This window comes from Prionailurus bengalensis, chromosome B1 (assembly GCF_016509475.1).
Source record: "Prionailurus bengalensis isolate Pbe53 chromosome B1, Fcat_Pben_1.1_paternal_pri, whole genome shotgun sequence".
In the NCBI taxonomy this organism is placed as follows: domain Eukaryota; kingdom Metazoa; phylum Chordata; class Mammalia; order Carnivora; family Felidae; genus Prionailurus; species Prionailurus bengalensis.
Genome location: NC_057344.1, coordinates 41518812 through 41590740, shown reverse-complemented (window position 1 = coordinate 41590740; position 71929 = coordinate 41518812). Strand labels below are relative to the sequence as shown.

At 46.6% G+C, this 71929-nt stretch overlaps 1 protein-coding gene across 1 annotated transcript; it reads right to left on the bottom strand.

The window, feature by feature from the left end:
- Positions 1-22576: 22576 nt before the first annotated feature.
- On the bottom strand, positions 22577-66488 carry SFRP1 (secreted frizzled related protein 1). The gene is made up of 3 exons (XM_043563463.1): positions 65545-66488; positions 60395-60472; positions 22577-26131 (listed from the first exon to the last, which is right to left on the bottom strand). Exons 1-3 carry the CDS (start codon positions 66086-66088, stop codon positions 25809-25811), a joined length of 945 nt encoding a protein of 314 aa, XP_043419398.1. The 5' UTR covers positions 66089-66488; the 3' UTR covers positions 22577-25808.
- Between the last annotated feature and the right edge of the window lie 5441 nt (positions 66489-71929).

Here is a 71929-nt window from a genome sequence, read left to right as displayed (position 1 = left end):
TGAAATATCATGAAAATACAACTGCACACAGGTCAACAGAGAAGAAGGTCTTCAAAGTCCTGTCAACCCCAATTTATCACATTATGTCAGCAAAGCTTGGATGATATTACAGAAAACCCAGCGAAGACAGTCACCCCAGCTTTGCTGTTGACAGTCCTCTACAATGGGAAGTGAACAAAAAAGAGTTTATCCCATGAGTTACCTCCTAATAATAGTAACAAAGATGACAATAACAATGGAAGTGCTTCGTGTGAGTCAGAAGCATAGTCCTGAGTGAATGTCATCACCATTCTTGGCTTATTTTGCGTCCTTGACAGAGATGCTCAATGTCCACCAAAGCCCAGTGTAGACCTGACTCTGGAAAGCAGCCACCTGGCCAGGGACTGCATTTTCCAGACCCCTTTGTGATTAGTTCTCACCAATGCAATGATGAATGGATCTAACTGGATCACTTTGAATCTAAAATGAACAAGGAAAAATGAGCCTTTTCCAAGCTGTCTTCTCCTATATCCTGGCAGAGAGTTGGCCCCCAAGGCAACCTTGGAAATCACAAGTCCAGAGGCTCCATCAGCCCATATCCCTGAATGCCCATTTAGGGCAGAGCCCAGTCCCCACCAATAGGACTCTACATGAATGAAAAGTAACATTTTATTATGTTTGAGCAGTGAGATAATGAGGTTTCTCTGTCAATGCAGCTAGAACAAACTGATACAGCCTCTAAGCTATGGGTTTATGATCAGTTACCAGTTTACAAATACTTCCTTAAAAGAGATTTTTGTACTTAGTTTGTCCTGAAGAATAACTACCCTGTGAAATAGATCAGTTAGATATTTCTTACACTTTGCATATGAAAACCTGGAACTCAGAATACTGAAGTGATTCCCCAAAGTCACTGATGAGCAGGAGGGCCAGGATGTAGAAGCAGGAGACCTGGATTGGATTTGAGCTCCAGAAGCAGTGTACAGGGGAGAGGAGGGCACAGTCATGCACATCAGCGAGCTCTGAGTGAGATCGTGACTCTACCTGGGACCGCCCTTGTGACTTTGAGCAATTCTTTAAGAATCTACTTCCTTAATAATAAAGAAGGAATAAAAGGTAATATGAATCTTGCAAAACTGTTATAAAGTGAGATATTCACATGGGTAACATAGTAACCAACTAACAGGCAATAGTAATAGTTCATACTCACAGACCACTTATCATGTGCCAAGCACTGCTCTATCACTTTACATCCACTGACTCATTTATTCATTCAACACCCCTCCAAGTGATATACCATTACATCATCCTTACTTTAAAGATGATGACATTCACAAAAGTTAAGTAAAAAATCTCCACAGGATTACATATTTTTGCCTAGATTCCCCCAGAAAGGAAAACCAGAGGGAAAGGAAGTCAGGAGAGAAGAACGGAGGGTGTAATTACCACCAAGCTGGTTATGACTAAATGCAGCTGACTGCTTGACCCCATCAGACAGTCCCACAAGAAGCTTTATAAGATGCGACTCATGACCATGCATCTGGCGGCAGGAGGATACATATGCATAACTGTTGGGTAGAGTCCAGGGAAGCCCCAGGGCTAAAGACAAGGAGAATCCAAAGTGAATATAAGGTGAGGCATTGTCAGTGTTGACTGGATGAGGTCAATGGCATCTGTGCACAGTGGACGTTGGAATAAGAGGTAGATGAATTTAGAAAAGCCTGAAGTGGTGCATGGTTGGCTATACTACAGATCTAGGAAGTGGTGGGGCTAGTTGAAATCCACTCTGTGTGGAAGACATGGTTACCACTTCTAATTCGCCATGGGGTAGGAGTGGGAGGGGCATGAATTATAACTTAGTTGTTTTTTCAGTGGAATAGGTTGACACAGATTGATACACATGTTCTCTTCCAGCCCATGATTAATTCCTGTGTTTAAGGATTGGCTCACCCAAGTCAGAGATACAAGTGTTAACCATACACAGTGAAACCAAAACCTTTTGCTCAGGACAGCCATCATGTGGAACCTCCAGGTCCAGTGTCAGTGTGAGGCTTCCTTGAGGAACCATAGCTGGCTCAATGACTGGAGATGTCAATGCGCCCAATTGTACCACCATGGAAGAATAATTCTGCTGCCCCCAACTGGCCCATGGCCTTAGAGGAGCTTCAGGCCACACTTGTGTCTCCAAATCTGGCAAGGAAAAAAAAAAAAACCCTACATACTTTTGTTCTTTAATTATAAAGGCAAAAGTAATACTTGTCCATTAAAAACAAATAAGTGAAAGAGTAACTTATGCTTATTGTGGAAAATTTGGAGGGATGAATACACTGAGAAGTTTAAGAGGAAAACAATTGTCACCTAAGGTCTTTTTTTAAATTATTTTTTAAATGCTTATTTCTTTTTGAGAGAGAGAGAGGGACAGAGCATGAGCAGGGAAGGGGCAGAGAGAGAGGGAGATACAGAATCCGAAGCAGGCTCCAGGCTCTGAGCTGTCAGCACAAAGCCTGACGCGGGGCTTGAATTCATGAACCATGAGATCATGACCTGAGCCAAAGTCGGACACTCAACCGACTGAGCCATCCAGGTACCCCACCTAAGGTCTTTTTTTTTCCTCCTCAAGACAACCATCGTTTACATTTTGGTGTATTCCTTTTGGTGTATTCCTTTTGGTGGTCATATAAATATAAACTGTATTTTTAAATAAAATTGAATCAGATGTTATAAGTGTTTTATTACTCTGCTTTGTTCTCTTAACATTTTATGGTAAATATTTTATTGCCATTAAATACTCTTTAAAAACACCATGTTTATAGCTGAATAATATTTTAGACATTCAGGGTGTTTATAATTTTTAACTATTATATATAGAACTATGATGAACGTCCTTGCACACAAGCCTTTGATCACATTTCTGGTTATTTTCCTTAGGAGATACTTAAAAGTGGGATTGTTGTGATGAAGGACATAAATATATTCACAAAAAGTCTCACTGCCAAATTGTTTCCAAAAATTTTGTACCAATTTATAGTCCTATCAGCAACATGTTAACACAAAAGCACAGCATAAACAAGTCAGTATTTTTTCATGTTTTTTTTTCCAGATTAATAGGAGGAAATGGTATCTCATTATTTTGATTCATATTTCTTTGATTAATGGTTCTATTGACCAATTCTTAGGTTTGTTGACCATTTGGATTTCTTCTACAAATTGCTTGTTCATTTTCTTTGGTCATTTTTCTGTTGGGTATTTGCATCTTTTTATTGACTTGATAAAGCTGTTTATTCTTTGTCATATTCATTGCAAATACTTCTGCCATTTTCTTCATTTCACTTTTAATTTTTATTATAGAGGGATTTTTTTGAATATGGACAGTTTTGGGTTTTTATTTGTCTTATGTAGTTAAATCTAACAACCATTTTCTTTGTGATTTATTCCATGCTTATAAAGCTCTGCCATTCCAACACCAGTTGTGATGTTTTCCTTTATTTTCTTTTAGGTAATTAAGAAGATTCATAAAATACATAAAATCACAACATATAAGAATTGGAAACACTGTCAGTGTCCTTCATTTTATAAATGAGAAAATTTGAGCCTAGGAGGTAAAGTAACTGAAATACCAGAGCACACAATAGGTGGCAAAGACTTCATTTTTGATTAAAGTGTAATTAACATGCAACTAAATCCATAAATTTAAAGTATTCAATTTGATAAGTTTTGACAGTTGTATGTACTCTTGTAACCACCACCCAAATCAAGATACAGAATCTTTCTACCTCCATCAGCAACCACGATCTGATTATCTTTTACTACAGATCATACTTGCCTATATTTGGATTTTATTAAAATGGAATCATAGAGTAAGTACTTTTTAGTAGCTCTCTTTGTTCACTCAGCAGAAATTATTTGAGATTCAACCATAATGTTGAGTCTATAAGTAGTTCATTCTTTTTTATTGCTGAGTATGAATGTAATACAGTATGTTAATCCATTCTCCTGTTTGTGGGCATTTGGTCTGTTTCCAGTTTGGGGCTATTATGAAAAAGGCTGATATGAATATTCTTGTAGAAGGACTTGTTTAGACACATGATTTCATTGCACTTGGGAATAGAATTCCTGGGTCATTAGATGGATGCATGTTTAAAGCTAGGGTTTGCAATCTGACTCTGAAATGCCCTGAGCCATTGGACCACATGGTCCATTGCAGATCCAAGCGTTAGGAGGTCAAGTTCAACTTCTAGCTCTTTCATTTCCTCGCTGTGAAAACTTGGGCAAGTTACTTCACCTCTCAGGGTTTGTTTCCTCATCTGCACAAAACCCTCAGGGTGCTGTGAAAATTAAATGAGTTAAAACAAATTAAGTACTTAGGATAGGGGCGCGGCACATGGTTAGTTTTTATTACTGTTATCTTAAAGAATGTGTCTACATTTAGTCTGTCAGATACTAGCTTAGAAAATGGTTCTCTTGAAACCAGCTTGGAAAGTCCTCCCTGTGAAGGTGGGGCCACACTGTAAAGATTATTTATAGAAGAAGACAGTCCCTTCCTACAAATTCAGCTGGACCTGCCACCAAAATGCCTATGTCCAGACCAGCTAGCTTTGAGCATCCCTGCTGGGTGTGAGGCTCCCACCCTCCATTTCTTGCACCTGCCCTTGCTGGGTTCAGTAAACACAGTTCTCCTGCTCAATGTCCAGCCCCAACCAGGCCCTGAGGACTCACAGCTCTTAAATCCTCTTTAACATCTGAGCAGGATCCCACACCCAGCTCTACCTCTCCTTCTTGGGCTCCAACCATATTGCCCAAGACTCCATTAGCTTTGGCTCATTACTGATGTCCCAGCCTATTGCCAGTATGGTGGTAAGTCTTCAGGAGCAACACATTAGTGGTCTGAGGTAGTAGTGTTGGAAATGAACTGAGGAACACCTTTCCTATCTTGAGTACTTCCTAATTCCTTCTAGAACATCTTCTAATTCTGCCTTTCCTCCATGCCAGTACCTCCCACCGAATGGTAAGCTCCTAAGGGCAGAATCTAGACTATTTCATGCACAATGGCATACTGAGTGCCCAGCAGAGATCCTGGCACATAGTTAGAAAGGCACCCAATAAATATGTTGATGTATTGGGGAAAAACATATTTTTCACACAAGTATTCAATGCCTCTCTTCTCCTCTTACCTGCTGAGAAGATTTCTACCTTCCCTCATAGTTCAACTTCTGGGCTTTTATTGTAAAGATCAGAAAAGAGTCAAACAGGAAAGCAGAGCCCAGAGAGGTTTCTTAGAGTTTTTCAAAAAATAGAAGCAAATTATTCATCCATCAATAAGAGCATTTATCAATAAATTATGGCCACACATATAATACATAGTTTAAATGCACAGTCTAATGTATACTAATCCATAGACTTCATTCATGTACTTATCAACATGGATAATAGTAAAAAGTTCAGTTTCTAAAATTTGGAGAATGATATATACATACATGATATGTTTGAGGCCATTTAAATAAAACTTTAAAATACAAAATTATGCTATTATTGTTATGACGGATGGCTATGGATATGTACTATGTAGAAATAGTCCAAAAACATATATAGATAAGAGTATTAGAGTGGTATACACCCAACTAGCTTAGGGTCACCTAATTTGGAACCAAACTATATGGTATAGAAAAATGCAATTTATCTGTAAAGAATAACTGAAAGTTTTGGAGCTGCAACTGCCATGATCAGAGCTGCAGTTTAAGATGTGACTCTTAACAAGGGAAGGAGGGAAAGATTTAATCACTCAGCATCCATCAAGACACTGTTACAGGCACTTGGAATATATATTAGTGAAATTCCCGCTGTCACTTGCATCCTTGTTGTTTTCTAGGCCTGAGGTATAAAAGCCTATCTCATGGCCATCCACATGACAGCTAATGAGGGACTGGAAGTGGAGGGAGACAATGAAAGGGCAAGATGGGAAGTGAGAAGTCACCGGGAAGAATGCATAGCCAGGTTCAGTGTGCAAGGTCCTGGGAGAAGATGGGTGTGTCAAGCATGGAAGGGTGACACGAAGGATGGGGTGTCCCTGAGAGAAGCAGGGAACACAGGACAAGAAAGAATGGGCTCCTGCTCTAGGCCTATCCCTGAGGCAGAGTCAGGTTCTGCAGAGATGGATGGCATGTTGCCTGCTCCCAGGGAACTCAGATATTAGTTGTGACAACCATTCATTCAGCAAATACTCTCTGATCAAGTGTGCTGAAATCTACCCTACGTAACTTGTCATCCTAGTAACCTGGCAAGAATTTGATCTACAGCCCCTGAAGGCTACAGTTCTGGGGGCTTTGTGCAGAGATAAGAGAAACCTGGCTCTGGCCAGGAGTGAACATGAGAGAGTTACAACGTCCACTTGCCTCTCAACCAACTCAAGTACCTGCACCTCACCTCCCTAAACACTGTTAATTCCCAACGTCCCAGTCTCTGGCTGGCTCAGCCCCCAGAAGCAGTGGGCCATGACCATAAACTTTCCAAACTCAAAACATCCACTCAGGGAAGATAATTTCTGGTTCCAGGAAGACTGTCCAGAAAGGGCTGTTAGAAAGGCGCACCCAGGACACTGATTGCTCCAGTGGGCCAAGCATCAGTCACTTGCATGGTGACTTTATGCCATGGCTTAATCTGTCTGGGCTTCAGTTTCTTCATTGTCATGAAGACTTGCTTAGATGTCCTGGGGCACTCCAGCTAACACAAATGTTGTCAGTTTCCCAGGGCTGCCACAGCAAAGTACCACAAACTGGGCAGCTTAAAACAAGAGAAACTGTCTGGAAGTTCTGGAGCCTGGAAGTCCAAGATCAAGGTGTCACAGAGTTGGTTTCCTCTGAAAATATAGGGAAAATCTGTTCCAGGCCTCTCCCTGGCTTCTGGAGTTTGGCTGGCAATCTTTGAGTTTCCTTGACTTGTATACACATCGCCCCAATCTCTGTCTCCATGTTCCATGATGTTCTCCCCATGTGCATGTCGGTCTTTTCACGTGGTTTTTATAGGACACCAGTCATATTGAGTTAGGGGCCCGCCCTACTTCAGTATGACCTCATCACACTGGCATTGTACTGACCCCATTTCCAAATAAGGTCACTTTCTGGGGTACTGGAAGTGAGGAGTTCAACATAAATTTTTCAGAGACACAATTCAACCCTTAACAACAATTCTGAATGTCTGATTCTTCCTCCCATGGGCCTCTAGGGTGACCATGAAACTGTCATTCAGATCAGAAATTCTGAGAATGAAAAGGATACTAAAACAATTATGACAGACAATGGTGTAACGGGACTGACCAGGCAACCTGGGTCATATGGTCCCCAAAGGGCTTGTAAGATCCAACAGAGGTACCTGACAAAAGGCTGAGAAGCAGGGCTCTGGATGCTGTTTCTGCCTCCTACTGGGTCACTCTGTGCCCAGGATGAAAATCCAATCCTATCTCAAAATGAGAAATGGACAGAGAGGGAGAGTGGGAAAAGAAATGAAGAGGTACCTGGGGAGTACAGAGAGGCTGGGAGAGGCTGGTGCTGAGAATGTTGGTACATGTGGATGACTGCAAAATGTTATCCCAGTTTCAGAGAGGAGCTTTTTACTGAGATCCAAAAATGGACGCTAGCCCAGGTCAGAACTGTAGCGTACATGTGGAGCCACGTGATGTATGTAACACACACCCTCAAAGAGTTTCCAATCCATCCATCCTGGGTGACACTGTTTCACATGAATAGTTAAAGGGAATCTCCATGCTGTGTGAGATGCTATCTATGCTCGGTACTTGTTAGTGCAGCCACGGTTCCAAAAAGGAGTCAGTACAGTCCTCTAAAAAAATTGGAGATTTAGAGGAATGGGAAGGTCACTTGAGAGCAGCAGAGGAAAAGCCAAAAGGTATAGACAGTGGCTAGAACCGCCTAAGTAAAAATGGCTTCAAAAAATGAATTGAGAAGTGTCCCTCCTCCTCTATTTTCCAGATGTGTGTAAGATTCGTATAATTTCTTCCCTAAAGATTTGATAGAATTCTCCAGCAAAGCCACCTGGGCCTGGAGCAGTCATTGTGGGAAGGTTTTAAATGATGAATTCAATTTCTTTCATTACTTTGGGTCTACTTAGGTTTTATTCTCTTCTGAGTCAATTTCGGGTATTGGTGATTTTTATTGCACTGTCCCTTCCATCTAGGATGTCAAAGTTGTTGGCATAAAGTTTTAAAAATAATATCCTTTTATGAGGAGTTCAATGCATGTGGCATCTTAGTCTTCTCTTGCATTCTAGATATTGGTAATTTCTGTCTTCTTTCTTTTTTCCTTGCCAATCCGGCTGGAGGTCTATCCATTTTATTCCGTGCAGAGATCCAGGTTGGAGTTCATTCATATTTCACTTTTTTTGTTCTTTCTTTTTCATCAGCTTAGGTTCTTTGCTTTGTTATTTCCTTTTGCTACTTATTTGGGGGCTAATTTGCTCCTCTTTTTCTACATTCTTTTATTTATTTATTTATTTTCCTCTCTGCTGTCAGGAGCAATCACTTTTGTTTAGTTTAAAGGGTAAGGAAAAGAGATGGAGGCAAAGGGTTGGTGAGATGTATTTCTTCGAAGAGGATTGGTAGCTTGTTAAAGTAGATATGGATGTTCTCTGTCCTTCTCCCCATCTCAAGCAAAGGAACACTGGTTGGGACCAGAGCAGAGGTGGGTAGGAAAGTTCTTAGGGGAGAATAAAAAGTGTCCCCTGGAGCTGCAGGTCCAGGATCATGTGGCTGACTCTCAACAGAAGACCTCTGAAGGTAGAAGGTGGGTAGTTATAAGGAAAGGCAGCATTATGAGAAGCTGCACTGGGAGTGGCTTTCTAGGGCCTAACAGGGCCAGACTGTTGGGTTTTTCCACTGGGCCAGAAATGGTGGCTGGGCTGAATCCATCTAAAGAGTATACTCATGAAAACTCCCTCCAGGGCTCTGACAGACAGCTGTGGGTTGTATTTCTAGAAGTAGGAACTAAAAAGGTTATCATTTAAAGGATAAGGTGCTCCATGGGTAGGAAGAAAGGATTTCCAATAATTCATGAAAAGTCCCCATGAGAGAAAGATCCTAGCACTGAACACGAGTCAAAATAGAGGGCATCTATTCCAGACAACTACACATTTGCCAAAGATAATAACTTCACCCATACTTGTCCTCCTTAATCCCACCTGCCACTCCCCAATAACCAAGAAAACCAGTGGGGGAGGAGGCAGGACAAGATGAAGAAGAGACCACCTATCCTTTCTTCGTGGCAAATGTGGGGAGATGGAGGAGGAGGAGTTTCACTTGAATAGGAACTTTAAGCTTTGTAGATGAGTCTGGATTATTTGGTACACGAGAATAAGACTTATCCTTAGTACCAGCAAGGGGACCAGAAAGCTATGGTGTCTACATGAGTTCTCAGGATATGGATCCAATTGAACAGGTAGGAAAGGCAATAGTTGGGAAATATAGCATTATTGCATTATTTCAGGCCAAGTCCAGCTCATTCAGTAAACCAGTTACAAATCCTACATATGTGAAAATAGGTTATAGGAAAAGATATGGGACTCCAGAGGGCAGAGACAAAGATCAGGCTGTGGCCAGGTCTCTCCTAAGTCCATATCAGTGGTCTTGCAGTGTCAGAACTTGGGGCCAGATCCTCCTCGTTACCTGTGAGTGTGAACCCGCTGGGATGGGGCCCAAAATAGCCCCTGCTCTCACAGACACCTAAAACTCGTGCCCCTGCCCCACTATGTGGGACTCCAACAGCACAATGCAGACAGGACATATGCTCTCTGTGCTCCACTGAGAGCGAGGAAAGATTCATTTCAGACAACAGGCCTCAGAAAAGAGCGTGAGGTGGGAACATGTGTTATCAAGGAAAAATGGAACGTTTTTTAGGAAGAATGGCAGGGAGATGCTAAGGTGGGTGCTACTCAAACTATGTCATGAAAGACTAGCTGTTTCTTCTTTCTAGGCTGTCATGGAACTACATTGATCCTGACAAATGATCAGGAAAAATTGAATAAAAACTAAGCATGCAAGATACAAGCTCAAAATTTGCATTGGATTCCACAGACACAAAGCTACTCCAATCGATTGCAGTTTCTGCACTCATTTCATTGCGTGTAAGTGGCAGCCAGGCCACGGATGGTGCTGCATGGCACCAGCTGGGCTCAGTTAAATGGGAGCCATTGTGCTTCTATGTGGGTCAGTCCTTAAAACTTGCAGGATTTTGATAGACCCAGGCCAAGAGACCTTTAGTCTCTCCCTGCTGGTCTCTCAGGCTCCCTGGGCCAACTTCTGATGGGGTGAATCTCCAAGCATCAACCTTCTGGGTCCTCCAGCATCAGCTCCATGCCTTAATTCTCTCTCTCAAACATCATGCTACTCCCTCGGCCTGACATACCCTCTTCCTGACTTGGCATGTCCAGCCCTCACTACTCTGTGGGGCCCAGCTTCAGGGCCACCTGCCCCACTTTTCAGATCCTCCTGGATAGCATTGCCCTGAGGTTTCTCAAGGGGGCTGAGCCATACTTGTCTCAAGCATAGTTTATGTCCTGCCAGCACTGTGGTGATTTATGTTCCTATGTTACCTTCCCTAAGAGACTGTAAGATACCTGGGGACAGGACTCATTTCTGCTTTACCTTTGCAAACTTCCTAATAGCCAGGACGGTGGCTACCTAATAAAGTTGGGCTTTTGTCAATGGTTGAAAACAAGACAACCTTCTCCCTCACTCCGGATGGAGCTGGCTGGGCACAGATAAATAGCCGTTTGTCTGCTCTTCCTACCTCGAGTGCCAGGAAGTTCCAGGCCCTGATGGACCCCAGCCAGAGAACTCCCAACAGCACTGAGGAAAATGGCTGGTTGCTAAGTGGACCCTTTTGAAGGGCTCCGTGCCTCTCTAAGCTCTTCAGAAAATGAGGACACCAGCTGTCCCCTGTCTCAGTCAAGCAGGCGCTTCTTTTCATCTCTCCTAGGCCTCTTATTGCCCAGTGGGGTGTCAGAGCCCAATGGCAGTTGTCCCAAGATGGGGAAGCAGACTTGACAGATGGAAGATAGGTTAGCGTTGTGTGAAGGGAAACCACTTTTGTTTAGACTCCCATGTGCACGACAGGCACAAGGCTTGATTACAGGGTGATGGGCTGTGGAAGGAATGTGCCACCCAGCTGGAAAACAATCGTGGGCTGTTTTTGTTCCTGCATCCAAGGGTGCACCGGGATGGATGGCAGCATGCAAGCTCAACGTGCCACATTTCATACCTGCAGGAACCAAACCCATGTCCCTCCAGCCCCTTGGGGAGGCTGTGGTGCCTGCAATTCCCCCACATTGGCCCTGCCATAAATCAGGCGTGGCTACCCCCAAGTCACAGGCAGTCTGGACAAGGCAACTGAGAGATGTGAGGAGCAGGGACAGCCTCCAGACTGGCTTAGTCTGAGCGAAGGAGGCTGCCCAAACTTCTATGGCAGGGACAGGTTCCCTGCCAGGGTCCCTGAGCTAGGCCCTGCTGTGCCACCCCTCCAACAAGAGTGTCTGTGTGGAGAATCGTTATCTGGCTGTGAAAGAGAGCTGAGGAAGAGAGAAAGAAGGGGGTAGCTAGGAAAGCAGGTAGGGAGGTTGCAGGGGGCTAGGGCTGGGAGGAACCAGAGGGGAAGATATGAAGAAAGATTTTCTTTAAAAAAAAAATGGAAAAGAGAAAAGACAGAAAAGGAGAGCAGGGGAAAAAAGGAAAATAAGGAAATCTTAAAAGCTAGGGAGAAGAGATGGTAAATAAACATTAGTGGTACAGTTTGGGGGAGCCTAGTAGACTGGTATAAATGTTTCTTGAATGCATTTCCCCTCCGAGGTGGAGTCCTTGATCCCGCCAGCAAGGAGCAGGGCTCCCCAGGGAAAGCTGTGAGTCTCTCCATGAAGCCCGGAGAAGTCCCTTCCTCTTGCTCCTTGGCAGCCCAAGTCCTGGGAGGCCCTGCAAGGTGAGTTTAGGGCTCCACCCCAGCGCAGCACAGAGACCAGAAAACCATTTCATTTCACGGAAGATGTCTGCTGAGGTGGCTGGAAAAGCCCGTGCGTGTATGTGTGTGTGCGCATGTGGGTGTACGTGCATGTGCATGTGCATATGTGTGTATATGTGTATGTATGTGTGTGTGCATATATGGGTGTATGGGTATTGCGTGTATGTGTTCATGTGCCTGTATGTGCGTGTGCGTGTCTGCATGTGTGTGCGCGTGTGAACGTGTGTGTGTGTTGAGGGACTAATGAGGAACTCTCCTGCCAGGGTTGGAAAATCTTGCCGCTGCAAGAGTTCTGATCACTTTTGATTTGGGTGTAGCTGTTTTCCTCTTGTAATCCCCAGTGTGGTGAGCAGAGGAGGTGGAAAAAACACTCCGCAAAGTTTTTTTTCCATTAGGAGGCCACTAAACAGCGTAAGTAATTCCAAAATAAGGGTCTGCTGCATATATAGCTGCCAATTTATATATCCCTGGACTTTGGAGAGTTTCTTTTGTCCCAGAATGCCCAAGAGAAAAGGGACAATATTGTTTTAAATTATTTTTGTGATAAATACACATCACAGAGTTTGCCATACTTACCATTTTCTTAAGTGTACAGTTCAACTGTGTTAAGTATATTCACATTGTTGTGCAACCAGTCTACAGAACTTCTTTCATTTTACAAACTTGAAACTCTGTACCTATTAATCGAGACCCCAGTCCTGCCCCCCCACCCCAGCCCTTGGCAACCACCAGTCTACTTTCCGTCCCTATAAAGCTGACTGCTCTTGGCACCTCATAGAAGTGGAATCTTCCGGTATTTGTCTTCGTGTGACTGGCTTATTTGACTTCGCATAACATCTTCCAGGTTCATTCATGATGCAGCATGTGTTAGAATTTCTTTCCTTTTTAAGACAGAATAATATTCCACTGTGTGTATATTACAACATTTTATTTATCCACTTATCCACATTTCAGCCATTACGAATAATGTTGCTATGAACACATGTGTACAAACATCTCTTCAAGACCCTGACTTCAGTGCTTTTCAGTATATACCCAGAGGTGGAATTTCTTGATCATATTGGTAACACTGTATTTTTTTAAGTTTATTTATTTATTTTGAAAGAGAGAGAGAGAATGAGTGTGCAAGGGGCAGAGACAGAGAGGGGGACAGATCTGAAGTGTGTTCTGTGCTGTCAGCACAGAGCCCAATGCAGGGCTCGAACTCACAAACTGTGAGATCATGACCTGAGCTGAAGTTGGACACTTAACCGATTGAGCCACCCAGGTACCCCAGTAACTCTCTTTCTAATTTTTGAGGAATTACCATATTATTCCCCATAGTGGCCATACTATTTTACATCCCCATGAACAGTGCACAAGGGTTCCAATTTCTCCACATCCTTGCCAACACTTGTTGTTTTCTGGGATTAAAAAAAAAATTATTTTAGAGAAGGAAAGAGTGTGAATGGGGGAGATAGGCGAGGGGGGCAGAGAGAGAGAGAGAGAGAGAGAAAGACAGAATCCCAAACAGGCTCCACACTCAGCATAGAGCTCGATGCAGGGCTCTATCCCACAACCCAGGGATCATGACCTGAGCTGAAATCAAGAGTCGGATGCTCAACTGACGAGCCACCCAGGTGCCCCTCTTGAGTTTTTTTTTTTTATAGAAGTCATCCTAATGTGTGTGAGATGGTATCTCTTTGTGATTTTGATTTGCATTTTCCTGATGATTAGTGATATTGAGCATCTTATCATGAGCTTATTGGCCATTTGTATGTCTTCTTTGGAGAAATGTCTATTCAGGTCCTTTGTCCAGTTTTTATTCAGGTTGGGTTTTTTTTTTTTTTGTCTGCCTGTCTGTTTTTGACTTGTAGGGATTCTTTATATATTCTGGATATTATATTATCACATATATGATTTACAAATTCTTCCATTCCATGGGTTGCCTTTGCCTTTTCACAGTTGACTGTGTCCTTTGATGCACAGAATTTTTAAATTTGGAAGTCATCCAATTTAATCTCTTTTTTTTCTTTTCTTGCCTGGAAGGAATCGTATTTTAAGCCAACTTCAATATTACGGCTCTTCTCAAGATGCTGTTAAGTAAAAGAACAAGATAGAACCCTGTCCCAGTGAATGCAAGTGTATGCGCCCCAGTAGCTCAGGCCAGCCCCAAGGGAGCAGGCATGGACCAGGTTAGGAGCTAACTTTTCCTTTCTGTTTCTTTTCGTGTCAGAGTTTGTAAATGAGCCTATCAGAAATTCTTTCTTTGGGGCGCCTGAGTGGCTCAGTCAGTCAAGCATTGACTTCAGCTCAGGTCATGAACTCACAGCTCATGAATTCGAGCTTCATATCGGGTGAGCTCAAGCCTTGCTCTGGGCTCTGCACTCTTCCTCCCTCTCTCTCTGCACCTCGTGGGATTTTCTGTCTCTGCCCGTCACTCACCTGCGTTCTCTCTCTCAAACATAAATAAATAAATAAATAAATAAATAAATAATTTTTTTTTTTAAAAAAGAAAGTCTTACTTTGCACACCTATGCTAATTTTAGGGTTTTGTTTTTGGCTTGTGTTGTTTTTTTGCTGCTGGTTGGGTCCGACAGCAAGGAATCTTGAACTGTCCACAAAAGATCCAAAATGAACCCCTTATTTAGGAGAAAAGGTCCCAGGTTTTCTGGCCAGCTCAGATCTTCACTATTTGCAGCAGAAGGGAGTAATCCTAAAAAGTCAATAAATGGTCCCAAAGGAAGTGAGCCAACTGCAGACATTTAACTGTTCAGAAAGATAAGGAGTGGAAAGCATCTTATAAGAGGGTGCTCAGCACTCAGGGTCCTGCCTCTATGCTTTATGAGCCCTAATTCAGATCCAGTGTCAGTTCATGGGTCCTCTGCCAAAGAAATACTGGAAAACCAGCTTTTCCCTAATTTCATTGATTATGTCAGCAACTGATGGACACCATCTGTGAACCCAGACCAACCTTCACACATTCAAATCTGCTGGCATGACTTCACCATTCTTCTCTCATAATGGGGGCGGGTGGAGCCAGTTTATTGAAGACACTTTCAATCCAATAGTGCCAACAGGGGACAAGAAAAGGCTTCATGCGCAGAGACAGCAAAGGTGTTGGAATGCTGCCAAGCTCTTCACCCCTTTAGCATAAAGTTCCTGTCTCCTGGAATGCCCAGCATAGGCCACAATCTGCAACGCTGCGATAATCCAGTTGTCTGCATCCATCCCTCTTCCTTCTTAACCATCCAGTCCAAATGACTTGAGTGCAAGCCTCAACACAGTGCTGAGGGCAAGGGCAGTGATGAAGGGCAGCACAGAACTGAATTACACATGTATAATACTAGTATAATGCATTGTAATATATAACATGGATTCTAGTAGACTTCAGTATTAATATTAGACTTCATGGTGCCTACAGACAGGTCGAAGTGATTAAAAGATATCCCTGAGGGGTGCCTGGGTGGCTCAGTCGGTTAAGCACCCAAATCTGGATTTCGGCCCAAGTCATGATCTCACGGTTTGTGAGTTTGAGCCATGCATCCAGCTCTGCACTGATGGTGCGAAGCCTGCTTATGATTCTCTCTCTCTCTCTCTCTCTCTCTCTCAACCCCTCTCTCTCTCCGCTTTCAGTGCTATCTCTCTCTCTCTCTCAAAATAAATAAATTTAAAAAAAACATACTTCATAAAAAAAAAGAAAAAAGATGTCCCCAAAACCAGAGTGATCAGCATGAAATGGACTTGGTATCACACAGTTGAACATTCCACAGGACAGCAAGTACAGTGAGTATCGCAGAGGAGGGGTTTGTGAGGAAAGGAAATCCCAGTGGCCTCATATTGAAGCCACACACCCCACAGACACCTACAGAAAAGCAAGCACACATATCCCAAAACCATCACCCATGAGCTCTGACCCTAACAGACACCCACACCCACACACAGACACCCATCCGTACATATCCACACCTCAAAAAGAGATGTGCTCTTCACACACAAGTTCAAGGGTAAATTATTTTTCAGTTCCTCATGAAAGAACTGGGAAATGGACAAATGCCCAGAGCTCCTTAGCGAGGTTTGGTGACCCAAGACAGCACTCACGATTGAACTTATATGTCATCACCCCTTGGCTCCATTCCAAACAGGTTTTGTGTGCACCCCAAAAGAAAATGCACCGTAAGTTCCTGGAAGCATTGGGTCTTTTGAAAGAGTGAATTAGTGTTCGTGGGAGGGGGTTGCTGAAACTTCAGATGAAGAGAAATGGCAAGCATGGACTGTTTATTCCAGAATTCCAAATGTTCTCCATGGACATGCATTTATTTGTGTAAACAGATAATGGTCTTTTAATGTAGTCTGGCTCATTTTCAGCACAGGTCAAGTTCAAATGCTTTGTGCTGCCTGGACAGTAACTGGGCCTTGAGGAGATCCAGGTGGTTCTGACCAGATGAGAAGCACGTGACTTGTCCAGTAGAGGACCCACTCAGTTCCAGAGGTCTGTGTTGCTGGACTCCCAGCCACATTTCATCCCGAGTGGAAGGTTGCATCCTGGTTCAAAGACGAAACCTTTGATTTCTTCCTCCCACCTACCATATTCACAAAAAGTCCTAAGGGGCGAGGGGGAAGCTGGCTTGGACTAGAAGCCCTAGAAGTTTGTTTGAACATCACAGCCCCTTTGTAAATCAACATTTGAATGAGTTAAGTGCACGTGAGTGAGTCTGAAACACAAGGGTCACATTCCCTCTAAAATACTTGGGGTGCAAAATGCACTCCAAATTTAGCCTAATCCCAAATTAGGAGGCAGACCTTGTCAAGTCTCCCTTGCCCTGAAGTTTGGCCCAGCAACCAGGAACCCCAGCTGGAAAGGACAGAGCTGGAGTTCCCGGGCCTGAATTCCTGTGGTTGGCTTGTGACAGCCGCCTGATGGCCTTCCCCGGGAGCGGGGGGGGGATCCTGCACCCGGACTCCATAATCTGTACCAACAATACCAAAGGCACTGTGATGGGTCTTCCCCAGCAGGCAGAATGTGAGGCAAGCGATAATAAGAACAATGAAAGGGTCTGACATGGAAATTTCAGTAGGAAACAAGCAATTACATGAGAACAAACATTCCCAACGCCACTCACAATCATCGGAACACATAACAGTGATTATAAAAATGATAGCAACAAATTCAGACCCGGAGCAGTTTGTGCTTTAGAAAAGAGAGTCCTCCTGGGGCGGAGCTGTGACCTTCCCTGGCACATGTGGACAGTGTGTATGTGTGTGTGTGTGTGTGTGTGTGTGTGTATGCCTTTTAGAACACATGAATTTCATTTGACTTGATTTAAAGCTGGATCTCTTTCCCCTGCAGTTGAAACCACTTCTCTTGAGCAAACACATTTCCATCCACCAGGCAGGGAGGAAATTGTGAGTCAGAAAAGAGGCCAGGATTTTCTCTGGACCTGCTCTATGTTCAGTCTGAGGATTGCTGGAAAATGTTCAGACTTGGAGAAAAGAACGTTCCCCCACTGTAGAGCTGTGCTCTCCAATCCAGGGCTAGAGGTAGGATCACAGTGAGGAGGGTCTAGGATAGAAATATCTTGCTAGGATCCAAACGGACTAGGCCACATCAGCTGTCCTTTTTCAATCACGATTCATGGTGCCAAGGATCCAGTGTCTAAGGTTTTAAGGTATGTTCTTTCCTTCCATTTAATGGAAAACAATGCAAGTCTATAGGTTCTGGCACATATCTAAACTGTCCTGGCTTAGCCTCCATTGTGGGATGCCTCTATCACCCATATCTGGCCTCCATATCATAAACAGTCATTGGTCCTGGCATTGCAAAGACGAGGCATCCAAACATAAGGAGGCAGTTTGAGAGAATTACCAGAATATGCTAATGGTTTACTCGTGTGGCAGTTGGCAAGTTGGGGGCAGACCTAGGAAGGCTTCATGCTGACATTAATTGCAGTTTATGGCTGGTGCTTATTTTTCTTTCTAGCCAACTACAAGCTGCCTCCTCATCCCCTCCCACCCCTGGGCGGGGGGGTGGGGGGGGTCTTGGGGCCTCCTCCAGGCCTGGCCCAGGTCAGGCCCTGATTTACCGTGCTGGAAGGCTATACCACAGAAGTCACCAAGTCACCTGCCAAGCATAGCAGCCAAATTTCGATTCCCGGTAGCCTCGGCTGCCAGCCTTGGGAGGGAGCGCTGACCCCAGAGGAATCCAGTTAATTCTGTGCAACCCACCCTGGCTGTTGTGGGCCACATTGTGAAATAGGCACTTGGGTTTTGGCATGTGTCGCCTTTATTCCTTCAGATTATAGGCTTAATCTTCTAGGCAAAGAGGCACAACTACTCAGATCTGCATAAACTCTCCAGAGAACTAGATAGCAAAACTGGAAACTAAGGTCCTTACCCCAGCCCCCACCCCCTGCTCACTCATTCCTGGTACAAATAGTGACAGTGGATGCTGGTGTGAGTTATCAAAATGTGCAAGAAATGAGTTTATGTACAAAGCACTTCAACAGGGGCTCTTCTTTGTACTTCCCTTTTTTGAAAGGAAATCTAAGTTCTGGGTTTTGATTGCTTTATTTATCTTTAAGCCCTGACATCTAAGGAATCTCAAAGACGCTCTGGCCAGGGATCCCACCTGGCTAGCCAATGAACAGGCTTCCTGGGCGTACATGGTTCTAGGGCCCAGGACTCAGGTACTCTGGGGAAGGGGTTGATGTAAAACTGGGTCTCTTTCCCTGTAGTTGAAATTTTGCTAGAATCCAAACTGACTGGGACCCACCCATAATCCTTTTTTTTTTTTTTCATCAAGATTCACAACACCATCAATCCAGTTTTCTAAGTAAGAATTTTTCCTTGGAGTTCACACTGCCCATGGCAGAGCTTAGCTGAAATCCTGAGGACGGGACCATGAGAATTCCAAAGCCTTCACCCCAGCCCCCATCCACCACTTCTGGCACTCAGGTGATGGGAAGGTCATCCTAATTAAAACCACGTGGTTGGGTTTCAGCTGTGGAAAATTGCTGGATCCTTTCTCCTTCCTCCCACCTCCTCTTTCTCTCCTTAAACACACACATGCAACTTTCCCTCCCTTTATTTAAGCAAACAATTCTCTCCATGATTAAATACAGCTCCTTCTTATCTAAATAGTCCACAGATGTATAAAGACACAGGAGCTTTCTGCTCCTATTTGAAGCTCGTTCTGGTACCCATCTTCTCCAAACCTACAAAAAAGGCCCTCGCTGACAGAAATTCCTAACGCCTGTTCCTCAGTAAATCAGCCCTGCTCGGCAGGCTGTCCTCAATTTATCAAAGAGGTGGGATTTCCCTTCCAAATACTTCAGTTTTCCCCTCTTCTTGGCCTCTCCCATAACCTGAGCTTGAAACTGCCCAGATGTGAACAAATGGAACATGAAAAGTCCCAATTCTGTTGTCAGATTCTGGTATGACTTCAGCTGTCGAGGTAAATACCGCCAGTTGGTCAACTTCAACGACCTCTGGTGGTCCAGGCCTGGGAACTAAGGGGATTCCCCGGAGGGCAGAGGCTTGGAGTGTTAATAGATTGCTAAGGAAAAAAAAGAAGGGATCTGTGAGTTTCCAGAGTAAGTGGAGTCTGTGCAAGAAGAATCAACTGTCAAGATCTGGGACAAAAGTGAAATCCAGAGAGTGGGTTGGGAGGGTTAGCCCACAGCTTTGGGTTTCTACCTGGAGCTCTCCCACAATGTGATTTTCTTTCCAACCCGAAGCATGGTTAATATTGAGTCCCATGGAGACGGGCTGTACACAGGGATCCCAGACATGGCATTATTGCGGCAGGAAGCAAAGACCCTGCTGAGCCCTGCAGCCCTTCTCACCTACCCCTTCCAGCCTCAACCTCAAAGTGTGCTTGGCAGACCAGAAGTCAGCCTCTCATCAGGAGAAGCCCATGGGAAATGCAGGACTCAGGCCCCACCCCCTTGCCCAATCAGAATCTGCATTTTCATACAGTCTCCTGGTGGCTCCTGTGCATATTAAAGTCTGAGAAGCACTACTTGGGAAGCCACATGTAGCCAGCTAAAGGAAATAGGCTCATTCCTGCCCTCGTGTCTCTAACCGACCTCTTTTATTAACTAATACCTAATAAGAATAACTCAGAACTTTAGAAAGGGCTGCAGCAATATAGAGTATGTGGGTGGGGATAAGGGGGAATACCAAAATAATATCCCGCCTGTCATCCCCAGGCCAAAAAAAAATGTCCAAACAAAATATTTTACAAAGTAAGATCCAGCAGATTGCTGGTATGTGGGAAACCTAGAGCACTAGTTCAAAGTTCCAATTCTAGGGCCCTATGGCAAACTTTTGGAATCTGAAATTTCCAGGTGTGGATGTCAGAAACTGCTTGTTAGCAGGCTCTCCTGGGTGATCTATGCTAAAAAAATTTTTTTCTCAATGAAATTTTGAGGTTTATCTGTCATCGAAGGTGTGTTACCTTAACTTTCTCTTACACAGGGAAAGAAATTGGAAACTTCCTTCTGGTTCTTTTCTCTCTGAAGGGCATGGATAAATATGTGGGGCTTGGAATGGGCTAGATTCATGGGGAAATAATAAAACGAACCTATATTTGCATTTCTTTTTTTTTTTAACGTTTATTTATTTTTGGGACAGAGAGAGACAGAGCATGAACGGGGGAGGGGCAGAGAGAGAGGGAGACACAGAATCGGAAGCAGGCTCCAGGCTCTGGGCCATCAGCCCAGAGCCCGACGCGGGGCTCGAACTCACGGACCGTGAGATCGTGACCTGAGCTGAAGTCGGACGCTTAACCGACTGAGCCACCCAGGCGCCCCGGACTTTTATTTGCATTTCTTATATAGTTCTAGGGATCCGTGCTAAAATTTAAGACTGGTTCTATTTCCTTTGATTACTATTAGAGGATTGGTACAGATTTCTCTTCCTCAGGAGCAAAAATGAATTGCTGATACTTCTGGACCCACCGTGGGGAGATGGCCTTAGGAGTAAGAGCAACCTGGGGTGCCTGGGTGACTCAGTCAGTTAAGCGTCTGACTCTTGGTTTTGGCTCAGGTCATGATCTCATGGTTTGTAAGTTTGAGCCCCGCTGTCAGCATGGAGCCTGCTTGGGATTCTCTCTCTCTCTCTCTCTCTCTCTCTCTCTCTCTCCTTCTCTGTCTGCCACTCCCCTATTTGTGCTCTCTCTCAATAAATAAATAAATAAATAAACAAATAAATAAATAACTTAAGAAGTAAGAGCAACCTAACTTGGATAACATTGTGACCCTTCATCTCTTTCTGCCCCTGAGTAGGAGAGCACCTGTACAATTCCCTGAAGAGATGTGGATGTTACAGAGTTGAGGTCAAGGCTGCCAATCTTGGTGCTAGCAGCATGTCTTAGGCACAAGGCTCAAGTAGTCCTGACCCTTGGGTACCCCACACTCCAGGGTGACTCCAGCAGCACAAGCCAAGATGCCTTTGTACATACTTCAGCATCTTTTTGCTGATATGTTTAAAAAAATTCAAAACAGCAGTGGGAAATCATGGGTCACAGTGATGGGGCTTCAGCGGGGTCACAAAGACATGCTACCCAACCTAAAAGAGATTTTCCTTTTCATTAACCACAGGGAATACAAAGGAAAAATGCCAATATTGGCCTTGACCTGGCTAGCATATCACTAGTTCACCAGTCATGTACATTCGTATGGGAAGATCTTTAGATACTAGAGCACAACTTTAATGGAATTTTCCTAAGTCCTCCTACCATGCCTGAGAAATAGTGTCTTTGTGCTTAGGTGTGGTTTTGGGTGACCCAGCAGTATTTGCTCACTTCTGGGTAAAATTGCCAGTTGTCTGAGGTTTGGAAGTGCCCTGTTAATCAGGCAATGACATCAAATGAAGTTGTCACCGTAATTGCTTACAGAATTAAAAGTCACCCTGAGGAATCCCTTTGGCAACAGGCATATAACCTAATATGAAACAGCTTGGGCTCAGTAAGTGCCACACTTGGGGTCCAAAGAGAAGCTGGACAGTAACTCAGATGTCGTTCCCACATGTCTAGCCCATAGGAGCCCTGGGTTCTGGTTCTAGCAACACCATTGACCTGGGACCCCCAAACTCCTTATGAAACCCCAGCCATCTTCCCCTATCACCTTCTCCATCTGTATATTAAACAGTTGGACATGGTTCCCTCTAAGATCTCGTGTGGGTCTAAGACCCCAGATCCCAGAGAGTTTTCAAATTTTAGTTGGTAATTTTAACCAGAATTAGCTGAAGGGAAAAGGCATCTGAAACCAAAAACATGGAAAAGAACAGCAGCATTGAAAACACAGTCTTTGTAGAACAAGTATTTAACCTTTTCTCTGGTCTGAAACACACACAGCTGGGAGAAACGCTTCTGGAAGTTATTCACAGGAGCAGATGATCACTGTGGGATGGGGGTGAAGGTATCAGGCAGTGCCTCCCAGGTGCTCCTCCAGCCCACCCAGGCCCAGTTATCATTTGCAAGTTGTAAAACCAGGACAAGAAAACATCACTGAAGAAACTCAAGCAGGGGGATGTATGTGCAGTGGAAGAGAGTAAGTGGTCTATCACTGGGGACGGTGGGGGGAAAGACACAACTCACATTATCATTGATTAATTGAGTGATTTTAGTCAAGTGAATATTGATACATGGCAGGAAAAGCATGAAAGTAAAATGAACACATACGGGAATTACTATTAACATAAGTGATAACATCAAAACATCTGGTAAAATGCAGTTAAAACAACAACACAAATGAAATGGAATGTAAAACATTTCACAGTATTCAAAGCTTTTGTAAAAGATTTAGACTCTATGTGAGGGGACTAGGGGAAACGGGAATTTCACCTGTGCCCTATGTATCCGCTGGTGACAGATCGGAATGGCCACTACGTTATTCTGTGGGAGTTACCCAAAGGTGCACTTCAGAGACAGCTGTGGAGTTGCAACAGAGCAACGATTTAATTGGAGTCTGATGAGAAATATACATTCTAGCTCTGAGCATGTGGGTCTGTAATCAACACATCCAAGTGAAAACTGGAGCTCTGACAGGATTCTGCCTCCAAAAGCCCTTGGTGCTAATGCACCAGGACCAGGAGCCAAGTGTCACATGGGATATTCTAAAGGTGAAGTGTTCTTGGGGTTCTCACTTTCTATCTTCTGAGAGAACTAGTTATCTTTGAAGACTAAACTGAGCTCTGCCATGACTTCACAGGATCCTACCCAGCAGGATTACTTCTCACCTTTACAAATATGACCTTTGAACTGGCAATAGTTATAAATCACATACAGACCTCCTCTTTTAGAAACCGATGACCAAGCCAATAGTCTATACACTGGTTCTGTTCTACCAATGGTTTGTTGTTTCTCAACAAAGGTTTGTGGTAAGAAGGCAGTTTTGAGCCCACAGCCTCCTTTTGCATCCTCAAATTGCTGGTGTGTTGTAGACAAAGAGTGTGTATCTCAAATCCACAGTCAAATTCAAAAGTCCTGGGACCATATGGTTGGGGTAAAACGTGCAGCTGCAGTTCACATTTCCAATTTATTTTGAACTCATTCTGAAAATGTCACTTCCTGTCTGAGGATTCCCATGTAGACAGCTGCGCAGCACGGCCGCCTAATCTTCCGTACTCTTTCTGCTGTAACAGCTAATACCCCACACAAAACCCTTCCCAAGGCCCAGCTTTGGGCAGAAGCCTGTTGCATGATGCTCTGTCAAAATGAGCAGATACATATAAGCAATGAACTCATGAGTTAATCAACCAAAACTAAGGCCCAGATCCATGCACTCATGAAATTGTTCTGAATTTCAGTTAACAATAGTAAAGTAGAATATTTCTAATTAACTAATGTATATACACATTTAAAAGAAAATCATCCAAAATTACAGGCAAATCACTTAAGATCCCCAACACTTTATGATTAAAGGTCAGAGAGAACCAAAAAACAAAAGTGTTAAAATAACAAGATCACTAATGGTGAGAGGTTAATTATATCAGGATCACCCTCAGGTAGGTAATGAGTTGGTATGCTAATTTTCAGACTGGAGTCTTCAGAAGTTAACAGAATCTTCCACTGTTTCTGTGTCAGTCCAGGGCCATGGGGGTGACACTTCCCAGCCTCACTGCAGCTTCTGGATTGGGTATAAACATTCATCCGGAGGGACAACCACTAGTTCACCATCTTCAGGTGTTACAGATAATTAAGAATCAGGCTTGAGGAACAAATTCACATTAATTGCTTAGAATGACTTCCTATACACTGAACAGGAGGAGTAAAGTTGCTTCTGTGAATGAGCTTATGTACATCACTTATTAAACGCAAGGGTTTTAAGAAACATCTTCGGGCACTCAGGGAAACCTGTAGAGATGTGTGTTGTCTTTGAAACTCTCTCCTTAGATGGAGACATTTTTTACTTAACTCTCCCTCTGCAGAAATTTAAAAAAAAATTTTTTTTAAGTACAAGGAGGACAGGCAATCTGGCTGTTCTGAATTTCTTTGATCTATAGGCAATCAAGTTTAAGGGAATCCACTTCTTCACAGGAAATAAAGGCATGGGAAGCACTGTGAGTTCTGACCGGCACTGTGTTGGGGCCAGGACAACCCAGAACTCCTCAGGAAAGAGGACCACAAGGTTTGCTCTCAGGCAAATCCACTTCCCACCCCAAATGCCCCGTGAGAGAGCAGCTCTGCTAGAAAGTAGCCTCAAATGCATCGAAAGACCCTCAGCCCAGTACGTCTTTCAAATGTTAATGTTGACTTTTTTTTTTAAACATTGAAAAGTAAACACAGTTTTTGTTGTTGTTCTCTAAAAAAAAAAAAACAACAAAACAGAAATAAAAACAGAAACAAAAGTGAAATGAGCAAACGGATGAAATCAGAACACTAAGCTCTTCAACCAATTACAATTCACACTGACTCGCAATTTGCTGGGCTGTTCCTAATATTTTTTTCTTTGTTTTCTCTTTATGTTCTTTGAAAACCACTAACCATTGCCTTCTCAGTCTGAAAATCATCGTCCCTCTCATGCCGTGGGTTTGGTGCCCACGGTGTTTCCTTTTCCTCACACAAAGGCAGGCACATGCTGCCCTCCACATGTCTGGAGGCTAGATCACGCACCAAGGCTGATGTTCACTGCCACTTCCATGGCACCTGAGACTAGCTGATTCAGATCAAAAGACAATCACGTGGAGAGGCAGAGCAGAGATGACCTCCCTGTGTTTTTACCATTACATACTGTCCTGGTGCTTTTCTTCCCTGCACTTAATTTTCTGGCATTGATCTTCAGTTGTAAGTGTGGTGTGTGTTTGTTTCTGCATAAGGTGGACAGAGACAGAAGTTTCTGGAACTGAAAGCAGCACATCAAAGGCATGGATTAGCTAATAGATCCACAAGCAATTTGTGACCACACAAAGAAAGTTGCAGAACTTAGTTTTTTTTGCTGCTGTCTCTCACTTTTTTCCCAATGCTTTTTGGTTGGGGGTTTTGTTTGTTTTTTACTGGCAAAATTTTCTTTTTTAGTGGCTGTCTCTGGTTGAAATGGTTTGCACCTACTTTTCCTCAGCGATGTGCTGTTCCACACTGTAGATCCTAAAAGACTTCCTAATCTAAATGGTTTTCCTTACCTGGGTATGCGGCTTTAAATACTGGCGGTAATGGGGTCTAGAGTGTGGCTATGGAGGGGAAGGAGTGGGAAAGCTGCCAGAGCAAAGCCAGCTGGATTACAATGTCCTCTACCAACCGAAGGGGCAGTGAGCACAGACCTCCAGGCTCTAGGGTTGTATGCTCAGCCCCGCCCCTCACCCCAACCCACAGCTCCCTCCCCACCCACCCAGGGAGAATCACTTAAAGACTGATTGAAAAGTGGGGCATTCATGATTTTTCATTTTCTTCATGAAGTTTTTGAATTCCTTGTTTTTCTTGTCCCACTTGTGGATTGCCGTCAGCAAGTACTGGCTCTTCACCTTCCGGCCCATGATGAGAAAATGGTGGCTCAGGTTGTCCAGCTGGTGGCAGGGGCAGTCAGCCCCATTCTTCAGGTATAGGACAAGCTTCTTCAGTTCCTTCTTCTTGATGGGTCCCAGCTTCAGAGGCTTCTTCTTCTTGGGGACAATCTTTTTGTCGCCATTTTCTTTTTTCACTTCTTTTATTTTCATCCTCAGTGCTAGAGACGGTGCAGGCAAGGTTGGGGAAGAGGAGAGAAGGAGGGAGAAAAAGCATTTTAGAACCCAGCTTTCCATCTGAAACAATAACCCAAACTTATGGCTCAAGGGGGAGATGAAATGAAAGGCAACTGGCAAGTCAACGAAAGAGGCAGTTTTATAGGTAAGAACCAAGGTCTCAGTTAATTTTCATCTTCTGAGTCTGCCCCCTAGTTTTGTGGTGTCTAATGGTAACTCAGTAGTTGCCCTGGGACACCATGAGATTCTCAAGTAAATTTTCAGAACCAAATGATATTTCTCTTTTTTAAAATTCAGTGACTCAAAATATCCTACAGTGCTTTAAGAGAAGAAGGGAATCATATAATTGAATATAATCCACATAATCTAAAGCTACAGACCTCAGGATTCAAAGAAAAATTTTACCCGGAGGTTGTTTTTTTTTTAAGAGAAAGCCATTGGTTTAGTTTTTTAACATCCACGGGACCTAAAATTCCTCAAAAGTTGGATCCTATAAAAAAGACTGACAAAATCTATGTGTGCACATGCGGCAATAGAGAAATTAAACAGCACATCAAATGGTCATGCTTGAGTGCATCAAAAATCAGTGTCCAACTTCTGCATTGGAGAAATCATAGTCCCTACCACTGTGCCTCTAGGGAGTTCTGACAGCAGGTACTGCTGATGTTCTGTCAACCACAAAGCAACTACTAACGGGTGCCACTAATGCTTCTTTCCACTGGGTAGACCCACACAGAATCAAACTCTGCTTTGAGCTCTTGACAGATTAGAGCAAGTCCTGGTGAAGTCTTGACAGATAAATCCACGTGATGATCTCTGAGTCTAATACAGGACAAGAGCTTCCCTTCCTCAGCACCGCTATCTGCAGGAAAGGAAAGAGCCCATCCACCGTGTCCGCCTTATCTTTTCCTTGTCTCTACAGACCCTGAGTTAACATTATTTTAATGTGAATGTATGGACACGAAATTTAGTGAAGTTAATTAAATTCGCGTGGAGGCATTCTGCACTTGATCTTAGCCAAAAGGCCGAGAAGCGATGCGTGGAGGCATTCTCTAAGATGTAAATGCACTAAAAATATGGTGCCACTGTGACACTCAACTCCCCTCTCAGGTTGGCCAGCCCAGATATTTACCAAAGGAGATGAAAGTCATTTTCTAGATGCTAGTCACCAGATAATTTGTGCATCCTCTGAATTCTTCTAACTTCAAAATTAGCAAGCCTCCTCTTTTTCATGACTTGAAACTCCCACCCAGGCTCCATGAGGAAAGGCTTGAATGTGAACAGAATAACAGTAGTTAACAATTATGAGAGCATATGGCATGCCAGGAAGTGTGCTAAGTATTTTCCATGAATTTCCTCAATTAAACCTAACAACTCCATGAGGAAGGTATAATTATTTTCCCCATTTAATAGATGAGAAAAGTGTGGTGTAGGGGGTTAAGTTAACTTGGCCAAAGTTTCTAATCCTCAATTTAAACCCATGTCTTAAATGTGCACTTTTAATCACCATGCAGTCCATGCTGACTCTATGGCAGCAAAATTCTTCATAATGAACCCCATATTTAGAGGACCGGCGAAATGGATCAAGAAAATAGGGGAGAAGAGCTCAGACTCACTTCCTGGTTTCACCCACATTTCAAAACGACTTCGTTTACAAAATGGTAAAAGAGTTTCTCCTGGTTTAAAAAGACTGCTGTAGCAAAGGCTTTATTATTCAGTATTTACTTGATTAAAAAACACACCCTTGGCTAACCCAAGAATAAGAAGGAGAGGGGAAAATCCTAGGAACAAACCTTTAATGAATGTGTCAAAGTCAGTAAATTAAACCCACTCCCACTGCTTTCTTTTCTTTACAAAAGGAGTTCCAGATTTTGCAGTCTACTTAACCTCATATAATACCCTAGGCCTGGTATCCCTTAAGAAATGCCTCACTCCCAAGGGCAGCAGAAGGTTCAGGAACTGGGCACTAAGCAGCAGAAGACTCTTGCTGAGGATTAACCTTGACCTTTCAGGCTGGTACAGGCTTCCCAGCACACATGGAAGTGAGTTGAGCACAGCTTCCCAATGAGTTCCTTTCTTTAAGCTCTCCCTGACCCAAACCGGCCACTGCCCAGTGCTTCTGATTATGCTTTATTCCTACCCCCACTGCAGACAGGGTGTATGGGGACCAGCAGGCAGGAGTGTGGCAAACAGAAAGCATAGAAACTACCTGTCCAGGACTTCACCCCAGACATGCCCACACAGGCCTACGCTTGGGTTAGTTTGTTGGCTTACAAACTTTGTGCCTGGTGGTTCACTTGGGAAAAGACTTCAACTGTTCTGGTTTGTGGCTTGCTGCAGGAGGAAGGTTCTCAGTGGAGTTCAAGAAGGAACCAGGAGGAGGAGACTCACTGCCCAGGCCTAGGGAAAGTCAAGTTTCCATCTTGGCCTCCCCTCTGCAAAACAGAGAAAACAGGACCGGGGGAAACCACTCATCAAAGAAAGGAATACTACGGGAGGAGAAGGCAGTAAGAACAATTCTGCTCCTTTCACGAGACCCTTTAAATAAGGTGGCCCCAAGGTATTAGGTGAATCCCAAGCTACTTCCCAAAACCTAAGGCTGGCAACCAAGCATTGCTGTAGAAGCGCCGGAATGCATCAACAGCAGATATGAGTGCATGCCCCAGCTGACAGTGTGGGCACCTTCTTTTCTGCAGAGAAGTGAGCCATCATTTTTTGAGTGCCACACTCCACAGATGAGCACAGGGTAGGCTGCTTATGTGCAGCGCCTTATTTCATGCTCACAGCACTCATGCTAAGAAGGCATCATTATTATTTATCACAATCAAGGAGAAGGACTCAGGTCAAGTAATGACAACACGAAGCCACAGTATGTAAGAGAGATAGAATCAGAATTAAAACCCACACTTAACCCCAAAGACCACACTCTTTCCTACTATACCATGACTGGGTTTAAAATGATATTGCTTCAGTGGAAACTATTTCACTCTTTTGATTGTGTTGCTTTTAATCACAACTCAAATCAAAAATTAATGTTCCTTTGCCATGACCGTGTAAAGGAATTTAGTTTACATAGGTGGGGGGACACCGAGGGGAGAGGGGAAATCAAATGATGGAAATGTGTTATGCATTAGACTCTTTATTTCTTGCCATTTGGCTCAGTTTCTTTTTTGAGGTGGGGAGAGTAAGGAAGGAGGAGGCACATATGGCCAGAAATTACTAACATCTTTCCATCTTTTAAGGGTTTATTTTAGGGATGCAGATTACCAACAATGTTTGGATAGGCGATTAGCCGGCCAAGGTTGATTTCCCTGTGCCTTGTGGATATACGCACAGCCCCCCACCATACCACATCCAGGGGCTTCTGACACAGGGGTGGGTGCTGGCCCAGGAGCAGCCTGGAACGGATCACCACTTCCTCTTCCCCTACCCAGCCTCCACTACACAGAGGGTGCCTGAGCCCCAGAGATTCGCCCATAGACTGTGTTCACAGTTTCCAATGCAAATGGTGGTGTGGGCAGGGAGGAGAAGCCAAAGAGGCAGCAGCTGGGGCACTAGACAGAGTACTGGGTCCTGGGTTCTAACTGTGTGACCACAAAATCTGGTTTCTGCTCTCTGAATCTCAGTTTTCCGTCTGTAAAGCATACAGTGCTGACTGCTGGCCTTGCAGCACTACCATCCAGAGGGCCCATGTGGGTCAATGCTGGGGGTCTAGCCAACCTCATCTCTAGGATTCCCCATGCTGTGCACAGTCTTCTCTTCCTTCATTGTGTGCCCTTCTCACCCTGGGAAAAAATGCTACAACTACCTCCGGCCCTTGATCTCCGCTACCTGTAACACCTGGACCCCAAACTAAAACAAAACAAATAAACAAAACACCTTAGTGTTTTTTAGCAACAACTTCACATCTTCTGAGAGTAGAATATTACTCCTACCTCTCACCTTGCTGGTTGGTTACTGCCAGCAAGAATTCAGAGACCCAGAAACTTGGAAAACCCCAGGTAAGGTTGCCACTAGGGTTCATCTGGGTCTTTCTGATCAATATTAAAATAAATAATCCCTTATGTTCAGGTAGACATTTAAATTTCATCCCACTTTCAGTTACCTGAAACCCTATTTTTTGCTCCCAAATGATACTTCTTTGGTAGCTTCCCCATGAAGGTTGGCCATATTTCTGAGGCTAAAATGAGAACAGGAAACTTATTACATCCATTGCAAACCAACACTCTCTTCAAAACCACCTCTCCGTCCTGGCCCTCTAATGCTAATGGTGCCACCATTAGTCCAATTACCTCAACAGGGTGCTGGGGTGTATGGCAACCCTTGGCTGAGAGCCAGCCATTCATACAACCAATAACGTGGAATTGCTGCTGGAGTGCAAGGAGGATTTGATGCAAAAACTGGAAAAGGGGCTGAGTTAGGAACCAGATCCCTGACTCAACTGATTAAAATGAAGGGAAAAGAGAGAAGGAGGGCCCTCAGCGAGCACCATCATTAGGGAGAGAGGACGTGTTATTGTAAAAGTAATCAGAGGCGCAGATGGAAAACCAGGCAGCCAAGTATCTCAGAAGGCACAAGGGGAGGGCATTTCAAAGAGAGGACATGCTCCTCCATCCCAAATGCTGCAGTTTAAGCATGAGTGTGAGGTGAGATCACTCAGCTTGGTGACTTGGGGTCACTGTTGGCCTATGGAAGGCACAGATCCTGATCCGAAGGGGTGGGCGTGAATTCCAAAGAGCTAAAAACCACTGGGAAGTGAAAAGGAAAGGTATGCCATACTGGCAACCACCATGCTTCTGGAATGTTTGTGAAGAGTTACCACTGGCTACTTCTAGCCAAACATATTAGATTGAGCACACACAATCATTTCCATTCCATTCTGAAGTCAGTTTAAAATTAAAGTAAAAAAAAAAGTTATAAACACATGCAAGAAAACAAGAACATATCAGCATGCAGTATAATGGAAAGCAAATGGATGGTGAAACCTGGCTTGACAGGGAGAAGAAAAACTGAAGCTTAGCAGCTTACAGATAGGGGTGCCAGTAACAAACAAGCCAGTCCACACCGCAAGACCCAGAAATGCTCATGAATTGGGTCCACTGGGTATTTCTGACCTCAGAAATACAGTTAAAAAAACTGTATTAAGTATAAAAATTGGTCGTCTGTAGAAGGACACTCAGGTCCGCTAGGCTTGGGCCATAAATCTGGTAACAGCCCCTCACCAACTCCAGCAACATCCAAAAGGTTGATTCCAATAGAATGTGCGAACCAGAAGACTCTGGGCTTAGGCATACCAGACACGAGGGAAGGGCAAGGTGGCGAGGCACTGCACTGAGTCCAAAGGAGTAAGTGAAGTCTGCACAATAAATGGTGAGTCCCTCAGGTCTTAGAACCCTGCATTTATATCCTCCAGAGAGGAGTGAAGGGTTTCTATCTAAAGAAACTAGTAGCCCTAAAGAAAACAACTACAGCGCTCCTACCAACAAAACTCTCAAACAAGGGCCAGCAAATCACAGGTCATACATGCACACACAGAGCTTCCAATGTAATGCTTCACTCTTTGAATGGCCAGACAAAGGTCAGCAAGCATTTAAGCAAAGCCTCTAAGGGCAAACAACAGAGACCAAAACATACAAACTAAACAAGAAAAAGAGAATTCAGAGACAACAGAGACCACTTAGGGGACACAAACCTTTTACGAAGATAATATTAGATAAGACATTGTATTCATAAAAGCAGAACACAAAATTTTTAGAAGAAACATTCAGAGCAGTGCCTGTGTGGCTCAGTCGGTTGGGCATCTGACTTCAGCTCCAGTCATGATCTCAAAGTTTGTGAGTTCAAGCCTTACGTCAGGCTCTGTGCTGACAGCTCGGAGCCTGGAGCCTGCCTGCTTCGGATTCTGTGTCTCCCTCTCTCCGCCCCCCCCCCCCCAAACTCATGCTCTGTCTCTATCTCTTAAATATAAGTAAACGTTAAAAAAATTAAATAAAAGAAAGAAACTAAGAAACATTCAGAGAACAAAAAGAGTATTAGGAAATTTAAAACATAACAATGCTATACAAGTGCTTTAAGACATGGTTGAAAACAGTTTCCAGGGAAGCCAAACAAAATGACAAAGAGTTGGGAAATAGGAGACAGGAAGATGACACAGAACAAGAGAGAACCAAGAAAACAGATGAGAGAAATACCAAAGAAATCATACACAAAAATTTCCAGAAATAAACATGAGTTCTCAGATTAACAGTTACCCAGCTCAACAAATCATGATATTTAGAAACACCAACATAAAGAGAATGTTTACAGTCCTCTAGAGAAAAAGAGATTATACATCAAATACAAAGGATCCAGCAATCAGAATGGCATTGGATTTATCAACAGCAACCCTAGAAGCTGGAGGATAACGGATCAATGCCTTTAGAATTCCCCAATTCAACACTGAGCCAAGCTATCAATCAGTGTATGCGTGCAGAATAAAGACATCTTCAGAAGTTCGATCGTTAGAACAAAGTTGTCTTCCAGAGATCTTTTCTTGGGAAAGTACTCCATGATGCATTCTACAAAAGTGCAGAACAAGACACAGGATTCAGGAAACCAAAGATCTAACATCTGATAAAAGCAATGGAAGTCTTAAACTGATTTTTCCAGAATGACCATGTGGCAGGCCTGAAGCTCAATCAGTCCACACTGAAACAGGAGGAAAGAGGGCTCAGGCAAATTACCTGCAGAAAAGTTCGAGGCTGAATTCATACTATAAACATTAAGAACTGGGAAAATAAAATGAGACAATTGCTATCTCAAAGGAAAAAAAAAAGGTACAAAAGAAAGGAAATATATGCAGTATAGTACATGGCTCAGCTGGGGATCGTATTTATTTATTGTAACAAATTAATCATTGAGTATTAATTTAACTGAAAATGTGATATAATTCTACCATAAAAAATGGGGAGAAGTGGAGATATAAGACAGATAAATCTTTATCTTCAATAATAATACAATATCAATAATCATTCAATAATACAAAATCAAAAAATAATGTCTAAAAATTAAAGTTCAGAAATGATGTCTGAAAAATAAAATTAAAATTCAGAAATAAAAGTAAGACACATAAATCTTTGTCTTCAATAAAAAAAGATCAGTAATAACTAAAAATTAAAATGAAAAATTATTTACTGACCCCATTTTGCTAAATATCACAAGTAGCTAAATTAGTTGGAAAATATTCCCTTTGGGTTGTAAGAATTAGTGGTGGGAAAGGCATCAGGCAGAGGTTTTGTTAGAAACATTTCAATACCATGACTTTTTAAATTGCATTTATTTTGACTCAAAAAAAACTTAAGCTTTAAAAAGGCTTATAGTCTAGTAAAGAACTTAAAAGTATATAAACTCTAAATCAATCCCAAAACTGTGAGATCTTAAAAGAAATGCAAAGATTACATTTCTAGGTCCTCTACTCTCCATTCAACCGAGGGAGGCTGGCATTAGTTAGGGCTTCTCAAGGGCTTTATTTGAATAAGAGCTCTGCTCCTTGCCTCTCCACCCAGAGCTCTCTGCTGTATTCCACAGTTCCTCTGAACAGGAAGTAAGAAAGCAAAGGGGGTGCATGGGGTCCTGGCAGATTCTAGGGGCAGTTGGGCAATGACAAATCATCCTGGGGCAGGTAACAGACCACACACCCTGACTCCTTAGTAACTCGCTTTTTGTCCTGGGTTACTTTCTCCTGTGGAGAGGGCTGAAGATCCCAGTAGATGGTTTGAGGAGCAGGGGGTAATACTGGAAAACTGTTTACAACATGACCTGTTACCAGCCTCTTGAATCGGGAAGGCCCACAGATGGGCACCCCATGTAGCAGCCCGGTGGGCTTGGCTTACACCCCTCCTCTAAATGGAAAAGCCTGTTCAGACAGCAAGACTTCACTAAGCAGTAATGACAGAAAGGACCTGATTTCTACTTCCCAGCCCCATTTTCACAAATATCTCAGGTGGACGACCCCAAGGAAGCAAGTGCAATAGTGCAGATGAGATTTGTTAACGGCACTGGGTAAGGGATTGGCTGTGAGAAACCACAGCCTCCTTCCAACATGCAGTAGAGGGTCTGGGCACCAGGGCAAGCTGACCCAATGAGTCCTACTGACAAAGACTCTGCAATGGAGGCTTAACAGACCTCTCTGTTTCCTGCAGGAGCCAGTGTTTGGCATCATTAATTCATTTAGCAAAGAAAGAGGCTTGCACTTGGTCACAACAACTCAGACTCTGTCCCGTGACCACAAACCACACGCTGAACACTTACATGCATTTTCTAACTATAGGACATACATTACCAAACACAACGATTGAAAGCAGCTTTCTTTTTCTCTCATTACAAGAAAACAACAGATGTAGAAAATGCTCCTGAGTGACTTATTTGAGGCAAATTATTTACTTGAATTTGTCCTGGTTTTTGGACCCCAAACGTCTTGGGGAGGTTGGGAGTGGAGGCAGCAGGCAGGAGAGAAGAGTCTGCAGCTTTCGGGACCCTCCTCATCACCCACACAGAAACACACACACAGCACACCAGCACCCATGTCAGCTATCCGGAATCCCTCTGCCTAATTGCTTGATTTCATGGATTGTGTTAAATCCCCACTGATTTAAGCTAATGGTACAAAATGAAAACCCCACTTTGAGAGCAAAGAGTTGCCTGGTGGGGTTTTATTTGGGGAGACGTGTGCACTGGCAGCCGTGGCAGCAGGGACAAGGGCCTCAGAGTGGGACAAAGAGGGGCTTTGGCCCTTCTCCTTCCCAGTAAGCCCTGTAGCCCTCCTCCCCATCCCCAGGCAGGGGGCAGAGGAGAATGAGAGAATTGCTTAAATGCAGTCAATCATTAGGATTGATTGAATCTTGGCTCCAAGTCCATGCAAACCTGCCAAGGCAAACAGTTTTTCCTGCCGCGAAGTCACTGGGTTTCCATTCCTCTCCATTCCAGCCTGCCGTATTTGCCTAAATGGCAAGTTGGAGTGTGGAATGGTCTCTTGGAATAAAAAAGATGGGGAGTGGGTCTGAAAAGCCATGAGCTTTTCCCAGCTCTGAGAGATATTTAAGAGAAAGCTCCTCAAACTTTAGTGTCACCAGAATCACAGAGGACTTGTTAAAAATGCAGATTGCTAGGGGCCCCTGGGTGGCTCAGTGGGTTATGTAGCCAACTCTTGGCTTCGGCTCTGGTCACAATCTTGCAGTTTCATGGGTTCGAGCCCCACACTGGGCTCTGCGTTGACAGTGCGGAGCTTGCTTGGAATCTTTGCTCTCTGCTCCTCCCCCACTCATGCTGTCTGTGTCTCTCTCAAAATAAATAAACTTTAAAAAAAGTTGTTGTTTTTTTTTTCTTTCAACATTTATTTTATTTTTGGGACAGAGAGAGACAGAGCATGAACGGGGGAGGGGCAGAGAGAGAGGGAGACACAGAATCGGAAACAGGCTCCAGGCTCTGAGCCATCAGCCCAGAGCCTGACGCGGGGCTCGAACTCACGGACTGCGAGATCGTGACCTGGCTGAAGTCGGACGCTTAACCGACTGCACCACCCAGGTGCCCCAAAAGTTTTTTTAAAAAACTCTGCAGATTGCAGAGCCAGTTTCTGATTTAGTAGCAATAGGATGGGGCCCAAGAATCTGTATTCCTGAAAAGTTCCCAAGTGATGTTGATGCTTCTGGTCTGAAAGGATTCAAGGGTAAGGATAGGGTGGGGTCTTTGATTTGTCACCTTGGTTGTTCACAGCGGTGCATTCTGAGGATTCTTTCTTGGCTGGTGTTTGCATATCCTGGAGGCTCGACATACTCTATGCCCTCCAAACTCACGGAAGTTCTGGCTGAGGTCAACAAGTTCAACATGGATATGTCCGAGACCCAGCTGACATGTGGGTCATGTCAGCTTGAGCAAACTGATCCAGCACCATTTTCAGAATCACCAAGGTCTTTGGGGCCCCGATCTTCAGAGGTGAGTCTTGCAAACACAAAGGCTTTGGTAGCAAGAGACAGCACATCTCAGTGGAAAGGACTCTAGCTTCTGGTTCAGACTCCATCACTAACTTTTTGTATAAACTTGTGTAAATCACTTTACTTCTCTGGGTCTTCATGAGGCCACCTGGACCAATTAACCTCAGTTTCCTTTTAGCACTGGCAATCTTTCTAAGTCATCATACTTCCTTTCTCTGTCTTGAAAGCCAATATAGAAACACCAATCAACCAAGGGAAAGTACCTTCTATCTCAACATGGTAACCATTGCCCTCACCTGCTTACATCACCTGGGGACCTCGCTTCAATTGACAGTAGTCCAGGCCCACAGTGAACACATTGGCTTGAGAGTCCAGCCCTCATTGCGAAGTTGTCTAAACTGAAAGATAGCCCCCAGGATACAGCAGATGGAATACAGTCCATGACAGTGTAATAGCACCGTATGGTGACAGATGGTAGCTACACTTGTGGTGAGCATAGCATAACATATAGAGAAGCTGTGTCACTCTGTTGTATGCCCAAAACTAATATAACGCTGTGTGTCTACTATATGCAAATAATTTTTTTTAAAAGATGGCTCCAGATTATCTGACACACTCCAAGCATGGTCGCCGACAGGTCTTCATGCTGTCCCATCTCACAGATGGGAGAAGAGACCTAGGGTGTACCCTGACCCCATGGCTGCCCCTGGACACTTGGTTGGGATATCTCTGAAGAAGGTGTGAGTCCAGTGCCTGTGGCAACTGGGGCAGGCCCACCTTAGCTCTTATCCCTTTACTGTTCTCTCAGCTGATCTCTCTAAAGGCAGGAGGTGTACTTGAAGCGAAATTCATGCTTTTTCTACCCATCCTTCTGGCCAAGCTACAGTCCACCTTCTCCCTGACGCCTCCCCATCCCGGTCCAGCTTTGACCTTCATGGCCCTCCCTGTGTGAACCATGATTCAGCATAGCATGATAATTACCCATGAGTGTGCCTTACCTGCCCACATCCCCACTATGAATGCGTGCAGCGCAAGGACCACATTCATCTCTGTTCATTGACTAGTGTCATGCCTAACACATCAGAGAGCTCAAGCTAACATTTACTGGATATACGAATGAATAAAGAGACATCAACAGCACACTCACTGCCCTGAAGTTCACAGCCTCACTAGAGAGACTGGAATTATTTGCACAAACCTCTGCTTTAGCACTAATAACAAGAGCCACCGCCAACAGTTATTGAACACTTGTCTGAGCCAGGCACTGGTCTAGGTGATTCTACACACATTAACTCCATGAAGCCTCTAATGACCCTATGAGGTAAATATTCTAATTAGAAGCAGTTTGCTGATTGGGAGGCAGAATGGTTAACGGGTCAATGGCAGAACCAGAATTTAATCCCAGGGAGTCTAGCTCAAATATGAGTGTGTATGAATAATACCAGAAGGGAAACTAACTCTGCCAGAAGGGGTGGAGGCAAGGTCATTGTTGTGCAACGCCTTCGGCACAGGTGGTACTCAGAAAAGGTCCCTGTGCACAAGCAGACCTCAAGTGAGGCCTGAGCAGGCAACCACAGCCCTCTGGGTCTATTTCTTCTCTTTAACATGCAGAGAATGTTCTCCAACAAGTTCATCCCGAACACTGTCCCTAAGAAATCCTAACAGAGAGGTGCCTTTGAAACTCTTGAATGGTACCAGTAATTAAGGTGATATTAATTTGATATAGTGAAACAGTAAGTAAGAGTCTCCACTTTTAAAGGGCCTAGAATGGGGAAAACTGTGAAGTAATTTTCAGAATGGAAAATACCTACAATCAAGAATTAACTGGAAAGAAGTCACTACGCACAATTGTGCACATCAATGATGCAGGGGAGAGAAACATCCCAAATGTTAACAGTAGCTGTCTCTGGGTGGTGAGGAGATAGTTGATGTCAAACCTCTTTATATGCTTTTCACTATTTTCCATGTTTCATGCAATAAATATGTATTTTATAATCAGAAAAAAAAAGTTTCTCCAAAAAAGAAGTAAGTCATATCAGGAAAAGATTTGGTCACATAACATGTTTAAAATCTACAGTTCGTGACTCTGGCTCATCAACAGGTGTTCAGAGGTTACTCTCTGTTCCTTGTAAGAGGTTCTGCTGCCTCAGGAGGGGAAGCAGATTTTCACAGAAATCCCAGGAACCACCAAATTTAATGTCTATTAATCCTGTGTGCATTTGACCAGGATTTCCCAACCAAAAAATTTGTTAATTCCTTGCTATGCCATGAAGTTTCAATGGGTGGTCACCACAGAGATGCCCTGGTCATGGGGTGGAGGACCAACTATGTAAGTGAGCTTCCAAACCAGGACATTTTTGAGACAGAAAGAAGGTAATTGATCATTATGCCAGGACAACAGGAATAAACCGGGACCATCCTGGGCAAACTAGAATGTTTGGCCATCCTAGCAAGAAACTAGCCCATATGTAAAGAGTGCATGCATGTTTTAAAGATGTGACTGACAGGATGCCTGCCTGGCTCAGTCAGAAAGGCATGTGACTCTAGATCTTGGAGTCATGAGTGCAAGCCCCACATTGGGTGTAGAGATTACTTGAATAAATAAAACTTAAAAAATGAAGATGTGACTGGCATGGAGCTGGTGGTGAGGAGTCTGGTGAACGGGAGGTGACAGATCCCCACCTTCTCCCTCTCTGGACTCCTCAAGCCACCCAGCAGGTGTACAGGTCAGAGAATAAGGCATACTTTATCTAACCCAGGAGCTCCCAACCCTTCCAAAGTGGTGAAAGAGACAGCCCTGGCTGGGGGAAAACAGAGTCCAGTAGATACAGAACCATTCAGCTGGTAAAAACCTTTGACACAGCCATGAGTCCTAAGCCATTCCCTCAGTTTAGGGAGGAGAGCAATGCCCAGTCAGTGATTTGAGGCACAAAGCTATTTGAGGTATAATATGCAGAACAGAAGACCCCTGTCCTGAGGTATCTTCCCTTCACTATGGCAAGCTGCTTTTCAGGTCTGAGGTGAGGGAATGTTCTCACTCAGGACTCACTGTACCCCCTTTTCCCTCTCAAGGGCATGCTAGGAATAAAAGGACTCAGAGAGGGAAACACCCCTCTGACCCATCACAGTCTTCTCCAAAGTACCAAGCTAAGAAAGCTCAAAAGACAGAGGCCAGTGTCCGAAATCCTTCATTCTGACCGTCATATGGTTTTGCTCTGAGGCAGAAACAGAAGCCTCATCTCAAGACCTGATCCCACCCCTCCATTGATATTACATGCACTTACTCATTTACATTTCTGATCCTGCATATCTACCCAACTTTCTGCACTTCAATTTTCTGTTTCTTTTTTTCCCCACCATTCTAGTCTTTGTGTAAACAGCAGGGATACTCTGAAGACCTAGTCGCCCTAGCAACCTGCCCAACAGTGGCCCTTCACAGGTACCAAGGTCCAGCCCGAACCTACACCCCTGGCGCACACCTTCCCCATCCATGGGATCCGGAGCCTAAGAGGAGCCCAGGGTGCCAGGGAAATAAAGGCAGTGGGGATGCGTATGCCTCTCTGCCCCCAACTAAACTCCCTGCTGTTTCTTCAGGATTGACACTTACATGGCTGTGAAAGCTGTGGTCCCCTGGGGCAGCAGAGAAGGGACAAATAACCCCAGGCCCAAAGGAGACCCACACGAAGTCTGGTGGATAGGCAAAGACTCCAGGCACTGCAGAGACAGAACATAGCAAGTGCATTCCTACCCTTCAGGTGGCAAATGCCTTCTGGGAATTTACCAAGTTCTGGGCAAGGTCTTTCAATGTGCCCAAGTACTCTCCACATAGATGCATCCCTTCCTACTGAGAACAATCAAAGTCCCGGGGTTAGGGGCAATGACTCTGGCTCCAAAGTCCCTTTGGACAGTCCTGTGATCACCCAGTTCCCCCAACAGGTGTGCCCAGTACAGAGAGAGGGTCAGTAGAGTCCCCCTCTCCCCGCTCCCACCAAAAACACACTCACTTTGCCTAGTTCCTTTCTCTGGTTCTCAGTGCACCACCCAGAGAGCTAGGGGGAGGCCTCTGGGATTGTGCCCCATGGGCATTCATCACACTACCCCCATCCCTACCTCCAATCATCCTCCCACACACACACTTACCCCCCAACTCGCATACAAACATAGAGCGCTTGCAGTCACTTCAGAACACAAAATGTTTAAGTTCATGGCTACCATCCAAAGATTTCAGATAAGTCGGTAAGTGGGAATGCATCTTGTCAACTGTGGGGTGCTATACAAGCACCAATACCAGTTTATATCTTTTGTGGACAGATGTGTACAGAGAGACACCATATAAACAAGAGCCACAGTGCCAATCCATAAAAAGTTGAGGATTTGCTGAGAAACTATTCTTAATATGGCATGCACGCTAGAGCTGATTATGATCAGTAGCCTGAGGGGCTGTGGGCAGTGGTCAGAGGAGCCGACACACCCGGTGGTATGAAGAATTGCATAAAGATGCAGGCTCAAGATCTAGGATCTCTGTGCAAAGCTGCTGACTGTTTTCTCGTGCTCAAGTCTACCCTGATCATGGTTCCTCCAGCAAAAGGCAGATACTGTGCCTACTGTTCAACCAATCTTTATTTTACTGAGCTGCTGGAGCAACTCATTAGAGAGCTTCTGAGCACTCAGTGCTGGGCCACTGCTTCCCAAGCACCTTCTGGGGAGCTGACTGCCCTCCATGTCTGCATCTGACTCTCCCAGGCTGGCTGCATGCAGATGTCCTCTGACCTCAGGTGTAGAACAATGTACCTCATGGCTCTTGGTTTTCTTGGCTCCACTCACAAGCATGCCTGTCACATTAGAAAGTGGGTCTCATGACACCCCTGTCTCCAGCAGCTACACATCAGAGCCACTGGCTATTATGCCAAGCTGCTCCCTGCCTCCCAGTAACTACCAGGAGCCAGGCCGCAGCACATGGGACGCAGCATCCCTTGGGTTACCATCTCATGCCTAGAATTTCCTCTATCAAGTCAGGCACTCCAGACTGACAATGCTTTCTTCATTGGAAACCCTTTCCAAGATTCACACATCAATAACCCACTGCGTGAAGCTGGCTTTGCTTCGTGTGGTTACGAGTCCATAACGCCTCTGACGACCACTCTGTACTGTCATCTACCAAGTTTGCCTCAGGGATCCCTGGTACTGACTGTCAAGTGCCAGGCACTGTTCTAAGGGTCCTATAGTTAATCTTCCCAGCAACCTAATGAACGAGGTACTATTATCATCCACCTTTTAAGACAAGTGGATTTAGGCATATAATTTCCCAAAAGACATCAGCTAGTAAATGACCTAGAGCCAGGATTCAATCTCAGGAAAGTTGGCTCTAGAACCCTGTAGTGAGTTGAATAGTGTTCCCCCAAAATTCATGTCCAACTGGAACCTTAGAATGTGGTTTTGAAATGTAGTCTTTTGGGATGTGATCAGTTACACATGATTGTAACCTGATACCGGCCGAGGCTGCCCTGTTTGACTTCCAACTCTGCTGTGTGACCTTGGGCAAGTCACTTAAACTTTGGAGCTTCATCTTCCTCCACCTAAAAGGAGGGATAATAATATTTTCCATACATCACAGGGTCACTGGTAGGCTCAATATAAAAATAAGCTCGGGGCACCTGGGTGGCTCAGTTGGTTAAGCGTCCGACTTTGGCTCAGGTCATGATCTTGCAGTCCGTGGGTTCAAGCCCCGCGTCGGGCTCTGTGCTGACAGCTCGGAGCCTGGAGCCTGTTTCAGATTCTGTGTCTCCCTCTCTGACCCTCCCCCGTTCAAGCTCTGTCTCTCTCTGTCTCAAAAATAAATAAATATCAAAAAAAAATTTTTTTAAATAAATAAGCTCATGTATGAGAAAGCAAACTGTTCCTGTTGCTTTTAAATCTCTACTGTTTGGAACATTTTTATTTTTTTTTAATTTTTTTTAATGTTTATTTATTTTTGAGACAGAGAGAGGCAGAGCATGAACAGGGGAGGGGCAGAGAGAGAGGGAGACACAGAATCTGAAACAGGCTCCGGGCTCCGAGCTATCAGCACAGAGCCCGACGTGGGGCTTGAACTCACGGACCGTGAGATCATGACCTGAGCCGAAGTTGGACGCTTAACCGACCGAGCCACCCAGGCACCCTGGAACATTTTTATTTTATACCAGGTGAATATATTGCCATTTCAAAACTGAATTACATAATCAAAAATAAATTATACATTTAATTTATATATTCTGTAAGTAAGCATGTGTGTATAAATTAATGGCTTATACTTTAGTCATTCACTTGAACTTCTCAATTTTAAGCACCCCTCTGACTTTAGGAGAAGCAGAGTGGTGTTAATATAGTTTTCTACTGTGCTTAGGCCAAATTAACCCAAGCTGTACAATTTTTATTCATTCCCCTACAGTCTTTCAAGAAGCTCTCTGTAACTATGCACGATCTCATTCTTCTTCATCCCACTCCCAAAGACTAAAGACTCCAATGACTCCACAGATAAGAGCCCTGCTAAATTTAAATCCTTGCTTTCTATGATGTGACCTTTGACAACATGGATCCCCTGCCTTGCCCTCCCTCTCTTTCTGTCATTTATATTTCTATATCTTGATTTCTTGAATTCCAGGACACAGCCACATCTTTGCTACAATGAAAAGTATTTCCTGATGTGTTGGAATTAGAGAGCCTCCTGGAGGACTATCACATTTCTCTCCCCCTCTCTGTCCCCTAAAAAGTTTGTGGGTTCTCCACTTGAAATGGAAACAGAATGATCTTGAAGGCCCTCTCCTGGCAATATGTCAAGTCTTCCCTGTCAGACAGACCTGGTAGCTGGATGGGAAACTGAAGGAAACCATACTTAGAAAGACGACATGCAGGCACCAGATGGCTTTTTTTCAGCCATTCTCAAGATTTGCTTAAAGGAATCAGAAAGTCAGATCAAAATCAGTAGCTGAGCTTGTAAAAACTTCCCAGATCAATACAACTTCTAGATGGAGGAAAAAATGCATTCCTCCAATTTTCTTGTATCTATTGATTAGCTCAACTAGTGCACAGAGTTGATTAGCACCTGTTTCTTTGCTCCATCCAGCCTATCACTGTACACAGGTGTCCCAGCAGGGCCAGAACACAAGTGGTAGCTGTGTTCACCATCCTCCAACCCCACCACCATTACCTGTTCGCAATTAACTTGTTACATGAGTGCATGGAATTTTTTGGAGAAAATAAAACCCTAAGATCCTTAGTGGAACCCATACATAAACAGGCACATCTAGGGGAACTGCCAGGAGCCACATCACTGAGTGAAGATATGACGCCACTAGAGACGTCCAGGAGGAGTGAGCGTGGCTCATTAGCCCTGACTCAGAAGCCGGACCTAAGGTAAGGAGGGAAGTGTGGCTCCAGGTATGGCCGTTGTGTGGATCAGCCACACTGTGGGGAAAACATGCCTTGTAAACACATGAAAGAGCTGCTCCACGAGAAGCTGTGACACCTTAGGGCCCAGGCACCCTTGCTGTAGGGCCTTTGGACATCTGGTCTCCAAGAGCTGGGAGCCTTGGCCTGACAGTGGAGCTGGCAATGCCCGGGGATCACCAGCTCAGCCAGCAGCAGCAGGGACAGGTGGCCCGAGCCTGTGGAGACACACTCCAGGAGCGCTGCAATGGCAGCACAGGGAGGAGAGTCCCTGCAAAGCCTACCCCCAAAGTCTTTGGTGGGCAGGTGGAGACCACCAGTAAGTGCAGGCTAGCAGGTTAGCACAGTTTGGATGGAACTGTCACCATCTGTACCAAGAGGCTGCTAGGCCAGGGCACATCGGGTAAAGTCCCTCCAGGAAGAAAGTAGAGCATGAGTGTCTCATTGGATAATCCCAGCCCTTCATCCCTGAGGTCAGACACCCTGTCCCAGGTCCCAGGAACTTCATAACAGAGTGTGTGTCCCATGTGCCCCAGGAATTTGTCGTGGTCAAGCCAGTCCCCTCCAGGTCCCCTTCTCTTTCAGCCCAGCAGCCTGTGTTGACCAGTTTTCTATAATGAAGTTCACGGTAAGGCTTCCTATGAGGGGAAAGTTCTGCTCCATGGCCTGTGTGTGTGTTTAAAGAACACTAACTTGGGACATAGAAGAACAAATTCTTAGAGTGGACGGGGACTGAAGAGGCCGTCCAGCCACAATCTCGTCACAGAGTCTGGGAGGAATGAGAACTGTGGTCTCAGCTGTCAGCAGCTGGTCAGGTACTGGAACCAGGGCCACCAACTGCCTGTGGCCCACGTCTTCCATCCCCTAGTTTCCCAACACTTGTCCTTGTCGTTTCTGTCTCTTTGCACCCACCCTCTTTCAGAAAGATGACCCCCAGCCCCTCTGGTTCCAGCGCACAGGACCATGCAGCCTCCCTTCCCACCTCCAAATGCAAGCAACCCTCCTCTCACTATTTCAACGCCAGGATAAAATGCCAAACACTGGAAAACTGAGCTCCATCCAGGCTGAAGAAGTGCAACCCCAGCTCAATATCAGATAAGTCATTTCCTGCAAGAAATGTGACTGAGCTGAAGGAGGAAAGCCGGGACCAGAGGCCCCTCCCCCAGTGCCCCACACTCTTCGGGGAGAAGCGAGGGGAGCTAGGCCTGGTCCTCGTTCTGGCCCAGGGCTGCCGATCAGATAAAACAGCAGGCTGCAGCCCAGCACTCCATCCCTCAACTCAGGAAACTTAGTGAGCAATCTCGGGGCCTGTCCAGGTGAGCCCCTGACCTGCCTGCCTGTGAGGAGGATTTGGAGATGAGGCAGGGACTAAGACAGATGGACGGGCTCCCGTGAGTTCCCTTGTCAGAGAGCATGCCATCAGATCACACCCAGAGTGGGTGTCAATGATCCCCCCGACCCCGGCCACTTCCAACGTAGCTGTCCACTGGTGTCCAGTGCCAGAGTTCCTTGGGACATGGGCCCAGCAGGACTGTCTGTGCCACGGGCTCCATAGAAGGAACAGGAAGCTTTTCTAGTGCAAGCTGTGTTTCTCATCTAAGAGAAGTGGAGGGCAAGGAAGAAGCACAGAGAGTTTGCAGCTGGCCCAGACTAGATTCCGCTTCACCAACCGACCCCCGAGGAGCATCGGGAAAGGGGGAGAAGGTAGGGATGATGAGCAAAAGAAAAGCGCCGAGTTCTTTGGTAGGCTCGCCTGCTCGCTACTTCAGGTAATCATTCAAAACAAGGAAATCTGCCAGAAGACACATTAAGTCTGTAAGTTAAGAAGGCTCCAGGCAAAGAGCTGTCAGTCACAGAGAAAAATCAACACAATCTATTGATTCTCCTTTTCCAGTGAAGGGGCAGCTTCGTGCTCAACCTTCTCCCTGCCCTCCCCCATCATGCAGTTACTGTGAAGGCAAAAAAGGATTTTTTAAGAAGTCACCAGGAAAACTGATACCAGCGAGTGGGGGTGGACCAGATGGCTCTGCTGGTATGAAGGCAAGGGCAGGAGAGGGAGGCAGGAGAAGAGGGAGGCCCAGCCCGGGGTCTGCACTTCATTCCCAGTCTGCTGGACCTCCCTTCTGGCAATGGGAGGACCGCTCCCCAAAAGCCATGACCACCCAAAGGCTCCAAGCCATCTGGGCTTCACCACAGGCACATACATCGGAATGACATCGGGATTGATTCTGCACACCTAGCAGTGTGCTTTTCCTTGCTGAAAAAGGGGGTCTACCCACGACTGAATAGAAACACATTTCCAAGGTGATTTTTTCCATGTTGCTGGGTGATCTAATGAGCTGGGGCTCCAGTTTCATCCTCCACCTTCCTCAGGAAAATCATCTGACATGAGATGAGGAGAGTGCACCCACCACAGTAAGACGCCATTCAGCCTTTGAACAGCTCCTGTGGTTGAGACCCCACTACCTTGTTGATCAAGGTTTTGTTTCCTCAACAAGCCAGGTTCTATCAGAGCTATGCAGAACACATCTTCCATTTGCTGGACCAGACAACCTCAGTTGTCTCTCCTCTACTGTCCTCCTGATACTTGTAGTCAAGAGGCGGATATCTTTAAACACACAGACTTGTCCATTTGAAAGAGGATCTGGGAAGAGAACTACCAGGCCCCTTGGAGAGTGGGAAGCATCCAACCTGACCCCACAACACCTAGGTGCAATGGCCCGGCAGCTCACTTTCCCCCCACTTCACATCCCCTATCTGCAAAAAATATCTGCCGTCGCATCCTGGACCAAAGGTGTGCTGAACCCTTAGTCTGAATGCTGGCATCGGTGCAGGGGAACAGCATAGAGACTACCAATAAAAGTCACTCTTGATTGAAGGATAGAGGGTCCTAGATATGCTACATCTGCACCAGGGCCTGGCGTGGCCATTGTCCCCTCTTTGGGGGCCAGGCTGGCATGAAGTTTCAGGCCTAGATTTTCCAAGTGTCCTTTCCTACCCAGTGCTTTGGATTTCAGTCTTCAGTTAAGATTTGCTCCCCAGGAGCCCAAAAATGGGCTACATAAGCCTATACTTTAAATAGCCTCCAAAACATAGGGTGCCTGGGTGGCTCAGTCAGTTAAGCATCCTACTCTTGATTTCAGCTCAGGTCATGATCCCAGGGTCTTGACATCAAGCCCCACATCAGGCTCTGCGCTGCTTGGGATTCCCTCTCTCCCTTTCTCTCTCTGCCCCTCCCCCACATGTGCATGCACACTCTGTCTCAAAAATAAATAAACATTTTCAAAAATTTTTAAAAATTAAAACAAACTTCCAAATCTCTAAAACTTCTCTGAGAAAAAATATTACCATTACCATCCCAGTTCAGATTTGATATATCTGCAAATCACATCCATCCTTCATTTTTTTTTCTTTTTTAAGGAAAGCCAAATGTGGCTTTCTGTTATGAGTGCTTTAGGGAAAATATGGGTATGCTGGACATGCTGACAGCCCCTACTTGAACCAAAAGCCTGTCCTGGGGACACCATGCAGAAATGTAAGATGGCACCTGTGACCAGCTGCCACAGAGTAACAGGCTGGATGTGAATTTGCACTTGTCATTTCCAGGACAGTCAATGCTTCAATACAGTCTCATGGGGTCTACACACCAGTTCTGACAAGTGTGCACAATTATCCCTGTTCAGCAAATGAGAAAATAACAGGACTTGGCCAATGCCTCATGGTAAATTCTGGAGCTGGAATTAGAATGCAGTTCTGAGGTCTAGAAAGCACGTGCACCAGGCTTCCAAGCTGCTTCCCCATCAGGCTCTCCTTTCCTGTGCAGGCGAGGAAGTTCCCATGCCCTCCATTCCTGGGTTTCTGAGGAGACCCGGGAAGAACAAGAGCCCTGGGAACATGTGCAGGAGAGGGATCTCCATGTGTCACCAGTCCCCTCAGGAGAGGCACTGAGGTCAGAATGCTCAGCGGCCACCCAGGCCCTGCTGGGGAATGCTGATCCACAGTGCAACAATGCATTGCCCTTTGCAGTAGGCCTGTAGCCCCAACTCAACTCTGCAGTTAGGGCATCCAACTCACTTTCCCTCTGCTGTGCACTCTTAGATGCAGGCTTTGCTTCTGCAGGTGCCAAAGATGAGGGCCCAGGGCTCCCAGTGAACATTCCTGGAGAGTGGGGAGGCGCCAATAAAGACAACCAATCAGGAAACCATGTCAGAGTATTTGAGGGGAAAAATGGTACAATTTCAGAGCTAGAAGAAGCATTAGAGATCATGTCAGGTGATCCTTTGGATTTGCTTAAGGAAACGGGTCCAGAGACTTTAATAAACTGGCACGAGTCACAGAGCTATTTAGTGTCAGTGTTGGAATTAGATCCCAGGACTCTGGAAGTTGTTTTCTATCACATGACAGATTATCTCCTGCACAGAGTTTTTATTTTTGCTTTTTGGCAGCTGGGGAAACTAAGTCTCAGAGAGGTTGAGTGGCTTACCTGGGCAGACACAGTAGGTGGTAGAACGTAGAACGAGACCTCGGATTCAGGTCTGTATGACTCTTAAGGGTATGCACGCTCCTGCCAATACACTTTCAAAATTCTTGAGATTGCACCCTGCCCTTTATGACACTCCCTGCTGACCACTGGACTCCGCTAAGGAAGTAGCTCCTGCCCACAGAACCAGCATTCTAAATGGACTTCTAGCAAACACTAGCACCTCAACAAAACAGGCCTCACTGGCATTTGATGTAACAAACAAAACACCAAGACTACAGGGGTGTTCCCCAAGCTTACAAAATGGCCCTGGATTTGCACAAAGACATGCTGTGGAGAAATCCCTCATGGACTGCCCTAAAGCCTTCCTGAAGTGTGGGACATCCTCTGCCTGTTCTCAAAGGCCTCCCTCCAAAGTGCCAGTGGGGAGAGGAAACTAAGTCTCCAGTGGAGACTTAGCACCTGGAGAAGCCAGAGTGGCTGTAAGAGGCCAGCTTCTCTCAGCTGGGCAAGGGGCCGACTGGCATGGCCAAACCCACCAGGTAGACACGCAGTGCACACGCAGACATGCACACAGCTTGTACCCCATGGCCACACACATGCATCTACACCCACGCCTCAGATTTAGCCTTACACATGCAGACATGAGCGTGCGCGTGCACGCACACACAAACACACACACACACACCACACACGCCCCATCTGTGGCCTCTCCCCTTGTGCTTTGTTGTAGCTACAGCCCCTCTCACCTCCCTCTTCTAGAAAGCTCCAGACGCCTGAGCTGACCCAGGCCCTCAGGCCCTGGGTAATGCTGTTACCAGTCCAACCATTACGGGGCTGGCTCCAGAAGCACCACATTTGCTGCCCGCCTGGGCCACTAACAAGGTCTGGAGAGAAAAGTCAGGGCAGTTTATGACAGCTCCTAATGATGACTGCTCTTGGTAATGACCAGCTCGGCGGCGACCCGAGCACGAGCTGATTACGGGCTCTGGCTCCTGCTCCGCACTCCCAGAACAAAGGTTTCCCGGGGGCTCTGACCGCAGCACATGGCCCCTTCCCTGGCTGCCCGGGCCACGTGCTGACCTCATCAGGCCGGCCTTCGGGGGCTCCTTCAACTGGGTGGCCCAGAGCTGGCCCAGGTCCTGTGCCCTCTCTTAAGGGAGGTGGTTTGAGGGCCTCTTCTCTCGCCCCTCCTCACCCTTACCCAACAGACCCCCTCTCCAAAGTATCTCACTCTCTGATGCCTAAAGTTCTGCCATTAGCACTTCATTGCTTTGGATTACCGAGTACCTTCTCTTTCTGTCTCCTTCCCTACCCAAGATCTTCTTTTAAGATGTAAGTAAATGTAACATTTTAAAATAGGCTCCTGATGCCTCTCTATTGCCAACAAGACAAATGTTCCATTCTTTAGCATGGCATTCAAGGCCCTTCACAAACTGACTCTTGCCTACTTTGTCAATCTCATTTCTAAATGTTTGCCTCCACCTACCTTATAAGCTAATGGCAAAAAGACTCACTGCTCCGCAATATGCAGATAATGTCCTACCTCCATGTCTGGATCTCCGCTAGGCCCTCTACATAGAGTGTTCTTCCTATGCCCATCTCTTCAGCCTGGCAAACTCCTACCAATTCTGTGGAGGACAACAAAAGGTATCTCCTTTCTGGAGCTTTCTCTGACACCTCCCCAGGAAGACCCACTCCCTCCTGTGCTCCCACAGCCCCCTAGCTATTACAGAAACTTCAGCATATCATGACATGGTATTATGTGTATCTTTGTTTCCCTCTGTGTCTCCTCAGAAGGTAAGCCCTCTGAGGGCAGCCACCACATCCTAATCATCCCACCCAACCATTCTCAAGTGCACTAACCAGTGCCAAGGCTGACATACAATACTTCCTCAATCCAGGCATTTATTAAACCTCTAACACTAGCATACCATTAGTTCACTGAAGCACCTCAAAGGCAAGAAATACCACATGGAGTAGCACAAAAGTGCTGGGTGCCAGGCCTGGGAGGCAGAACAGAAGCACCTTTGGGAAGCCCATGGCGAACTTGAAGCTTTGGCCTCAAGATGGCCCCAGGAATGGGGAGGGTGAGGTGCCCCAGTCTCCCATGAGCTCACCTACGGATATACCCCCACCTCCACCTCCAAAACTCACCAGCTCCTATTCAGTCAGATAGAGGCATGATAAAGTAGGCTGTTCTTACCTCATCTGGTGGCTCTATGCAGGGCTTCTCACTTAGAATCCAGTGTAAAAGGCACCACAGGATAGAAGTGGGCCTACAACAAATCTCCCCTTGCCTGTACTTATCTGCACAGGTATGAGCTCTCTTCTGGCCAGCTACCTTCCTTGCCAAGAGATCACCTCAGAGTTCAGAAAACCTATGGGGAGGAAGAGGTGGTCTCTTTGGCTTTGACTATGGGACTCTCTTCTTCCCAGGCCCTGGGAAGAAATGATACAAACACTTGTGTGTACCCACTGGAATCTCCCTGCATGTCAATCCCAAAATCAGCATATGCAGTACAAAGCATTAGCAAGGCCATGTACTCACTAGAAGCTCAACCACTGTGTGTTGCATTTAATCTGTGCAAGAATGCATACCTTCTGCAGATAATTTGATTTGTGAAAGAAACACACACACACACACACACACACACCCCATACACCTGTTTTTAAATGAAGACGGTTAAGAGTAAAGACACTAACCTTGCAGACATCTGAGTTCCTTTGCACCCCTGCATCTTAGAAAAAAGGCGGTAACCCTTTCCATGGGTTCCACCCTCTGGTAGAAGCAGTCACGGCTTACATGGAAGTTAGAGGCTGCCCTCTTCAGCTGCCTCACTTTCCATGTCTCAGCACCTTGCCCACAGCAGACAGCAATACTTAATGATTGATCTCCTTTCCTCCCGTAGCTGACCCCCACCTGGGGGGGTCCCATGGGCCCATGGCCACACTGAATGGGTAACCACCATAACACACCAGCTCATTCTAACTGCAGCTCCCTGAGGAGCAGGCCCAGTGCTGGGGACCCCCCACCTTCCCAGTGGAGTACACAGGCATCCCAAAAGCCAACTCCTCCCATCACACTTCAGCGAAGCCTTTGTGTCTCCAAGTCTCTGGCCAGGGCTGAGTCCTAACACAGGATGCCGACTTAATTGCTAGAGCTGACAAATGATATTCTCTACTCATATTTGTTTACCTGAATTAGGTTCTGTCATTTAAGAATTACTATTTGTCTGGGGTCTTGACTCCTTCCCTGGCCCTTGTCTCCTGACACCAGGAATCCCTGTCTTTACTTTCTCCATTAATCTTGTCTGAAGTTAGAATACTCATCTCCTCTCATAAAGTTCCCTGAATTTCTCCAGCCCCAACAGAAGACCCTCCCTCTTCAAGCCTGAGAGTTGAAACTGCACATGAGAGCATCTGAAGTTACCAGAGAACACGGACAAACAAGCATGGCCAAGGACGGGCCTGCCTCGTTCACCAGATTCCTGTATTTGTTGAGGACAAAACATCAGGTCCTTGGCCTAAAGTTAAGACTGAAGGAAGCCCTGAAGGACCACAGACAAGTCCCTGGGGCCAGGAGGTAATCGTGGCGGGCTGGAGCCACTGCTGCACAGGGGGTGCTACCAGAGGGGACTCACTTTCCAGGTGCCAGCTGTCTCTGCATGTGCTGCCACCACGGACACAGAGCTAGAGAGTTCCTTCCACCATAAAGCCATTTCTGAAAACTGAATGGATCTGTTTTGGAAGACACACCAGTGTGAAGTGATTTTCAAAGGGCTCACAAAGACAAGACATCCGAGGTTCTTCCAGAGGGAGATGTCCTGGGAAGCACACTGACAGACACTCTGGCAAGAGAGAGCCCGAGAAAGCCGCCTTCGTCATCCTGCCTGAGTGACACCAGTGTAGGGAAGCGGGTTCCTCGTTTTCCCTACTGCCAAAGCACTACTTTGTAATCTCTTTACAACTCACAGACACCCTTTCAGAATTTGTAAATGACTTCCCTTAATTCCTGCCCTGAAGAAATACTCCTTTATTCCCCTAAATAAATTCCCCTAAATGCAAGCCAGTAAGCATCTTCTACCTGCACCCCAATCCCCAGAGAGCTGGCCCCACACACACACCCACCCCTCTCACCCAGAAAGACCAACACCAGTCACTCTCAAGATTTAAACACAAGGGTGGATGCTCTCTCTGCACGTGAGCCCAGACCTCAACCCCAAACGTCCTCACAAATGACACAAACGTCACCTCTTCTCCTGGGTCCTTGCTTCCTCTCCCTGACCCACCAAGGAAGTTAGAATAAGACCTCAGTCTCAGGATCTAAGTCACAGGTTGTGCCTAGGAACACCTATAAATGCAGTCCTGCAATAAGGACCCTGCCCAAGGCCAGGGTGATCTAGAAGCTCCAGACTCTGGGATCAGGACGGTCAGAGAACGAGCTGTTTATCATTCAGTAGTCCCTCCCTGAAGAGCCACTATAAACAATTACCACAATAGCTTCCTTTGAAAGACCTAGAAGGCTTTATTTCATCTCCTTTCTTTTCACTACCATTAGCTTATTCATTCAACCCTTCACTCAAACATGCCATGGGCACTTACTACCACGGCACCTACAGGGCCAGCTCTGCCCTCTCTATTCCAGACGGATCTCTCACCAGCAAGTAAAGCCAGAGGCCCTGGGGACACATCCGCAGCACTTTTTGCCACTACAATTCAAGCTCAGCAGAATTCACAAGGTGATTCCGCCCCCTGCCACTGCATCCTGGCCCCGGCTCCCAAATCATTCAACAGGCCCCCACCCCCTGCCAATTTGGTACAACAAATGCCTTTTTTCCAAGAAACCTAAGCTGGCTGCTTCAGGTTCACCTCCCTTGTAACACATCACAGGCTGTTTGTGTGATGCTGATGGAAGCCATCCTGAGGCTTGCGCTCTCTGAACCAGGAAGCCCCCAGTGCCAGCGCTAAGTGGCACTGCAGTCCAGGGAGGCCCACACATGGGCCCTCCCAGTTCTTGCTCCAGGTCCTTAGGGCCATGGCGGGAGTGACAGTGCCAGTGACAGGCTGGGCCTCTTACACAGCAAAGCTATAGCTCAAATATTTATTGTATGTGTCTGGCTTTCACACGGAATTTGCAACCTGCCAGTTACCAGTGTTTACCTTGGTAGAAATTCACGGGAAATTTTTGTCTGAACAGGCCCAGAGTTTATTTTACTGCCAGATAAACAACTTTCTTTGATAAATCATCCGTGTGACAGTGTTCCTGAAAGACTAAACAAAGATTTCAAACGTAATCTATAGGCCTTTGAGAAGCCTTCCAAAGCTAATGCATGTTTAATTGGCTGCTCGAAGTAGGCTAGGGCAGGGCAAGGGCCTGACATTTCTTTGGCCATTTGTTCTCCTTTAAAAAAAAAACAGATTGGAGCTCCTGGCTCATTTCTGCAAAACTGGACGGAATTCACCAATATTTAAATGCTCACTCGCTTCTCCGAACACCACCTGTTTTTTGGCTGGAGTGGGTACATCTCACAAATATCACAAGGCAAAGCAGCATTGGCTGTCCTGGAGATACAGCCTGAGAAAAAGAGAAGTGTGGAGGGCACCACAACACACAAGGGCTTTAAAACCTTTCCTAAATAGAACCCAACAAATTATGAATAGGAAAACTCACACCAGGAATAAGATTTCTAAAAGTCACACACACACACACACACACACACACACACACACACACACACACACATAACCTCGGGAGCCGCGTCCTGGAGCTGCAAACAGTCAGCCCTAGCTCCCTGAGTTCTGCTGTCACAAATGTCAGGTACTCCCCCTTTGATGGTGCCTCAAGGCTATCATCAGACTAAAACCCAGATCTAACTTCTGGTATGCACAAGGTTGGTTTTTTTGTTTGTTTGTTTGGTTTCATTTGGTTTTGGTTTGCTTTGGTTTGCTTTGGTTTGGTTAACTCTAGCACCTTGAAGCTGCATAAAGCTTTTAAAGTTTTTCCAAATGGGCTTCTTAAAAGGCTCCTTCAGTTTAATTCTCTGTTAACCAGAGAATTAACCAGAACGTTCCATTCCATTTCCTAAAACATCTTTTGCCAAACAAGCTGATTTCATCCGTGCCAGAATCCTCCCACCTAGGCTAATTTCCATCCTGAAACAATTCTTTCCAATAAGAAGAGACAATAATTATTATGGATTGAGCAGCAGCCATGTTCCAGGAACTGCACACACCTGATTGACTCAAGTCTCCCTACAACACAGTAACACAGGAATCACCACTCACATTTTGCAGGTGAGGAGACACGCTCAGGGAGGTTAAGAGACTTTCTCATGGTCAGTTTATAGGGTTGGGATTTAATCCAAGTCTGTCTGGCCCAAAGCCTATGCTCTTTCTACTGTACTACCTGCCTCTCCACAAAGTAAGCAATGACTGCTGAGCTCTTTCCACAGTGCAAGCACACATATCAGTCCATTTATATCCACAGGCTCTGAAAGCAGTGAAGGAGCACCCAAGGCCCCCTTCCCAGGGAGTTTCCCCAGCACTCCTGGCAGGACAGGAATGTGACAGGCACAGGAGTACATGAAGGAGGAAGGGTATGAAGTCTGGACTGGCTGCCCAGGTGAGTGCTGGTGGGAACAGAAGCTGTAATGGATGCCAAGCAGAGTGGCCTTGGGCAATCAAATGACTAACTCCTTTCTCTGAGTCTTATTTTTCTCAGTCCGTAAGATGAGCCCCGGACTGGCTGATCTCTGAGATTCCGTCCAGCTCAGCATGTCTTTACAATGGCAAAGGAATACGAACGAGCAGTGCAGCACCCAAAGGAATGGGCCACACGTGCAGGCTGTGAATAGCCCCCTTATGTTATCTCATCCCTTCCCCCACCTTTCTTCACCCATGCCCAGAAAAGCTTCAGAGACCAGAGGTGAAGTGAAGGGTCAGTCCTCCTTGCTCCCCTTCTCCATGACAGTTTATACATACATCAAATGATAAGGAGGACATTTTGCTAAGTGAAACAAGCCAGACATAAAAGAAAAAATGTTGTGGGATTCCACTTATATGAAGTACCCAGAATGGTCAAATTCATAGAGACACAGGCTGCGGGCCATGAGCGACACTTCCCATGGACTTAAAGCACCAAGTGGGTTTTCCTGCACGTGAAAATGCCTTAACAATCCCTTCCAAGTATTTACAAATCTGTATATGGGATATGTATTTTAGAGATCTTCAATGACAATAAAAAGCAGTTGTTTTCAGCCCGCTGACTCCACCCCGGGGGTAACAGTGCCCTTTCCCCATGTCTATTTAATTTTACTTTAAACGAACTAGATTTCTGTATGTGAGTGCTTTTTTTTTTTTTAACATACACACATAAACACTCATTCACCTAAAACAGGGCATGTACCTTTCCTTGAAATTAATTAACCTGTTGTACACAGTCACTTGGAAAGGAGTTTTCTCCTTTTACAAAAAAAGGAGTCCAGTTTCCATATCCCTGCCATCCTGTCATTCAAATACTCATCTGACAAACTTGCATCTCATGCCGACCGTGGAGAAGACACTTTTCCAGGAACTATTTAAGTACAAACAGGCCTTGTTTTGTTCATTCTAAGACACGGATTATCTTCCCATTTTAACATGAGGTATATTTCCTTTGTCCGTGGTACAAAATGAATAGCGCATCTCATAATTAATGGGCATCTTACATGAGGTAAAATAAGGTGCAGGACACAGACTCTGCTCTCAAGCAGCTTACAGATGTTGCAATTACTGTGCTGGCAGCCAGCTTTCCTCACCTGCAGGAGGAAACCCAAGGTTTAGTTTGGAAAGGCTGAACTTTTTGCAAGAGATCAAATTACCCTTGGGAGTAAAACACTGTGCCTCCAAACAGCAGCACAGCCAAGACACCTCGAAAGAAGAGTAAGGCAGAGCAAGAACAAATTAGTGAAGGTTCAGGAACCTCTGAAAATATTTCTTTTCTAGGAAATACTCCCAAATGCTAAGAGTGAGCGCTGATTTCTTTTCTTTCATATCTGACTCATTTTGGTGTTACAAAGTATGGTTTTACTCTTTATGAGGAAACACATAAATGGAAAAAAAAATCCTTCCAGAAGGCAAGGAAAATTTCTGGGGGCAAAGAAATTTTTTTCCACAGCAAAAAAATACTGGGGTAAAGGACGCTGCCACCTGAACTCTCAAGCTCAAAAAAGTGGAGGAGCCAGTCCAAGAGGAAGGTCTGAACGATCTTGGCAGAAGCACCATGCACATTTCTACCAGAAAAGCTTAAGGGTGTTTACAGATACTGGAGAAGCTAGAGAGACTGGCCAGAGGTGGGGACCTAACCTCACAGCAATTATAAATCAGATCCTCACACGCCTGGGATAAGCTAACATGAAGGAAAGATGGCTATGAGTTGTTAACAGCAAGATAACTAGTGTGGCAGCTTGCAAATACTATATTGGCCTGTTTAAGAGAACGGAGCAGCAGCACCCTCTTGTCACATAGCAGGAAAAGCAGAGAGAACAAAAGGCAGAGCAGTGCGTCCTGATTTAAGCGCAGCAGGCAGGCTGGCCACCATGTTGAATTCAGAGACTCTGCACCATCTAACTTTTGGCTTTCCCACATCTGGTACTTGATCCAGGCTGATCCAGCTGCATTCCTGAGTATCAGCACACAGGTGTTTCTACTGATGCTTTTTCCCTGTTGGGGGAAAAAAATGCGCTCTGAACTGAGGGGGTACAGTGCAGAGGTGGAGAGACTAGTGGCCAAGCAGACCCGCCAGAGATTTAAAAATGCACTGCCTGGGAAAGAGGTGACGGGTTGTGCACGCCCAGCTCCATGGAGGCCGCAGGAGTCTGAGGACGCATTGGCAGGAGGGCGAGTGTGTGTGCTGACCCAGAAGGAATGCACCCCCTTCTTCCTAGAGCTCACAGAGAGCCTTCCAACAACCTGATGCCTTCCCACCAGGGATGTCAGGGCCACTTAATGCAAAGTTTGATCCCTCGAGTAGGGAGTAAAACATTCTTTTTCTTCTCTGTTGTGTGTCAGCTTGCATTGCTGAATTTCTTTGTTTCCTAACTGAATCCCATCAGCGTGGCTGACTGCCTCACTTACTTGAAATGAACTGAGCTAAGAAACAAGTTTCTCAACAAGGCTGCATTCTCCAGGATGCTGAGAAGGGCAGAGCTAAGCTCAGCTCCTGCAGAGTGAAAAAAAAAAAAAAGATCCTATTTATTGCCTTATAAGAACATTACAAACAAAAACACCCAAAAAGTCTCTCTTGCATCCAGTTCAAAGGAGCCTGGCATACACCATACCCACCATGCTGAGGGGTTAAAGGCCTCCGTGGCAAAGCCCAATGGCTGTTCTTCTCCTAAATGAGGAAGGCAGCATGACAGAGAGTAAAAGAACTCCAGGTGGGAAAGTCAGACTCCTTATTTATGAAATAAGTGGATGTGATACGATGACCTATGGGGTCCAGGAAGACCTCAAAAATTCTCTGAACCTGAGAAGAAAATAATCTCAGGGAAAAAGGAACAATCCCAAACAACCAATCATTCAGATCTGCCAAGACCTGACTGGTTATTAAAATAAGATCTACCCCTCCCTCCCATAGGCAGTAAGCAGGTGGCTTGCTGACTCAGCAGGCAGCTACTACAGTGGGGAAAAGGATATCCATCCCCAGGTGAGGAACCTGACACCCTTGAGAGCCCTACCCTACACGGCAAGGTCAACCTTCCACATTCAAATTCCTCCTCAAAGCTTGCCTCTTTGGCCCACTTCTAGAGAATGTCTCTAGTTTGACTGGTTGCCACAAAGCCCCTAATCACCAGAATTGTGGTGAGCAAGTGGGAATGGAGGGAGGAGACCTGACGACAAGTTTAAGCTGGTAAGTTCTAGACAAAGACTCTGGGCATGAAGACATGGGTTCTCTTCCGACACCTCCTTAACATTAACTTGGCCTTGAGTTCCCACGGCCCCCTCCACAGTTGGTGAGTTATGTCATGACTCCATGATTCTCTAGAGAATCACTGATTAGTGCTTGGTCAGTGTTTAAGAAAAAAAATGTTTAATTAAATTCTAATTTATTCTAAGTTAAGTATTTTTGCACATGGTATCTAGCACAGTGTTTTGTACTCAAGAAATGTTGAATGGGGGGATACATGAATCAATGAATGATCAGATACATTGAATTTGAGTTCCTGAACAGGAAGGCATAGTCAGTCAATCACCCGCACACACAGAGTTCCAGAGTTTGCCATTACTTGTCCCTCAGGAGATGAGCCCAACAGAAGTCATATGAGCACAAAACATCATCTGATATATTACCTTTCAGAGTTTACTCTAATACGGTGTCCTGGATTTGCTGGAATATCAGGGGGCCAACTCCTAAAAGTGAGTGTGCTGATATATAATATCTGAAGAGGACCCATGAAATCAACATGTGGCCCCTTAGGTATCCCTTGTAAGGATTCCTTGGGATCACAGCCATATCTCAACAGATTCTTTCTGCCCCAGCCATGCAGCAAAAGGCTTCTCGTCTGGGTTTACGAGAGAGTTTTCCTTTATGTCCACATGCATATTTGGGAAGGAATCTCAGCTCCATTTGTGGAAGAAAAACTTGTTGCTAATGCAGTATGGGGCTGTGCACCCACAGACTCTACAGCAGGAGACGTACCAAGCTAGACTGGGCTTTCACCACCCTCTGATGAAGCAAGGGGGTGAGCATCAAGGAGCAAATATAACTATCAGTAGGTGGAAGGGTAACCAGGGTCTGCACACATCACTGCAGGCACACTCTACAATTTCATCTGGCTACATTTAAAATGGCAAAAACAGGGGCACCTGGGTGGCTCAGTCGGTTAAGCACCCAACTCTGATTTCTGCTTTGGTCATGATCTCACGGTTCCTGAGATAGAGCCCTGAGTCGGGCTCCACGCTGTTAGCACAGAACCTGCTTAGGATTCTCTCTCCCTCTCTCTCTGCCCCTCCCCTGCTCACTCATGCACACATGCACTCTTGCTCTCTCTCTCTCACACAAAGCATATTAATAAATAAACTTTAAAAAATAAATAAAACGGCAATAAGAAAAAAGGATGTGATTCAAAGACAGGAGGGAAAATGCACACCAGATTAATCTTCTTAGAGGTCCTGCGGTCCTCCAAGAACAAAGGAGGCAGAGACACCTAGTGCAGAAATAAAGCACGCAAGACATTTTCATCCTCAAGAAGCTCTCTGCGGCAAAGGATCTGAATTCTCCCACCTGGGGTCTTCAGTCATGATGACAATCCTGAGAATGTATGCGTCACTTATATGATTTCCTTCAACTTGCATGTGTAGGCCCTATTTGTGTGACTCAGGCCCAGCACTTTGCCAGAACAAGTCCCTTTCATACCCTTTATTATGTTTAGTTAATGAAAACATGGAGTTGGCAGCCCCAAATGGACAAAGACTCACATTACCTACCATTCTGTTTCTCCTGATAAGGAGCCTTGAGAAATGCACTTTCAGTGCCAGGCTGAACCTTCCCTCAGCAAAGTGGGCCTGGCCTGAGCCAAGCCACTTTTCACCATCCATATAAAATAGAAGGAGTCGGCCCTCCAAATGGATGCGGTTGACAGCTACCTTTCCCAGAGAAGATAGTCTCGGGGTGTCAGGTCTCCTATGAGGCAGACTACAAGGAACCATCCCTGAAAGGCCCCCTGAGATCTGCTCCCCAGGCCACATACAGCACTTCCCCCTGGGGCTGCAGGTGCTGATCTAGAAGTCCCTTTTAATGCACAGTGACTTGAGAAGAAGGGAAGACAATTCCCACTACTGGAGGAATGTCAATTGTCTGTGTCAGGAAGGAGTTGATCATGGCCCTCAGCATTGGACAACACCCTCCCTGGGTGGACACTCCCTCCCTGGGAGGACACCCCGTGTAGTCATTTCAGAGTGTGGGCAGGGTGGTGCTGACACCTAGGGGTGGGTAGAGAAAGAGCCTGTGTGGAGGGAAGACCGAGCTGTGGGCAGGACCTCCTGGGTGCACCTCCTGGAGGCATCTAAGGAGTGGTGTTGTCACCTAACTCCTCTCCGTCTGCCCACAAGTCTACCTCCCTCCACTCCCAGAGAAGGTCCCCAAAAGTTGTCCAGTGATCCTTCACACAGAAGGGCCAAAGCTAAGTTTGACTTTAATAAAAACTAGCCAGCCCTCCACCCTGTCTAGATTTCCACGGGCCCGAGAACAGCAACCATTCGGGGAGAATGGACGGAGAGAATATAAAGGTCCAAAAAGATGTGTCACCGGGCTCTCTGTTCACCAGGGACGCAGATCAGGAAGAACCAGGCAATGCCAAACCTCCTAGAGGCAGCCAGGGATGCTTTCTTACCAAACTCGCTCGCACAGAGATGTTCAATTATGGCTTCAGATTTCAACTCGTTGTCACACGGAGGACACACGGTTGTGCCTAGGAAAGGAAAAGAAGAGAAAGAGGAGCTGTGAGTTCCAGGGGTAGGGGTGTCTGGAAGGAGCCGCCCCTGGGGAAGAGGTCAGCCCCAGGGCCAGGTTGAAAGTAGTTAAAGGTCTCCTGGAATTTCTGAAGGGCAACTAGAGAATAAGAGAAGAGTCCTGAAGCCCTGGACCTAAAGCCAAACAGACATAGCTTCTTGAAAACCTGTTGAATATGGTACAACCATTTAACCCAAACTTATCCAGGGCTAGGCAGGGCAGGTCTCTGAACTCCGGTTTGATGAGGTGTGGTGGTCCCTGGGAAACACATCTATTCCAGTTGTTTCTGGTTCTTTCTCCCCTCTCCCTTAAACATCCCTCTCTGAATCCTGCCCCCTTCCCATTCCCAAACTCCCAATAGGACAGCAGATCAATCTGAACCCCTTTCTAGGAGCCAAGAAGGAAACTCAGCCAGACTCACAAACTCCAGCCGCAGGCCCTGAACACCCCTTCCAAAAAGGCTATTGCAGTGCAAGTTCCTGCCTGCCAGGTGAGGGCTGGGGATGGGGGGGCAGTGGGGGCTGGGGACCAGGGTAGCAAGAGCTGCCAAATGGGAGAGCCGGGGGGGGGGCAGATGGGGGACCCTCTGAAGGCGTTTTCACAATACGGTGAAGGGCTTTGAAGAGGAGGTGTGTGTGTGGCAGGCATGAGGGCCACTGCCAGGCATTAGGCACAGGGGGAGGAGACTTTTGAGGCCAGGGCCGGAGGTCTCCGAGCCAAAATACTGCTGGAGGGGATCCCTTGAAAGTAAAGTGCCTCTGTGGGAGGACAGGCAGAAAGTAGGCAGTGGAATCCCCAGAAGGGCGAGGCAGCTGCTCACCATCACCCCCACCCCCACCATCACCTATCAAACTCTAGGAGTGGAACCCACCATCTAGGAAAGCATTTTACACATTCTAAAGGCACTACACCTTGGCCAACCACCAGAGGCCAAGCCCGGCTGAAGCTGAGGAGCCCAGGAAAGCCACCCCAAGGCAAAATGGTAAGAGGTGAGGCCCTTGGTCCTCTTCCTCCCCATCCTCTCCTCTCCTGTGGCTTCCGTGGCTTCTGTGGCTTCCGTGGCAGCATCTCCTGCCTGGGAGTTCCCCTGCGGCTCAGTGAAATGGGCAAAGCTTCCCCCGATACTGACGCTGTGGAAGTTGCTGCCAAGCCCTGCCAGGCCAGGGCTGCCCCCAGGATATTCCTAGTGCACAGCCGGTCACCCCCACTTCCAAGTAGGGTCCCCTCATGGCCCAGCAGAGGCCACACCCCTCCACCTTCACTCTGTACCCAGGGCCGGACACCATCCACGTCCTTGGGGCAGCAAGAATCACAGCTACACTCCAAGCAGAAGACTATGACTGTCTTTGGGCCCAGAATTTGGAAATTTGCTTTTCAGTCAGAACTTGCAATGGGGTTCTGGAGGTGGTGTTTCTGACAAAAGGAAAAACTTAGCCAGAATTTTGCATTATGGTTCTTGCTTCCATGGGGAAAAAAACAGGGAAAGGAGGTCCTACATGTTACCTATACTAGGAGTGTGAACTGTGCTTTGGGGTTTTCTTTGTTTTATTATTATCTTTTTTTAAGTGGAAGTTATCATACTGAAAGTGTCTATGAATATGGTGTTCACCGAACAAGCAGCTGTGAGAATATAAAACACCATCGCCCTGGCACACCCCCATCATCTCCTCTGGACCCTCTGAGTTCCCTGATCTGACTGGCAGCTGAGGGCTCCGGAGCCAACAGGGACATTTTCTCAGTCTCATCAATTAATGTTTGACCTTCAGCGCCACTCAAGGTGGAAAGAGCTCTTGGGGTGAGCTCTGTGTGCTCTCCACAGGGCTAACCCCCATCTCAACTTTTCTTATGGAACTCTGCAGCAGCCTGATCCGGGAAGGGAGGAATGTGTAATGCAATATTAATTTGCGCCCCCTCCGGCGTGTCCTCAGGGCCCTGCAGGCTGTCTCAGTAGGAGAAATCCACCATCCATCTGAGGAGAACTAAATCACTGTTGGAAGGTATACTTAAAATAACGTTTAAAGCAAAGGAACCAAAAACTGAAAGGTTTTGTGGCTCATTAATATTTTAGGGGGAGTAGAGGAGAAAGTCCAACACTGGAATTAAGATTAAGTGATTTTTCAAAAATCAATGCACACACACACACAGCTTGCTTGCACTCTCTCTCACACACACACCGATACATACACAAACACATGCACACAATTACACACAAACACTCTCTCTCTCTCTCTCTCTCAAACACACACACACACACACACACACACACACACACACAGCAGTTCTTCCCTGACCAGCTCCTTGATACATGGAGAAAGGACCCTAAGAAAGGCTCTCGAGACACAAGGGCACCATGACCTCTGCAATCTGCAACTAAAACAGCCAGGCTGATTTAATGCACAACAGGTCTAAACAACAAAAACTAAAACCAAAACGATGTGCTCCCTCATAGAACTTAAATCAGTGAAACCTAAGCGGGAAGGAGGAACAACAGTTTATCAGCCTGGGAACGTACAGGTCTCATGTTAAGTGCAAGATTTAGAAACGACTTTGCTGGAAAGTTTATACAGTTATGCCTCTTCCGATAACAGATGTGGGTGTCGCTGGGGCATCAGTCTTTTGGAGGGAAAAGCATCTTTTCATTCATTTCTCATTGTCAAGTTTATCTTTAATAACACATGGCTGCAAAAGCCTGCCCAATATCCTAAAACATGACCAATTACGTGAACAGAAACCAGCCTAGAGCATGCAGAGATAAGCATTGCTCTGAAAATTTGGTTTTAATTTCAGAGAATCAGAAGAAAGAATAAAAGTCACGCATGTGTATTTATTCTCACCCAAAAGTACTGGTTCCATTCTGGAGCCACTAGCCATGTGGCAGTTTGGTCTGTGTCAACCTACCCTTACACACACACACACACACACACACACACACACACAGCTCTCCCAGACCCACCTCAGCTGACAGTGGCCAGGCATCCTGGGGTGGGGGGGGGGGGAAGTCTTGTGGGACTCCCTCCACCCAAGGGCTGCAGCACTGGAGAGGAGTGGGTGCTCTCTCCGGGCAGGGCCTCTCACCATAAACACTGAGGGGAGAACCAGTCCCCAAGCCCCACACCTGACTGGTCCTCCACAGCCTGTCTCCGTTGGGCAGCTGGCCTTGGGAGGGTGACTGCCTAGGCACTACTGGGACAGAGCGGAGGGGAGAGGAGCATGGGACCGAGGCCCCTGAGGAGATAGCAGACAAGTGAAAAGAGCAGCCAAGGAGTCAAAGGCAAGACAACAATTATTCGGTATTCCTCTACTTCCACCACAGCCTTTTGAGGGGTTCTGTTAGGAGGATTCTTCCCCTTTTATAAGCAGTCCCCATCTTCCCCTCTGAAGGTGCTCCCCCAATGGCCCCCACCTCACGTGCCTGGGCTGTCCCAGAAACAGACAACCGGGAATGGAGCAGAGGCTGCTGGGGCAGAGCTGGGCTAATCTCCTGGCCTGTGAGGAAGGGGAGAAGGAAAATCCTGCCGGCTGCAGGGGATGGCTCCACACCCGCAGAACACAAAGTGCTTTGTTTGCTCTAGGTAATTGCTCAGCTCTTGCTCCCAAAGGGCCGCACTTCCCCGAAGGTTAACCCTGTGCAGACACCCAGGAGGTGGGGAGCAGAGGTGCCCTGGCCACTGCAGCCAGACAGCCAGGTTTCCCACCCAGCAGGGGTCCATGCCACCCAATGCCCATCACTTTGGACCGATCTCCTCCCTCCCTAGAAGAAGCAGGAGCATTCAAGTTTGGGGCCCCCTGTCCCCATGCTACCCCCTCACTCTGGAAGAGTAAGCCCTTCAGAGGACACTTCTCTCTCCGGCATCCTTGGAGATGAGCTAAGCCAGCAAGCAGGCAGTCCCCCACCCTAAACCCCTCCTCAGCAAACCCGCAAGACATGTGCCCTGGTGCTGAGGGCACCTAGGGGCCCCCATCCCAGACTATATGCACATCTTTCAGCCTCAACTCTGCTCCTGAAGAATTCGCTCCTATAAAAGGCCACTGCGCTGCATTTTTTGCTTGTTTATTTTGATTTTTTTTTTTTTTTTTTTTTTTTTTTGCCTCTCCGGGATTTTTTTCCCTCCCACTCAAAAGCTGCCCTTTAAGTGGGAGGGGTTCTGAGAGGAAGCTCAGGCCCCTCCAGGGACTGTTAGGAAAGTCTCCAATTTGCGGAACCCCACTCCCCAAGGAGAGATGAACAATGAGCTAATTACATTTTTATCTTTCTAATTACCTGAGGATTTGTGTAAATGGGAGAAGCAGGGGGTATGCAAGAATGGGAGGACCAGCTTTCCAGCCCCAACCCTCCCCAAGCAGACCACCTGAAAAGGGTGGAGAAACAGAAATCCTCAGCTTCTAAACTTTTTTTTTTTTTTTCTCAGCCAGTTCTCAGCCCTCCCGGAGTTCCTAGGCCCAGTGACTAGCTCAGGAAAGCTGGAGGGAAGCGAGAGGTGTTTGGTTTTTGGGTTTTTTAATCCTCGTCGAACCTATGAAAGTAAACGAAGCTGCGCCTTAGCATTTTCTCGGCCTTTCTGGGCTTCCTACACTGTGGGTTTGGGTGTTTTCCTCCTGGGGCATCCCGTCTCGGGTGTGAAAAACTTCGATGGGGACTCGGTTCCCTCCCAGAGAGAGAAGGGCTCTCCTTTCCTGTGGAGCATAAGGCTTTGTCTCAGGTGTGGAGGCAGCGACCCTGGATCCCAGGAAGCGACGCCCGGGGCACCGCACGGAGCTTGCTTGGGGCTCAGGCGCGGCCACCGCTGCCGGCCAAGCCCGCCGTGCACCTGGGCTGGTAGAGGTGCTAAGCGACACCTCGGACTTTTTAAAACTCATTGCACAGCTTGAGAGCAACCTCCAGGGAGCACGTCCGAACTCCAGGGAGGAGCAGCGGGGCAGGATGGGGGGAGGGGGCGGATCAGCGTGGCAGCGGCATCCTCGCGGCGGGTCCCCGGGTGCCCCGCCGGCCCGGGTCGGGGGACTCGCGCGCGTGGGAGGGGGCGGCCTGACCTTGGGGCTTGGAGGCTTCGGTGGCATTGGGCGGGGTCATGGCGATGCAGACGTCGCCCTCGGGGAACTTGTCACACTTGAGCATCTCAGGCCAGTAGAAGCCGAAGAACTGCATGACGGGTTCGCACGAGTCGCGCACGGCTTCGCAGAGCCAGCGGCACGGGTAGATGGGCCGGTCGAGGCAGACGGGCGCGAAGAGCGAGCAGAGGAAGACCTGGGTGCCGATGTGGCAGTTCTTGTTGAGCAGGGGCACCCAGCTGCTGGCCTGCTGCTTCACCTCGGCCATGGTCTCGTGCTCCAGCAGGTTGGGCAGCACCATCTTCTTGTAGCCCACGTTGTGGCACAGCCGCAGGTCCACCGGGATGTCCACGCACTGCGGCGGCTTGGTGTAGAAGCGCCCGCTCTGGTAGGAGCCGATGTCCGACTGGAAGCTCACGTAGTCGTACTCGCTGGCGGAGCCCGCGGCCAGGAGCCCGGCGGCCAGCGCCAGCAGCACGCCCGGGGCGGCCCAGCGGCGGCCCCCAGCGCCGCGCCCGCTGCCCATGCTGGCTCGGCGCACTGGCTCCCGCGACGTCGGGGCTGCCTCGGCCGCCTCCCCGCGCGCGTCCCGCCGCAAACTTCCAGGGACCTCCAGGGACAAAAGGCGCCGGCCCCAGCGCTGCCCGGCTCGGCGGCCGCGCGCTCCTGCCCGGTCCTCGGCGGGTGGCGGCCCTCGGCCTGCGGCGGACGCCGCGGCGGGAGCTCTCGCGGGGAAGGGGAGCGCGCGCGGCGGGCCGAGTGCTGCTGCCCCGGCTCCCAGACGCGCGGCGGGCTGGCGGGCGGGCTGGCGGGCGGGCGCGCGGCACTTACTCGGGAGGCTGCAGGATTCGAGTGCCCGGTGCTCCTGTTGCAAAGCCCTCGGAGACTCCCTGCGCAGCCAATCAGCTCCCGGCTGCTGCGAGCCGCACTCATTTAGCACGTCAGTCACCGGCGCAATTAACCAATCGCTTCACTTGCAAGAGGGTTCCGTTTACTAGAACTAAACCCAGGTCAACACCCCTTAAAAAACAAAACCAAAAATAAATAAATAAATAGCGGAAGAAGTGGGGGAAGGAGAGGAGAAAATGGAAGGAACGGACAGGAAAAGAAAGAGGGGATAGATAAAAGTGGGGGGTGGATAAAGAGGACAGTCAACGCTGGTCAACTTGAGTAGGCTTGATTAAAAGCCAGGAACCTTAACAGTACTTGCAAACCCGTGACATACTGAAGACCCCCCCCCCTTTTTTTAATACAATTTTTCCTAATTTCAAGCAGCAGCCCACCAGAGAAGCAGCCCACCTCCCCGGTTTTGTCCTCTGTAGTTGCAGTACAAAGACAGACCATTTCAGACAAACCCGGGCTTAGGAAGGCTGAACCAAGAGAGGTCTGCTTTTAAATCCCCAGCCGTCCAGGTGTCCAGGCTTGGTTCGTGCAAACCCAAAGGGGAAGGTTTAAACCTTCCAGCCGCTTGCCGGTTTAAAAATGCAGCACCCTTCCAGGTGGGACAACCGGCCGGTGGCCAACCTCAGACAACACCGGAGGCAGTAGGTAACTGTCCCAATGTTGCTCAGGGTGGGAGGAAATATTTCTCACAGAGGTGTTAGCTTTAGGAGGACAGAAGAAGAAAGGAAAGGAGAAAAGAAAAGACATACTCAAGTCCCAGCCTGACAGCAAGTCTTGTGTGTGCCCGCAAATACACATTGACATGTTTGTGGTGTAGAAGGCCAAAACATTAAAAACACATGTGCACTTATCAGTGTGGCTTGTGTAAATATCAAGTCCATCACTCAGGCTCACATGCTACATTCAGAGCTGGCCCAGGAACCTCGGGTCAAAACCCAGGGTCCCCATTAAGGCAGAAGGCAAAAAGAGTGTATCAGTAGATATACAGCAGGCCCTCTCTAAAGGCAACCCCTCCCCCAAGGAAACAGAAGTCTCCCTGCCCTCGGAGTCTCTGGGAATTTTTTTGTATATTTCTAACATTACCCTGAGAGGAAGGGTCAATCTCCAGAGAGCTGAGAGTGTGACCATGACTGACCCCTGGAGACAGGTGACAACCGCAAACATCTCGTGAAGTTTGCTAGGTCTCTACACTGCCTGCATCTTGAAGTGTGGGTGGAGGGAAGCCAAGGATGCCAAAAACCCACATCTGAGCAGTGTGACACTACTGCATGTGGCAAATGGGCCACAGATCTCAGAGCTCAAGGCAGGCACTGTAGGTGGTGTTGTCTTGCTGGGCCAGCTTGTTTGTAAAGCTCTGGGGAAGCTTGCTTTGGACGCTGCAGACCTAATTTCTTGATGGACGGATTCCAAGTACAACTACCAGAGTTCATGAAGAAGTAAGGCTCTGTTCTTAAAGCAGTCGTGGCCATCCAGCGATTGTGATTCAGCCGTCCACATTGGAAGCAGCTGCACGGTCATCCTCTCTGTCATTTCTCAGCTCATGGAAGGTGCAGCAAAGAAAGACAGGCAGAATGGAGGGAAAGAGATGGGAGAGATAGAGCAAGACTTTGGATGGCCAAGGGTTAATCCCCAAACAATTGGTGATGCTCAGCCCAAGAAGCCGGGGAAGACATTCTCACAGAGAATAGACTGCAGGAGACTGGGCAACTGTTTCTCAATTCAAGGGGCATTTAGAGAAAAATGCTGTTTGGTAGGGGGTCCTTTTCTTTCCTACAGCCAGGCCCTCAATTCCAAACCAAATGTGTCTGTTTACTCACGCACTGGAAAGAGTTGTGTTTGTAGATAACATCCTCTCATCTCTGAATCCACGCTTAGCTGACCTCTCACTCATGTTTGCAGTTTCCCCAAATGGTGGGAACTTATGTCTTTCCACCATTAAAATTCTGGAAAGTAGCCCGGGTGATAGCTACTTTCAGTAGTAGACCTCCACCAGTCTCAGAGTGTCTCAAGGAGAAACTCTCACAGTCCCACTGATGAGAGGACCTAGGCTGCACCTAGTTGTTCCTTGTGGACTTTGATCACCCCAACCCCCAACCCCCAACCCCCAACCCTCCACCCCATCTTACTGCTTGGGAGAGAGGCATCTTGGGCTGTGCCAAGGACACAGTCATCTTGAGGACAGACAGGGAGTGTCGGTATGACTAAGAACCCAGAATCCTAAACCCAGTACATTTCTGGCTCCTCCAAAGACCCAGCTGGAAAGGAAGGACTCAGTCTCAGTACCACTGATGGACCAGAACCTGCACCTGGGATTTTGGAGAGTGACTGCCCACTGCCAATCAGTTCACATATCGTATAATAGCACCAGGCAGAACAACCTGAAAACTGTACTTTAGAGGTGCATACAGGTTTTTGTCCTTATTCACACTATCAAAACTTGGCGCGTCAAAGTCCAGTCTCCCTTTTCCTAATAGCAAGCATTTGTGTATGTAGAGGAGACAGTTCTAGAACAAAGATTTTTTAAACATGCTATTGATGTGACAGAGCTCCCAGAAACCAGGGTTTTGAAATATGAGAGCTGTGAGCCAGGAAGCACACCTCCTTTCCTTGAACAGTTTTAAATGATCAGGAGCAAAATACTACTTGAAACGTGTTTTTCATCTCAAAAAAGTTTTGATTTTCCCATACTGCCAGTTGCCCATACATGAAAGTTGGAAATGTGTTCCCTGTTGCTTCATAACACCAGCTTAAGGAGGCATTCTTCAGTCTTCCCATTGCCCAAAGCCGAATGTTGGGGCCAAGCAGGACCACGCAGGGGCTTTCCAGGTGCCTACCTGGTGGCCTCTTCTTACACACAGAGCTCCTTCCTGCCCATTCCTAGAAAAAGGGGGGAAGGTGGGGGTTGCTTTTCAGCCTCAGCCTCTTCCTCCTATTCTGCTCCATTATCATTTGTCAGTGGTTTTTCGGACACTTCAAAGATACACTCAGCATCCTCTCCATTATCCAGGGCAAGAGAGTGTCCTGTCTATGGCTGGGTGCTTGTGGGTCTGGTACAATGCAGAGGACAGCATTCTGGCCCCGAGTCAGGAAATATGGAGTAATGCCTGTATTCTGCTCTTCACGGGCTGAATGGCTCGCACGTTATCCCTCTGGCCCTAGAGTTCTCATCTGTAAAACAGAACTATTAATGCCTGTCCCACTACTCTGGAAAATAAAATACAGTACATGCTTTTTAATAGTTTTTTAGTATAAGTATGTCCCAAATAGAGCATGGGACATACCTATACTATAAGGTATTCCTTGTTTATGTGAAATTTAAACTGAACTCCTGTGTCCTGTATTTTATCTGGCAAACCCACTACCCATCCTTCGGGCATCGCCTCCTCCCAGCAGCCTTGCCTGACCTCCTCTCAGTCCATCACCTGCCTTCTCCACCCTTAGTCGGATGAACTACTCTCTCTGCCCTGCACCCAGTGCACTTGTGCACACTTTGTTATAGCACTCACGTGGATGTTTTCAAACTGTTTGCTTTGGGGTATCTACTACATGACTGTAAGCCCTTGGAAGGCCAGAATCTTGTCATATTTTGTCTCACGTGGGCATCCCCAGCATCTATCACTGTTCCAGGCACACAGCCAATGCTTGGTGAAGCCCACCGTCACAAAAAGTGCATCAATATATAGTAGAAGGAGGCAGGTATGTGAAATACCCAATCTAAGGGAGGTATTATGCCTGAGCATTGATTTTGCACTGCGTTTCCCAAGAACCAAGGTAAAATGCAAGCATGAATAACTCACATGGCTGTCCTTGTCTGCAGGAAAGAAAAATCTTCCCTAGATCTAAATTCTAAAGGAAATGATCATGAGCCCCTTACACAAAGACTGTAAAGAGGGTGTGGGGCTTTTGTATTGACCCTCCTCTGGTCCACGTCCAGAGCTGACCTGCTGCACAGATGCTCGCAGACTCACCTCTCTCTCCCTAGGGCATACACAGAGTAGGCTGCTCTAAATGATGGGCAGCCAGCGGGTGGGCTGATGAATGCAGTGGGCTGTTTCAGAAAGAGGGCAGAGCTTCCAGTAAGTCCTGCAGGGACTGACACTGCAGTGAACACTGAGGCCCAGCCTCTTAAGGCAATCCTCTTAAAAACAGGGGCTGGTACCTGGAAAGCCAGGTTTCCAGAAGCCTCTGACAACACCTGGGAGTGGAGTGGGTAGGAGACGCTGGTAGGGGCTCTGGCCCTGTAACACGTGGTGTGAGGTTCTGGCTTCAGAGCTCAAGGCTTCACTGGGAAGGAAAAATGGGTCTTTAGGGACCCCTCCCCCTCTCCCTGTGAAGGCGAACTGGCACATGCTTCCATGACTGCAAGCCCAGAAATCTTCCCAGATTTCTCCAGGGAGGGCAGTGGCCCAGAGGCGGGACACATTCCCCAAGGAGCCCTGTGTGTATTGACTTAATCCTTCCTGGTGGGCACACCAGTCAGCTCCACCACCTTTCTCAACAGCAGCTGGGATATGAATGAGGGGCTGAGGGGGGAAGAGTGGGAGAGAGCCATCATCACACTCCTGCATTCCTCCCCTCCTCCGGAGAGCTTCACTCCCAGCTCCAGTCCAGGGCTGTCTGGGAAAGCGATCATCCGGGGCCTCCATCCGGGCAGGGGGCAGCCTCCTGTACCAGGCTGGCCTCCGCTGGCTAAGGCACAGTGCCCGCCCAGTAGAGTAAGCTGTCTTCCTTCAGGCTTTCTCCGTTTGCACCCTTCCTGCCTTATCACCTTCGAACCTCACACAAAGCCTCACAGCTGGCAGAGAAGCTCATTATTCCCATTTTATAAAAGACCCAGAGGCTCCAAGTGATGGGCCCCTTTCCACCAGTCCACCCACCACTGCGCTCTGGTGCAGGACAGACTCAAGTCAGGAACACAGATCTTTGGATTCCAATTCTGTTGACTCTGCATTAGGCTGAATTGCCTTTGCTCAGTGTTCATCCTTAGGAAAAAAACCTGCAGAGCCTTCGGCTGTCCTTAATGTCTTATCATGAATTCATTTATTGGACTCTTCCAAGAGGCCAGCTAGAAGGAAAAGATGGCATTGAAAGAGAGGGAGGATGGAGATAGAGGTCTGAAGGTCTGGACAAGTACATGGGGTGTTTTCCTATGTGATCCCAGGACAGAAAAAGAATTGGATAGAGTAGTGAGTACATACAGGTGTCAGAAGTGGGGGGGGGGGGGATGCTGCAAGAATGGGTGCCCTGGCCTGGCCAGGGTTGCAGAGGTGACCCCAGTGTTCTGTGCTGGCAGCTGCCCATAAAGCATGCATAGCTGGCCTGCCATCATGTGGATGCCCAAAAGAAAGACTCCAAGGGAGAAAAGACCATGCCAAGAGATAAAGGGCTCACTATATACCCTTGAGAGAAAGATGGAAAGAGGAGACTATACAAAAGCTAATCTAGGGTGTCCTGCTAAGGCAGG

Excerpts from the sequence above, each read along its gene's own strand:
- SFRP1 (XM_043563463.1), bottom strand. The coding sequence starts at position 66,088 with ATGGGCAGCGGGCGCGGCGCTGGGGGCCGCCGCTGGGCCGCCCCGGGC. Across the intron at positions 60,473-65,544 it reads CGAAGCCTCCAAGCCCCAAG|GCACAACCGTGTGTCCTCCG; the intron begins GTCAGGCCGCCC and ends TTCCTTTCCTAG. Across the intron at positions 26,132-60,394 it reads TCTCTGTGCGAGCGAGTTTG|CACTGAGGATGAAAATAAAA; the intron begins GTAAGAAAGCAT and ends CACCGTCTCTAG.